At 43.3% G+C, this 69903-nt stretch overlaps 6 protein-coding genes and 1 long non-coding RNA gene across 31 annotated transcripts; 4 read left to right on the top strand and 3 right to left on the bottom strand.

The window, feature by feature from the left end:
* Positions 1 to 16798: 16798 nt before the first annotated feature.
* LOC123128269 (uncharacterized) lies at positions 16799 to 20222 on the bottom strand. The gene is made up of 9 exons (XM_044548238.1): positions 19970 to 20222; positions 19724 to 19870; positions 19016 to 19333; positions 18723 to 18809; positions 18528 to 18614; positions 18279 to 18422; positions 17783 to 17880; positions 17358 to 17568; positions 16799 to 17129 (listed from the first exon to the last, which is right to left on the bottom strand). Exons 1-9 carry the CDS (start codon positions 19983 to 19985, stop codon positions 17038 to 17040), a joined length of 1200 nt encoding a protein of 399 aa, XP_044404173.1. The 5' UTR covers positions 19986 to 20222; the 3' UTR covers positions 16799 to 17037.
* A 51-nt stretch (positions 20223 to 20273) lies between these two features.
* Positions 20274 to 23793, top strand: LOC123128270 (H/ACA ribonucleoprotein complex subunit 2-like protein). Its single transcript, XM_044548239.1, has 4 exons — positions 20274 to 20483; positions 20575 to 20644; positions 21360 to 21465; positions 23455 to 23793. The coding sequence occupies exons 1-4, from the start codon at positions 20369 to 20371 to the stop codon at positions 23614 to 23616; spliced, it is 453 nt and encodes a 150-aa protein (XP_044404174.1). The 5' UTR covers positions 20274 to 20368; the 3' UTR covers positions 23617 to 23793.
* Positions 23794 to 24194: 401 nt separating this feature from the next.
* On the bottom strand, positions 24195 to 26950 carry LOC123129672 (uncharacterized). The gene is made up of 3 exons (XM_044549742.1): positions 26744 to 26950; positions 25006 to 26617; positions 24195 to 24574 (listed from the first exon to the last, which is right to left on the bottom strand). The coding sequence occupies exons 1-3, from the start codon at positions 26948 to 26950 to the stop codon at positions 24195 to 24197; spliced, it is 2199 nt and encodes a 732-aa protein (XP_044405677.1).
* Positions 26951 to 30707: 3757 nt separating this feature from the next.
* Positions 30708 to 42124, top strand: LOC123128268 (LRR receptor kinase SERL2). 3 transcript variants are annotated; one of them, XM_044548237.1, is made up of 12 exons: positions 30708 to 30913; positions 34100 to 34279; positions 38863 to 38995; positions 39115 to 39186; positions 39333 to 39476; positions 39631 to 39702; positions 39796 to 39855; positions 39973 to 40070; positions 40175 to 40324; positions 40424 to 40765; positions 41062 to 41441; positions 41540 to 42124. In XM_044548237.1, exons 3-12 carry the CDS (start codon positions 38874 to 38876, stop codon positions 41858 to 41860), a joined length of 1761 nt encoding a protein of 586 aa, XP_044404172.1. In that variant the 5' UTR covers positions 30708 to 30913; positions 34100 to 34279; positions 38863 to 38873; the 3' UTR covers positions 41861 to 42124. The 3 variants fall into 3 exon arrangements, with proteins under 3 accessions (XP_044404172.1, XP_044404170.1, XP_044404169.1); XM_044548235.1 differs by having other exon boundaries at positions 30718 to 30913; positions 34097 to 34279; XM_044548234.1 differs by lacking the exons at positions 30708 to 30913; positions 34100 to 34279 and adding an exon at positions 37869 to 38634.
* A 4519-nt stretch (positions 42125 to 46643) lies between these two features.
* Positions 46644 to 48771, top strand: LOC780617 (zinc finger protein HD1). Its single transcript, XM_044550689.1, has 2 exons — positions 46644 to 47644; positions 48371 to 48771. The coding sequence occupies exons 1-2, from the start codon at positions 46895 to 46897 to the stop codon at positions 48728 to 48730; spliced, it is 1110 nt and encodes a 369-aa protein (XP_044406624.1). The 5' UTR covers positions 46644 to 46894; the 3' UTR covers positions 48731 to 48771.
* A 773-nt stretch (positions 48772 to 49544) lies between these two features.
* LOC123130898 (ASC1-like protein 2) lies at positions 49545 to 52872 on the bottom strand. The gene is made up of 6 exons (XM_044550688.1): positions 52480 to 52872; positions 51726 to 51955; positions 51486 to 51641; positions 50307 to 50492; positions 50027 to 50211; positions 49545 to 49853 (listed from the first exon to the last, which is right to left on the bottom strand). The coding sequence occupies exons 1-6, from the start codon at positions 52603 to 52605 to the stop codon at positions 49822 to 49824; spliced, it is 915 nt and encodes a 304-aa protein (XP_044406623.1). The 5' UTR covers positions 52606 to 52872; the 3' UTR covers positions 49545 to 49821.
* Positions 52873 to 53315: 443 nt separating this feature from the next.
* LOC123128266 (uncharacterized) lies at positions 53316 to 59040 on the top strand. 23 transcript variants are annotated; one of them, XR_006463017.1, is made up of 9 exons: positions 53317 to 53597; positions 53696 to 54168; positions 54549 to 54617; positions 55430 to 55575; positions 55653 to 55867; positions 55972 to 56279; positions 57207 to 58078; positions 58246 to 58374; positions 58550 to 59040. It is a non-coding gene; the product is annotated as an uncharacterized lncRNA (long non-coding RNA). The 23 variants fall into 23 exon arrangements; XR_006463004.1 differs by adding an exon at positions 56689 to 56772 and having other exon boundaries at positions 53316 to 53597; positions 57207 to 59040; XR_006463002.1 differs by adding an exon at positions 54275 to 54416 and having other exon boundaries at positions 53316 to 53597; positions 57207 to 59040.
* The last annotated feature ends 10863 nt before the right edge of the window (positions 59041 to 69903 follow it).

Here is a 69903-nt window from a genome sequence, read left to right as displayed (position 1 = left end):
GTACTTTACTAGATATGGTGCGATCTATGATGTCTCTTACTGATTTACCGCTATCGTTTTGGGGTTATGCTTTAGAGACGATTGCATTCATGTTAAATAGGGCACCATCGAAATCCGTTGAGACGACGCCTTATGAACTATGGTTTGGCAAGAAACCAAAGTTGTCGTTTCTTAAAGTTTGGGGCTGCGATGCTTATGTGAAAAAGCTTCAACCTGATAAGCTCGAACCCAAATCGAAGAAATGTGTCTTCATAGGATACCCAAAGGAAACTGTTGGGTACACCTTCTATCACAGATCTGAAGGCAAGACTTTTGTTGCTAAATTTGGATCCTTTGTAGAGAAGGAGTTTCTCTCGAAAGTAGTGAGTGGGAGGAAAGTAGAACTTGATGAGGTAACTGTACCTGCTCCCTTATTGGAAAGTAGTTCATCGCAGAAACCGGTTCCTGTGACACCTACACCAATTAGTGAGGAAGCTAATGGTATTGATCATGAAACTTCAGATCAAGTTGCTACTGAACCTCGTAGGTCAACCAGAGTAAGATCCGCGCCAGAGTGGTACGGTAATCCTGTTCTAGAAGTTATGTTACTAGACCATGACGAACCTACGAACTATGAAGAAGCGATGGTGAGCCCAGATTCCACAAAATGGCTTGAGGCCATGAAATCTGAGATGGGATCCATGTATGAGAACGAAATGTGGACTTTGGTTGACTTGCTCGATGATCGGCAAGCCATTGAGAATAAATGGATCTTCAAGAAGAAGACTGATGCTGACGGTAATGTTACTGTCTATAAAGCTCGACTTGTTGCAAAAGGTTTTTGACAAGTTCAAGGGATTGACTACAATGAGACTTTCTCACCCGTAGCGATGCTTAAGTCTGTCCGAATCATGTTAGCAATTGCTGCATTTTATGATTATGAAATTTGGCAAATGGATGTCAAAACTGCATTCCTGAATGGATTTCTGGAAGAAGAGTTGTATATGATGCAACCGGAAGGTTTTGTCGATCCAAAGGGAGCTAACAAAGTGTGCAAGCTCCAGCGATCCATTTATGGACTGGTGCAAGCCTCTCAGAGTTGGAATAAACATTTTGATAGTGTGATCAAAGCATATGGATTTATACAGACTTTTGGAGAAGCCGGTACTTACAAGAAAGTGAGTGGGAGCTTTGTAGCATTTCTGATATTATATGTAGATGACATATTGTTGATTGGAAATGATATATAATTTCTTGATAGCATAAAGGGATATTTGAACAAGAGTTTTTCAATGAAGGACCTCGGTGAAGCTGCTTATATATTGGGCATCAAGATCTATAGAGATAGATCAAGACGCTTAATTGAACTTTCACAAAGTACATACCTTGACAAAGTTTTGAATAAGTTCAAAATGTATCAAGCAAAGAAAGGGTTCTTGCCTGTGTTACAAGGTGTGAAGTTGAGTAAGACTCAATGCCCGACCACTGCAGAAGATAGAGAGAAGATGAAAGATGTTCCCTGTGCTTTAGCCATAGGCTCTATCATGTATGCAATGATGTGTACCAGACTTGATGTGTGCCTTGCTATAAGTTTAGCAGGGAGGTACCAAAGTAATCCAGGAGTGGATCACTGGACAGCGGTCAAGAACATCCTGAAATACCTGAAAAGGACTAAGGATATGTTTCTCGTTTATGGAGGTGACAAAGAGCTAGTCGTAAATGGTTACGTCGATGCAAGCTTTGACACTGATCCGGACGATTCTAAATCGCAAACTGGATACGTGTTTACATTGAATGTTGGAGCTGTCAGTTGGTGCAGTTCTAAACAAATCGTCATGGTGGGATCTACGTGTGAAGCGGAGTACATAGCTACTTCAGAAGCAGCAAATGAAGGAGTCTGGATGAAAGAGTTCATATCCGATCTAGGTGTCATACCTAGTGCATCGGGTCCAATGAAAATCTTTTGTGACAATACTGGTGCAATTGCCTTGGCAAAGGAATCCAGATTTCACAAGAGGACCAAGCACATCAAGAGACGCTTCAATTCCATCCGGGACTAAGTCCAGGTGGGAGACATAGAGATTTGCAAGATACATACGGATCTGAATGTTGCAGACCCATTGACTAAGCCTCTTCCACGAGCAAAACATGATCAGTACCAAGGCTCCATGAGTGTTAGAATCATTACTGTGTAATCTAGATTATTGACTCTAGTGCAAGTGGGAGACTGAAGGAAATATGCCCTAGAGACAATAATAAAGTTATTATTTATTTCCTCATATCATGATAAATGTTTATTATTCATGCAATAATTGTATTAACCGAAAACATAATACATGTGTGAATACATAGACAAACATAGTGTCACTAGTATGCCTCTACTTGACTAGCTTGTTAATCGAAGATGGTTAAGTTTCCTAGCCATGGACATGAGTTGTCATTTGATTAACAGGATCACATTATTAGGAGAATAATGTGATTGACTTGACCCATTCCGTTAGCTTAGCACTTGATCTTTTTGTATGTTGCTATTGCTTTCTTCATGACTTATACATGTTCCTATGACTATGAGATTATGCAACTCCCGTTTACCGGAGGAACACTTTGTGTGCTACCAAACGTCACAACATAACTGGGTGATTATAAAGGTACTCTATAGGTGTCTCCGAAGGTACTTGTCGGGTTGGTGTATTTCGAGATTAGGATTTGTCACTCCGATTGTCGGAGAGGTATCTCTGGTCCCTCTCGGTAATGCACATCACTATAAGCCTTGCAAGCATTGTGACTAATGAGTTAGTTGCGAGATGATGTATTACGGAACGAGTAAAGAGACTTGCCGGTAACGAGATTGAACTAGGTATTGAGATGCCGACGATCGAATCTCGGGCAAGTAACATACCGATGACAAAGGGAACAACATATGTTGTTATGCGGTTTGACCGATAAAGATCTTCGTAGAATATGTAGGAGACAATATGAGCATCCAGGTTCCGCTATTGGTTATTGATCAGAGATGTGTCTCGGTCATGTCTACATAGTTCTCGAACCCGTAGGGTCCGCACGATTGAAGTTAGATGACGATCGGTATTATGAGTTTTGTGTTTTGATGTACCGAAGGTAGTTTGGAGTCCCAGATGTGATCGCAGACATTATGAGGAGTCTCAAAATGGTCGATACGTTAAGGTTGATATATTGGAATGTTATATTCGGACACCGGATGAGTTCCAGGGGTTATCGGATAAATACCGGAGAAACCGGGAGGTTACCGAAACCTCCCTGGGGGTTATTGGGCCTCATGGGCCCAAGTGATGGAAGAGGAGAGGCTGCCAGCTAGGGGCGCGCGGCCCCCCTAGCCCAAACCGAATTGGACTAGGGCCCCCCTTTCCTTCTTCTTCTCCTCCCCTTCCTTCCCCTCTCCTACTTGGACTAGGAAAGACGGGGGAATCCTACTTGGAGTAGGATTGCCCCCCTTGGGCACGCCTCCTCCCCTTGGCCGGCCCTCTCCTCCTCCCCTCCCCCTTTATATACAGAGGAGGAGGGCACCCCATAGACACAATAATTGATCTCTTGATCTCTTAGCCGTGTGTGGTGCCCCCCTCCACCATATTCCTAAACTCGGAGGTGCCGTACGTTCGGTACTTGGATCGGTCGGATCGTGAAGACGTACGACTACATCAACCGTGTTGTGCTAATGATTCCGCTTTCGGTCTATGAGGGTACGTGGACAACACTCTCCCCTCTCGTTGCTATGCATCACTATGATCTTGCGTGTGCGTAGGAAAATTTTGAAATTACTACGTTCCCCAAGAGAAGTCTCGCAAATTTGTGTGGCGGATCCATACTACATGCATGAGTCATTCTTGATTCTCGGCGACTTTGAGCATGAAACTGTTAGGGAGTACCTCTAAAACTTCATGGTACAGAATAAGGACCAGGAAATTGTCCTCTTGCCTTATCATCCAAAGTAAGTCAGTTTCGGACAACCCTTTCGTACATTTCAATCATTCCTTCTCGCTCATATGGAGAATAATTTGAGGTGTCTTTTTCCCCGTAGCAACGGGCGCGTCGTCCTTATCGTTCTTTACCCGCGAGTCTCCCACGCCGTGTATTTCGACCCTACCAGAGATTACGAGAAGAAGGACTACACCCACATAATGAATATTCTTGATGATACTCTCCAAGGCTTCAGCATTAGGGGTGGCCACCTGCAGATCAGGAAACAAAGGAACAAGAAGTTGGGTTTCTCGCATAAAACTAACTTCTGCTACATCCATGTCCCAAAACCAAGCAAGAAAGATGGATTCTACCTCCTCCATCTCATGATTGAGTCCAGCACGGATCATCAAAAGCTTCGCATGACAACCAGAAACGATGATCATATCCGCAAGTGGGTAGAATCTCATGGAGAAGCGGATTATAAACTTAGAGATGACTTCTTTCGCATCCAAAGGGACATTGCGATGATCATCATGAAAGAAGTCATCGATGAGTGATACGTCTCCATCGTATCTACTTTTCCAAACACGTTTGCCCTTGTTTTGAACTCTAACTTGTATGATTTGAATGGAACTAACCTGGACTGACGTTGTTTTCAGCAGAATTGCCATCATGTTGTTTTATGTGCAGAAAACAAAAGTTCTCGGAATGACCTGAAACTCCACGGAATATCTTACAATAAATAATAAAAAATCCTCGCCAAAAATGAAGACCAGGGGGCCCACACCCTTATCACGAGGGTGGGGGGCGGCCCCCCCTAGGGCGCGCCCCCTACCTCGTGGGCCCCTTGGAGACCTCCCGACTCCAACTCCAACTCTATATAACTGCTTTCGGGGAGAAAAAAATAGGAGAGAAGAAATCATCGCGTTTTACGATACGGAGCCACCGCCAAGCCCTAAAACCTCTCGGGAGGGCTGATCTGGAGTCCGTTCAGGGCTCCGGAGAGGGGGATTCATCGTCGTCGTCATCATCAACCATCCTCCATCACCAATTTCATGATGCTCACCGCCGTGCGTGAGTAATTCCATGGTAGGCTTGCTGGACGGTGATGGGTTGGATGATATTCACCATGTAATCGAGTTAGTTTTGTTAGGGTTTGATCCCTAGTATTCACTATGTTCTGAGACTGATGTTGCTATGACTTTGCTATGCTTAATGCTTGTCACTAGGGCCCGAGTGCCATGATTTCAGATCTGAACCTATTATGTTTTCATCAATATATGAGAGTTATTGATCCTATCTTGCAAGTCTATAGTCACCTATTATGTGTTATGATCCGTTAACCCCGAAGTGACAATAATCGGGATACTTACCGATGATGACCGTAGTTTGAGGAGTTCATGTATTCACTATGTGCTAATGCTTTGTTCCGGTTCTCTATTAAAAGGAGGCCTTAATATCCCTTAATTTCCATTAGGACCCCGCTGCCATGGGAGGGTAGGACAAAAGATGTCATGCAAGTTCTTTTCCATAAGCACGTATGACTATATTCGGAATACATGCCTACATTACATTGACGAATTGGAGCTAGTTCTGTGTCACCCTATGTTATGACTGTTACATGATGAACCGCATTCGGCACAATTATCCATCATTGATCCGATGCCTATGAGCTTTCCATATACTGGTTTACGCTTATTTACTTTCCCGTTGCTATTGTTACAATCACTACAAAATACCAAAAACATTACTTTGCTTTCGTTACTCTTTTGTTACCATTACCATCACTATAATATTACTTTCTACTAAACACTTTGCTGCAGATACTAAGTTTCCAGGTGTGGTTGAATTGACAACTCAGCTGCTAATACTTGAGAATATTCTTTGGCTCCCCTTGTGTCGAATCAATAAATTTGGGTTGAATACTCTACCCTCGAAAGCTGTTGCGATACCCTATACTTGTGGGTTATCAAGACTAATTTCTGGCGCCATTGCCGGGGAGCATAGCTCTATTCTTTGAGTCACTTGGGATTTATATCTGCTTATCACTATGAAGAACTTGAGAGATCCAAAAACCAAGATCTATCCCTCAACTACGAGGGGAGGTAAGGAACTGCCATCTAGCTTTGCACTTGATTCACCTTCTGTTATGAGTAAGCTTGCGACACCTAAACCTGCTTATGCTATTCGTTCTGATATGTCGCATGTTATTGATGATGCTACTTCTGCTATACATGATACTTATGATGAAACTACCTCTATGCCTGATACTACTATGCCACTTAGTGATTTTCTCGAGGAACGACTTGCTAGGGCTAGAGAGATTGAAAATATTGAATCTGATTATGAAGATGAAAGTGATGATGAAGAATCACTTGTTATTCCTGAGGGTTATTTATTTGATCAAGATGCGTCTTTAGCTATTTTAGCTTGCAAAGATAGATATGAACTCAAAAGGTTATTAGCTAAATGGAATAAGCAATCTCTAAATGCTAGGATGAGACCTGACCCTGCTTTTGCTACTTCACCTATCTGTGTTGCTGATAAGGATTATGAATTCTTTGTTGATCCTGATATAATTACTTTGGTTGAATCCAATCCTTTTCATGGCTATGAATCTGAAACTGTTGTAGCACATCTTACTAAATTAAATGATATAGCCACCCTGTTCACTAATGATGAGAGATCTCGCTACTTTTATATCCTTAAAATATTTTTGTTCTCATTAAAGGGTGATGCTAAGATATGGTTTAATTCTCTTGATCCTTGTTGTGTGCATAGTCCCCAGGATATGATTTACTACTTCTCTGCTAAATATTTCCCTGCTCATAAGAAACAAGCTGCTTTAAAGGAAATATACAACTTTGTGCAAATTAAAGAAGAGAGTCTCCCACAAGCTTGGGGGAGGCTTCTCAAGTTACTTAATGCTTTGCCTGGTCATCCTCTTAAGAAAAATGAAATACTTGATATCTTTTATAATGGACTAACTGATGCTTCCAGAGATTACCTGGATAGTTGTGCTGGTTCTCTTTTCAAGGAAAGAACACCGGATGAAGCTAAAATCTTATTGAATAATATGTTGACAAATGAAAATAATTGGGCACCTCCTGAGCCAGCTCCTGAGCCAGCTCCTGCTCCAATTAATGATCCTATTCCTAAACCAACTCCGAAGAAGAGGGGTATTCTATTTCTCAGTCCCGGAGATATGCAAGAGGCAAAGAAATCTATGAAAGAAAGAGGTATTAAAGCTGAAAATGTTAATAATTTACGTCCTATTGAAGAAATACATGGTCTTAATTTACCGCATGTCGAAGAAACATATGATCTTAATCCTTTATTTATTGAAGAACCTCCAGACCCCGATAACTCGACAGAGGTAGTAAAGGTAAATTCTCTCTATAGATATGATAAAGATGAAATCCCTCCTGCTAAAATTGCTAGTCAATGCTTGGATGAGTTTGATAATTTTATGTTTAAACAAGAAGACTTCAATACTTATTTTGGTAGACAATTAAAACAAGATGCTGATATGATTAAATACTTGGGTGACTATATGGCTAATATTAGAGGTGAACTTAAACTTGTTAGCAAACATGCTTCTATGGTTACCACTCAAGTAGAACAAGTACTTAAAGCTCAAAAAGAATTGCTCAATGCGATGAATAGTAAGAAAAATGATTATGTTGTTAAAGTGGCTACTAGAACTGGTATAATGACTCAGGAACCTTTGTATCCTGAAGGCCACCCTAAGAGAATTGAACAAGATTCTTAGAGAAATAAAATTGATGCACCTAGCTCTTCTAAAAAGAAGAAAAAGAAAAATGATAGAACTGTGCAAACTTCTAGTGAACCTATTGCTGAACCACCTGATAATCCAAATGATATTTCCATTTCTGATGCCGAAACTCAATCCGGTAATGAACATGAACCTAATGAAAATGCTAATGATGATGTTCATAATGATGCTCAACCTAGTAATGATAATGATGTAGAAATTGAACCTGCTGTTGATCTTGATAACCCACAATCAAAGAATCAACGTTATGATAAGAAAGACTTTGTTGCTAGGAAACATGGTAAAGAAAGAGAGCCTTGGATTCAGAAACCCATGCCTTTTCCTCCCAAACCATCCAAGAACAAGGATGATGAGGATTTTGAGCGCTTTGCTGAAATGATTAGACCTATCTTTTTGCGTATGCGATTAACTGATATACTCAAAACCAATCCTTATGCTAAGTACATGAAAGATATTATTACAAATAAAAGAAAGATACCGGAAGCTGAAATTTCCACCATGCTTGCTAATTATACTTTTAAGGGTGAAATACCAAAGAAACTTGGAGATCCAGGAGTACCTACTATACCATGCTCCATTAAAAGAAACTATGTTAAAACTGCTTTATGTGATCTTGGAGCCGGTGTTAGTGTTATGCCTCTCTCTTTATATCGTAGACTTGATTTGAATAAGTTCACACCTACTGAAATATCTTTGCAAATGGCTGATAAATCAACTGCTATACCTGTCGGTATTTGTGAGGATGTGCCTGTTGTGGTTGCAAACGTTACTATTTTAACGGACTTTGTTATTCTTGATATTCCCGAGGATGATAGTATGTCTATTATTCTTGGAAGACCTTTTCTTAATACTGCAGGGGCTGTTATTGATTGCAACAAAGGCAATGTCACTTTTCATGTTAATGGTAATGAGCATACAGTACACTTTCCGAGGAAACAACCTCAAGTTCATAGTATCAATTCTATCGGAAAAATTCCATCGATTATATTTGGAGGTTTTGAATTTCCTCTTCCTACTGTCAAGAAGAAATATGATATACTTATTATTGGGGATGTGCATATCCCCGTTGAGGTAACTTAGTGTTATTCGAAATTTCTCCGGTTTCATGTTAATCGGAATGAGTTTGTTAACAAGACTTGATCAACCTTGTTAGTGGATTCCTTTTGACGAGCATGAGATGGATGAAACTAGAAGCACAGCCTTCTGTACCCTCTCTATACTTTCTGTTATTTAGTTGAAATAAAATAAAAATAAATAATTCCCTGTCTGTTATCTGATTATCCGTGCAATATAAAAATACCTCAAAAATAAAAGTTCTCCAAATGCCCTGAAAATTAAATATGATTTTTTATAGAATATTTGAGGATTTATGGAACAAAGAACACACCAGGGGGGCAACCACCTTGCCACGAGGGTGGAGGGCGCCCCCCTGCCTCGTGGGCCCACGGTGGCCCTCCTCCACTTATTCCTGCACCCATCCTATTCTTCTTCCGCCCACAAACACGAAAAACCAGCTCAAACTCGAGTCCAAGCTCGTTTTGCTGCCATTTTCGATCTCCTTGCTCAAAGCACCTCTCACAAAACTGCTTGGGGAGATTGTTCCTTGGTATGTGACTCCTCCATTGGTCCAATTAGTTTTTGTTCTAGTGCTTTATTCATTGCAAATTTGTGTTGCTTAGGTGACCCTGTTCTTGAGCTTGCATGTCAAATTTATATGGTCAAAAGTAGTTTTGATGCATGATATAGGCTCTAGGCACTTGTAGGAGTAGTTGCTATCAATATTATTGAGTTTGGTTTACTTTTATTTTGAAGTTACTAAAAATTTCAGAATTTTTCAGAAAATGATGAGGAGATTATTGAGGGGCTCATCGAGCCAAAGGTCGAAGGAAAAGGCACCGAAGCCTAAGTATAATTTGCCGCGCACCGCGGAGGTTCGGGCGTGTGAATGGCCTTCCGAGGATTTCTTGAGAGCAGCCGGGATTTATGAAGATTTTCATGAATTGGCTCATGATGCAGGCCTCACCGCTTTCCTCCACGACCAATGCAATCAGCACGTACCTTGTTCCGTTGACGGCTATCCACGCCTACCGGAACCCTGCACCAGCCGAGGAGCCAGAACCGGAACCACAATTTGATCCTTCACGACAGTCTAACTATCAATGGGATCCGGAGATGATTGCCAGCCAGTGGCAATCGGAGCCTTCTTCTTCCTCATCGCAGTACGACCCCAACAACTATTATTGTGGATATTAGCCAGGCCAGCCGTGGCCATAGACCAACTTAGGCCAAAAGTCTAAGCTTGGGGGAGTACGTATTTCTCACCGACATTACATTTATGTTCACACACACTCATTGCTAGATGTCGGTGTTCATACTTTTTCATTGTATCATCCATGCTAGTTTATTTCCTTTTATGCTTTCTTCTTGTGTGTTTAATAAACCTTAAGAAAAACCAAAAAAATAGTTGTAGCTTTTAATTAATTTACTTTCCATGCTTGTAGTAGTAATTAAAAAGAAAACCCAAAAAATATTTCATGTTCTTCTTTTGCTTATTGGGAGCTTTCCCATGTAAATAGTTTTATTTCTTTTCTTTCCTTGGGGGTTAGTAGGAGAAGACCATGATTAAATTGTTAAAATGGCTCTTATATGCATTATTGTTTATCTGACAAAAGAGCCCATATTGCTTTGTCTTCTCCTGTTTATTGAATGCTCGCAGATTCCAGCTTAGTCCAATACATGTGCACTCTTATTATTATTCACATCGTTCGGTCGTGCAAGTGAAAGGAAATTATGATGATATATTATGGACTGACTGAGATGAGAAAAGCTGGTATGAACTCGACCTCTTTTGTTTTTGTAAATATGATGAGTTCATCGTTCTTGATTCAGCTTGTTATGAATAAACATATTTGCAATGACAATTAGAGATCATAGTTGCTTGTGCCATGCTTGATTAGCCATGAGTTATAATGGTTTACCTTGCGTGCCAACATGCTATTAAAATGGTTATGGTGTGGTATGATAGGGTGGTATCCTCCTCTGAATGATTTAAGTGACTTGACTTGGCACATGTTCACGCATGTAGTTGAAACAAATCAACATAGCCTTCACGATATTTATTTCATGGTGGATTATATCCTACTCATGCTTGCATCCAATGTTTATTAATTTTAATGCATGTACATGGTTGTTGTCGCTCTCTAGTTGGTCGCTTCCCAGTCTTTTGCTAGCCTTCACCTGTACTAACCGGGAATACTGCTTGTGCATCCAAACTCCTTAAACCCCAAAGTTATTCCGCATGAGTCCACTATACCTTCCTATATGTGGTATCTACCTGCCATTGCAAGTAAATTTGTATGTGCCAAACTCTAAATCTTCTAATAAATATCCTGTTTTGTATGCTCGAATAGCTCATGTATCAACTAGGGTTGTCTGTATCTTCCATGCTAGGCGGGTTATTCTCAAGAGGAGTGGACTCCGCTCCTCACTCACGAGGTAAATGGCTGGTCACCGGGATGCCCAGTCCCATGCTTTATGCAAACTAAATCAAAATAATTGCAAACAAAACTCCCCCTGGGACCTGATGTATGTTGGAGGCACTCGTTGTTTCGAGCAAGCCATGGATTGATGTTTGTTGGTGGAGGGGGAGTATAAACTTTACCATTCTGTTTGGGAACCGCCTATAATGTGTGTAGCATGAAAGATATCGCCATCTCTTGGTTGTTATGTTGACAATGAAAGTATACCGCTCAAAATGTTATTCACCTCTATCTCAAAACCGAGCTCTGGCACCTCTACAAATCCCTGCTCCCCTCTGCGAAGGGCCTATCTGTTTACTTTTATGTTGAGTCATCGCCCTCTTATTAAAAGGCACCAGTTGGAGAGCACCGCTGTCATTTGCATTCATTACTGTTAATTTATATTGGGAGTGACTATGATTGGATCTCTTTTACCATGAATTATAATGTCTAGTCAGCCCTTGATCTTTAAAGGTGTTCTGCATTTATGTTTTGCGGTCTCAGAAAGGGCTAGCGAGATACCATCTTGTTATATCATATTATGATTGTTTTGAGAAAGTGTTGTCATCCGAGATTTATTATTATGGCTTGCTAGTTGATTATGCTATTGATATGGGTAATCATGAGACCTGAGAATTATTGCAAATGTGGTTAGTTATAATCTTTGCTGAAAACTTGAATGCTAGCTTGACATATTTATAACAACAAGAGCAAACAAAGTTTGTAAAAGTTTTTCTTTATTTCTTTCAGTTTGTCAACTGAATTGCTTGAGGACAAGCAAGGGTTTAAGCTTGGGGGAGTTGATACGTCTCCGTCGTATCTACTTTTCCAAACACTTTTGCCCTTGTTTTGGACGCTAACTTGTATGATTTGAATGGAACTAACCCGGACTAACGCTGTTTTCAGCAGAATTGCCATGATGTTGTTTTATGTGCAGAAAACAAAAGTTCTCGGAATGACCTGAAACTCCACGGAATATCTTACAATAAATAATAAAAAATTCTCGCCAAAAATGAAGACCAGGGGGCCCACACCCTTCTCACGAGGGTGGGAGGCGCGCCCCCCTACCTCGTGGGCCCCCTAGAGACCTCCCGACTCCAACTCCAACTCTATATAACTGCTTTCGGGGAGAAAAAAATAGGACAGAAGAAATCATCGCGTTTTACGATACGGAGCCGCCGCCAAGCCCTAAAACCTCTCGGGAGGGCTGATCTGGAGTCTGTTCGGGGCTCCGGAGAGGGGGATTCGTCGCCGTCGTCATCATCAACCATCCTCCATCACCAATTTCATGATGCTCACCGCCGTGCATGAGTAATTCCATCATAGGCTTGCTGGACGGTGATGGGTTGGATGAGATTCACCATGTAATCGAGTTAGTTTTGTTAGGGTTTGATCCCTAGTATCCCTGTTCTGAGATTGATGTTGCTATAACTTTGCTATGCTTAATGCTTGTCACTAGGGCCCGAGTGCCATGATTTCAGATCTGAACCTATTATGTTTTCATCAATATATGAGAGTTCTTGATCCTATCTTGCAAGTCTATAGTCACCCATTATGTGTTATGATCCGTTAACCCCGAAATGACAATAATCGGGATACTTACCGGTGATGACCGTAGTTTGAGGAGTTCATGTATTCACTATGTGCTAATGCTTTGTTCCGGTTCTCTATTAAAAGGAGGCCTTAATATCCCTTAGTTTCCATTAGGACCCCGCTGCCACAGGAGGGTAGGACAAAAGATGTCATACAAGTTCTTTTCCATAAGCACGTATGACTATATTCGGAATACATGCCTACATTACATTGACGAGTTGGAGCTAGTTCTGTATCACCCTATGTTATGACTGTTACATGATGAACCGCATCTGGCATAATTATCCATCATTGATCCGATGCCTACGAGCTTTCCATATACTGGTTTACGCTTATTTACTTTCCCGTTGCTATTGTTACAATCACTACAAAATACCAAAAATATTACTTTGCTTTCGTTACTCTTTTGTTACCATTACCATCACTATCATATTACTTGCTACTAAACACTTTGCTGCAGATACTAAGTTTCCAGGTGTGATTGAATTGACAACTCAGCTGCTAATACTTGAGAATATTCTTTGGCTCCCCTTGTGTCGAATCAATAAATTTGGGTTGAATAATCTACCCTCGAAAGCTGTTGCGATCCCCTATACTTGTGGGTTATCAATGAGAAGGGATGTTCCACCACGGCCCTATATCGCGAGATGACGTCCGAACTCGCATAGGCATGCAATGTCATGACCTCGCGTCGTTCAAGAAGCTAGGGTCCATCCTTGATGATATGGAAGGATGAAACTTCTAGTGATTTACGATGTCGATGATGATATGTGTCGATTGAACTTGTATACTTTCTGTAGCGATGAAACTTTGTGATGTCCACGATCCCTGCCGAATTTGCATAATGCTACTTTGTTAGTTTGGGTACGATGACCTATGTACCTCTAGTTAATTAGTTTGCGTACTATATGTTGCATCTAGTTGCTAACCCTTTCTTTTTCGTGTTGCTCTAGTATATTTTGTTGCATATGATCGTACATTCTCTTGATGAAGATGCATCTCTAACAGGTACCTAGATTCTTGATGGCGAAGAAGGAGTGCTACGTCGTGTACAAAGGGAAGGTTCCGGGAGTGTACGATGAGTGGCCTGAGTGTCAGGCGCAAGTGGAGGGGGTCTTGGGCACCAGCCATAAAGGCTTCAAAAGCAGACAAGAAGTAGAAGCTAGTTACTTGAGGTTCACGCTAGCTCGAGAGAGGACTCATAACCGCCGCCTCATGTACTGCATAGTTCCACTATCACTCATAGTGATAGCTCTTCTCACGTATATCATTGTTTAGATGGATGACGATGTAGTTGCAAGTATTCGAGACTTGTATCGCTATTTTCGAGATGATGATGAGAGACCACTTTTGTGTTGGATGATGATTATGATGATGACAATATTTGATGAGACTATTTGGATGTATATGCTATGATTACATTTGTATGTGTATGATATGCTAGAGATTATTGTATAAAGCCCTAAACAAAATTCAGCAACAAAAAATAAGGAGCAGAAAAAAAATCAAAAACTAATAACAGTAGCGCGGGGTATGGCTTTAGCAGTAGCAATCTTTGTTAAAGGGCGCTGCAGCTATTAGCAGCAGCGCGTGCTGCATACAGACGTTGCTGCTATTCCTAGATAGCAGCAGTGCGGGTCGAACCACGCTACTGATAAGCATTAGCTGTAGCGTCGTATCAGTAGCGCGGCTACCCGCGCTACTGATAAGTATTTAACCCGCGCTACTGCTAGGCTTTTCCCTAGTAGTGTATATACCACAATATAACTTTAGTGTTAAATTTCAATTTATGCCCAATGGTGAACTAATTAACGAGGTTCACGGCGGTAAGCGGGCTGCCGCTAGAGACCCGCATAAGTGATTCGGGAATAAGTGCAATGGTGATGCCCAGAGGGTGTGTAGTGGTGTGGCGGATCCGATTTGGGCCCTGAGAGGATTGTAGGTGAGGAGTGTGTGGGCAGCTATGGTAGGCTCCAGCATTGGCGGAGCTACATGCAACCCTGCAGGGGCCATGGCCTCCCTAGGTTTGGTAAATTTTGTGAAGAAATTTTTATATGGAGGTGCAGATTGGAATAAATACATCTTTTGCCCCCCTAGAATTGGACATTTTCTCCCTTGCCCCCCACCCCCCCCCCCCCCCAACCAATCTTGTGTAGCTCTGCCACTGGGCTCCAGCAATGTATTAGTGGTGGTTGGTGGTTCCACTAGCAATGTGTTAGTGTTGGAACTCAACTATAGGCCTGCATGATCATTTTGTGATGTGAGCTTCCTGTGAGCTTCCTTTGAACTTGTGGTGCTAGTGCAAGTGTTGTGAACTTGCTTTGAACCGGTGGCGTAACTAGATTGATAGATATGTATGTTGTGCAAGTGCATGTTTTGCCTTGTTTGTGATGTTGTGATGATGATGGTCATATATCTTTGCTATGTATGTGGTCATGATGATAGCCATATATTTCTATGTTGAATTGATGACCGGAATACAGGGGTGGTAGTGCTCAGTTTAGGCTGAAACAATCACCATCACTTGTTCAACAACAATCAACATCACCAGTAACATCAACATCAACACTACATTCAACATCATGTGTTCATCAACATCTCAATATAAACATCATTCTGGAAATGGATAGTTCAACTCACAATTAACTCAATGGAATGGACAGAGATCTTGAAAGCTCTAGCACACAATTAAATTGGGGACATTGCCATAAGAACATAACTACTAGTTCAAAAATTATCACATAACTTGGACATAACTACTCATCACAAAATTTCCTTTATCTTCCTAATTTTTGCCATGCTCCCCATCTTTCTCTTTAAGAAAGCATGCAACCATGTACTCAAGTGTTTTCTTCTCAACAGTCTATCACTGTCCCGCTCTCTGCCTTGATCCTCGTCACTTTGCGAAAATTTGAAGTTGCCCCATCCAGAACTCTCTTATGCTCCAATCATGCCCTTACCTCAATCAAGCATGTTCTGCTTTAGTCTTTAGAGCTAGTGTCACTTGATTCTCCTCCACAACTTTCTTAAGTTCATCTTGCACATTCCTATGCTCAACCTGAAGCTTTCTTCTCCCATTAGATAACTCAAACTTTTCTTCAAGATGCTCAAGACTATCCCTAACTCTACATACTTTCTCACTTTCATACATGTCCCTAGTTGGTCGGTGCTTTCTTTAGTGTTCGTGGCCACTCTAAATCAACTCGTTGAATAAAATCACAACTTTCTCCTTCCTACAAATTAATAGAACAACATCTAGTTAACACAATTGATTGCATAAATTCCTACAACCTCGGACCAACATCACCTACATTGCCTATTCTGAACAAAACATAGTTCGTTCTCTAAGTATGGATGGATGAATGAATAATCAGTGGTCAAAATTCATAAAACTATAGAAATGGACAACTGATAACAAATAAATTCCTACTAGCTACACAACATTGTCTAACTGAAAAACACTAATTAACACAAAATACATTGTCTGGCTGAAGAATATTTAGTGGCCAAAGTAATTCATGAAATTGCCTTCTCTCTAAATGAACAGATCAACTGCATACACACCATGAACATGTCCTGCACATCCCAAAAACCTCCTGCATCTGTGCCATCCACAAAAAATGAAGACATGCATGGTATTGGGGATCTAACAAATCACAATTATGAAGCAAACTAGATGAAATTTAAAATCCCCAAATCACAACTACCCTTAACCCTAGAAATTAGAAATCAAATACTCACATCGCTACAATTCCGACCTATCCCCCATGAACCCAGGCAATTTTTCTGTTACTGAAATGAGTAGAGCGCCTGATTTTTCTGTTAAAAAGGAGCAGAAATAATTGACCAGTACGCTTGCATTAAAGCACAAGAGACACGGCACGGGTGCCGACTGCCGAGACATCATAATCCCCAGGAAGGCAGAACCTAAGCGACTGCCTCACCGACCACCTTCAGCTCCTCAACAGCACAAGTATTGATCCACAAAATGGGCCAGATAACCAATAATGCATTTGCTGCGAATGTTCAAGCCATTGTACACGACTGGCACAGTTCCCAGTCAAGAAGCATGGTACATTTGTCCAATGATGCAACATTTTCTGTCAAAAAAAGGAATGTGGTGCACGTTCAACATAGCAACCAAGCCAGCACTCCAGCGACGGCTGGTCTCGAGTGATGTGGAACGAACACTGCCTCTCCATGGAGGAGCCCCCTTCAAAATCCGTAAGGCTTGAATTTCCTTTGAGCCCGCAGCTGCTGTATCCTCTTCTTGTCCTGCTCGAACTTGCTCTGCAGCATCGCCAGCTCTGCACAACAAATACAGGTAAGTAGCTCTCCTAGCAGTTATCTGTGGCCACACTCAAGTTGCATAAAAATGCACCGAACAGAAAGTCACAAGACTGCCATGGCAAACTACAGCGCTGAACATAGTCTACATTCTAATGCATCATACATGTACTGAGCATTAGGAGTAATTAAAGTTAAACTGCACCAATGGTTAAATAGGGAATCCATAAAAATGCTTTTTGACATACCACTCATTTGAGCTTCTCGTTTCTGATGTCTGTAGAAGTTCCGACCAACTTCCTTGGGTTTCTTCTGAGCCATTTTCTCTTGCATTGCAGCCAGAGATACAGAGCCAACCGCTGTTCCAGTTTCAGCATCTGTAGTCTTCTTCCGACCCTTATGATGCATCACCACTGTCCACCCATCTTCTGCAGCTGCTGCCTCTCTTTCCTTCTTCTCCTGAATTAATCAAATAGGTACCACATGACAAAACAACAATGATGCAGTTGCTATGCCAAAACAAACATAGGGGAAATTCTTCCTGTAATAAATAACTTGTCTCAACTTGCAAAATAACTTCAGATATTCAATGAATATTTACGGAACAAGCTAGCTATAAATCAGGACAGTTGACTTCAGATTCTTGAATGTTCAATGAATGGAAAATACGCACCCGCTCTTGTTGTTCCTCATGTGCAGTTATAAACACATCTATATTTTGCTGCAAGACTTTCAAGCCTGGCCGCTTCTGTCTGTACTCCAAGATCCATTCTGACAAGACACCAGTCACACCACATATCAGTATTTGCCATTTTGGACTTTGGTGGATCAATTTGCAGGTTCCAGTATAAAAAGGAAAGATACATAAACACTGTGGAACTCATTTGAGCACAATATCAACTAATAAGGGCCCTTACAGTCCGCACTGCATATGATTAACAGTTAGGCTGATTGTAACAAGCTAGACTTATAGATCTGTAAGTTTCATGATGAAATTAGCTCGCATGAATCTTTTGATTTAAACAAGTCTAAGAAATGATATTCCTTGGAAGTGTATTTGGACACAATACATTCTGTCCTTTTCATTGTGGACACTAGACAGTGGGTCTTTATATATGCTAGTGAAATACATCTTTTCGGCAACAAAAAACCAGAAGTGTAGACATTACTTTTCATTCCTCTGGAACAGTCTTCATCGACTGATGCAATCTCAGCAACATTTGCGGTATCAACTTCATGCACCTCCAAATTGTCCTCTCTAACTGATACCTGCATATCTGTCCTGTTGACTTCCCCAGATTGCTTTACTTTCTCTGCGTCCAATGAAAAGAATGCATGTCAGGAAACACAAATATTTATGCAATAGAGAGCTGATAATTGAGAAAAACTTTGTTTAGGATAAAAGTACAGCAGCCTACTTGTCTTATTTTTCTTTCGTTTCTTTGCCTTTTCTGGTTCCCCAATGTCCATAACTCCACTCTCTGCTGCAACTTGGTTGACATCAGCTGCATAAATTATATGTACATCTACTGTTAGTGAAACAAAAATATTTATGCAACAGATAGCTGGTAATTGAGAAAAACTTTGTTTAGGATACAAGTACAGCAGCCTACCTGTCTTTTTTTTCTTTCGTTTCTTTGCCTTTTCTGGTTCCCCAATATCCATAACTTCACTCTCTGCTGGAAGTTGGTTGACATCAGCTGCATAAAATATATATGCACATCTATTATTAGTGAAAAGAAAATTTCAGGAATTACTATTTACCGATAAAAAAAAGGAAAAGGCCATAGTTGCTTGCACAGATGAAAAACTATTTGTCAAGAATAAATGTGAAAAATATCAACATTACTCATCATGATTGAAAGGTAGCACAGCAGACAAAGTGGCAACTCAGAAGCAATCTTACCGTTTAGAGTTTCTTCATCGAGATTTTCATGCAGGATATCATCTGCATCATTGGGCTCAACAGAGCTCTTCCCTTCCTTCACCTTCCTTTTCTTCTTCTTCAGCTTAAGTGTTCCAGCATCATTACTGTCCAATGGACTTTGTACCTCAACAGGACTTTTGCTTTCCTTTAGCTGTTTTTTGCTCTTCTTCTTCTTCAGCTTAGGTGTTGCCTCATCCTCATTGAGAGTCACCAAATTATGAGCCTTGGTACAACAGCTTGTTACTTTGGCATGCTTAATTTTCTTCTTTTGCTTCACCAATACAATCTTCTTGCTTCCTATATGTAAGAAGCAACGATAAGAGATAAACCATTATACTACAAGACATAGTTCCATTTCACGCTTTGACAATAGTTGTCAGTCATAAGTAGGGCCTAATAAACAACTCAAAGAGCTGGAACCAAAAAATTAACAAGCGCTCAGGAAATGAGACGGAACTCAAGCTATTTTGCCGTGCACATGAGACACCGATGAGTTCGAAGGTTATCAGAATGTCTTTTCTGTCATACCATTCTACGTTTCTACAACCGTGATTGACGATGTACCACTGGATCATTCTCTTACCCTTTGCTGGGGCGATGAATGGACATTTTTAAGCATACAAACTTCACTCTAGGATGGGCTTAACCCATAATTATCCAAAACAAAATGGCAGGGATTGCGAATACCTTCCGCGATAGCATGTCCGGCAGCGCCCTCGCTCTCAACGGCAGCATCTAAAACTCTATCCTTCTTCTTCTTCAGCTGCTTCCTCTTCACTCCAAGCCCAAGCGCCAGCTTCTTATCAACCTTGGCTTCCCGCGAGGCCTTCTTGTCTACAAAGCAGCGCATTTTTTTTACTTTCGCCTCACAAATTCGAACTGATTCAATCGAGAAGCAACAGGGTGCGTGCATAAAGGGGAAAGTTTCCGCACCTTTGGATTTGCCCATGCCGAGAACAAATCAGCAACGAAGCGTCCACGAGGAGGAACACGAAGAGAATCGGTGGAGAATAAGCCCTCGTCGGCGTCGGGCGGAGGCGCCGGCGGCGGCTGCTGGGTGTCGGCGTCCGGGAGGCGGGAGCTGCGAGGCGCGGTAGGGTTTGGGCGTCTCAATGGGGTTTCTTTCTACCGGGCTCAACTGCCCACGAGCATTCTGACAGGTGGGCCTAATTTGTTTCCGGGCCCGCATTCCAGTGGAAACACCTCCAAAGGCCCAAAGCCCCTTTTAATAGCGAGCGGCTTCGCGTGCCGAGTCCTAAAACCCTAGCTCCACCACCCACCTAAACCCGCGAAGTCACCAAGGCGGCGGCGGCGGCGGCAGCAGCAGCGGCGATGGGGAGCGACACGGAGACGGAGAAGAAGAAGACCCCGGTGGCGCTGGCCCCCATCGCCAAGCCGCTCGCCGGCAAGAAGCTCTCCAAGAAAACCCTCAAGCTCGTTCGCCGAGGTTCGTGTGATTGTCCCCGTTCCCTTTTTTGGCCCAAATCAAGCTTTCCTGGGTTCATTCATGATGTGGTTGTTGTCCGCGTGTTTGCCAGCCTCGGAGGCCAAGTGCCTGAAGCGCGGGGTCAAGGAGGTGGTCAAGAGCATCCGTCGTGGGAGCAAAGGGTTGGTATTTCCAGCTCTACTCGTTTACTGTATAGTCCCTGCTGGTAGGAGTAATTAGTACTCCTCTGTAAAGAAATATAAGAGCGTTTAGGTCACCACTTTAGTGATCTAAACCTCTTATATTTCTTTAGATGCAGTACACTGTAGTATGGTATTGTCCTAGAGAGCTCTGGGCTTAATTCCTCTGTCAGAACTTGTTGCTAAGTGTGGTGCGGGTGATACTTGGTAATAGCAATCAACCAAGGGCAGATAACTCTTCCCTGAAACATGTCGTGCATTTATTTGACTTGCTTGCAAGTTGTGTCTAGTAGTGTAGTGCATATGTCATGGAAAAGAATTCTATGAGACCAGGTCTCACGCGAGACCCATCCTGCTGAATGACACGTGGCATTCACAAATCACAAAGCATCCCCCACCCCCCACTTAAAATCAGGGGGTGGGGGGGAGATTAGATGCTTTGTGATTTGTGAATGCCACGTGTCATCCATCAGGACGGGTCTCACCTGCTAACCGTGAGACCTGGTCTCATATGTGTCATTTAAAACATCCATACAGTGTACATACTGAATGATTTAGTGTGCTACTCTTGTTGATGATGGGATTGCCCATTTGCCACTACATGAAGTCAAGGACTGGTTGTGTCATTATCTATGTTATGCATTCAGTGGCTTGACTTGCCTAATTTCATTGACACATATTGTTCTGTTTCATGCAGGTTGTGTGTAATTGCCGGAAACATCTCTCCTATCGATGTGATTACACATCTTCCCATACTTTGTGAGGAAGCTAATGTCCCATACATATATGTGGCATCAAAAGAGGTATGCTGCATTTTCGCTCCAATATTTATGTTTAGTTGGTTGTGATCAATGAGTTGTATCTTATCACGCATTTGCAATTACTGTGTCTCCTTATAACCTTAACAACCTAAAATCCTGGCCAGTTGATGCTTCATGCTATGATGACCAAGTCAACAAAGTGGTGCAACTGGCGCACATTTTTTCTTCATTTGTTTGGATCTTTCACATAGTTTTTATTTGGTTATTACTCCCTCCGTTTCTTTTTACTTTGCATATAAGATTTGGTCAAAGTCAAACTACACAAAGTTTGACCAAACTTATATAAAAAATATGAACATGCACAATACTAAAACTATATGGTATGAAAATACGTTTCATTGTGCATATGATAATATTGATTTCATATTGTGAATGTTTATATTTTTTTATAAAGTTAGTCAAATTTTACAAAGCTTGACTTTGACCAAACATTATATGCGGACTAAAAAGAAACGGTGGGAGTAGATTCTCACCATCAACTAATTGTTTGAACATCAAAAGAAAGCTCTCTTCTGTCTTTCTGATAGCTAGTAGTAATGCCCACGCTATCGAGTTGAAAGCTATTTGTTTTCTCTACTTTTAGTACCTTGCAATGTTCCCCTCCCTGGGCACATCACATTCTAAGGAGCACCATGTAGTTGTCTTATCATTTGCTTTTCAAGTGTTCTATTCAATTATCTGTGCTGGAGCTAATGAGAAAAGAAACATCTCTTGACATTTTATTTGTCCACTTTACTATAGCTGAATTAGAATCAGACAGTTTATGTTCTAAATCATATGTTTGCACCTTGCATTCTGTTGAGTCGATATAGACCTAAGATTGTCGCTTTACCAGCTTATCTATCAGTCTGACACAGAAGATCTATATTGGGTTAAAAAATGTTTGATAAGTGGAGTCACCCATTTGCCTCCGCATGCTCATTTGAGATAGCATGCATGTTTTCCTGATGTATATATTTGTAACTGTATTGCTGTACCAAGCCCACATCACAGGCCAACATAAATCATTTACAGGCCTGATGTTAAAAAAACTTGCATATTTGGCTTTACATATCTACTCTATTGTCCAGCGAAATATATGTCAGCAACCAGTGTGTCTTTATAACCACCTTGGTGTATTTTCCTTGCATTTTACTAAATAACGTGAGTAAACAAGGTAAAAAAATGTTTCTGTGGGAGAGCATAGCAACTAGGAGCATCATCACATAACCTTTCCCCGCGCCCGACACTAACCTATTTTTAACATCTAATTAGAGCGGGGAATCATTCCAATTAGGAAGTTAAGGTTGTTGCTTTTTATTTCACCAGAATTGGAGCCAGGCTCTATCCTTGCATTTTAATAAATAACGTGAGTGAACAAGTTAAAAAAAATGTTTCTGTGGGTGCATAGCAACTAAGGAGCATCACATAGTTGTCTTGTCAATTGCTGTTATTTTTCTTCCCAGTGTGTTGTCTAATTGAGAAAAAGGCACACCCTTTAAAATCCTTTTGCAAACTTAGGTACAACTGCCTTAGTACCTTACATGGGTCTTATCTCATTATTCTTCCCTATGGCCTACTCTAAGCTGGGCAGACCAAGATGGTTGCTGGCAGGTCTTGACAGCATAGGGTTCTTCATTGGGTTTGTATGTTGGTCCATTTTTGTTACCCATTTGCCACAGCACTACTCATTGTCTATGGTTTCCTTGAGAAGTCTGTCTTGCGCCTGTACATGGCCCATGTTACATGCAAGCGTGAAACCGTTCCAAGCCTGATGATGTTAAGAAACGTGACACATTTGGAAAGTAAAATGCATAGTATCAGCTACCAGTTATTTGCCTTCGTATCACCACAAAATTTGAAGGAATAATAACAAATATGATGGTGAAGCAGAGGAGATGGTCGTCGTATGTTGTGATTATACTTGCACTGATGGATGTCACTGTTGCCTTGAGATTAAGCTAATGTATTGTGGTTGCTTCCCTTTAACAGGAGCTTGCGACTGCGGGGACCACCAAGAGGCCCACCTGCTGCGTATTGGTGATGACCAAGCCAGCCAAGGGGGAGATCACTGAAGAGGTGAAGGAGAAACTGGAATCGGAATACAAGCAGGTTGTATCTGAAGTTGCTGAGGCTACATCTGCTTTGTTCTGAGAACATTTCCATGGGGAGGAACCATGAATATCTTTCTGTCTGTATTATGTAGCATGATTTTGTCACCCTATCCTTGTTAGTGATCGACGTGTTTATCAGGCAGCTTTAAGCATCGTGAGTCTGGTACTGTGCTATTCGGTTGGCGATTAGATAAAAAAATAGTGCACTATTAACTAATATCGGTGAGCAAATCGTTATCGTTGATGTTGCATAGATGTGATTACCTGAGCGCTCGAGCCATGTTCGCTTCTGTGGAGTAGCTAATATTAAAAATTGGTTGTCTGGGACCACCGAGAGCAAGCAATATCTTAGGGTTTTGATAGGAATGGGGAAAATGCAGTGCGAGGTGCCATGGATGTCCTACACAGAAATTCTGCAGTTGTGCTTTTGGACAAACACAGAAATTTTCTATGACTGATAGAGGATGTATAGTGGAAGTGGCATGAAACAGATGTTTCCAATAGGGGGAAAGAGAAGAAATGGATGCCTTTTTCATAGTTGGACCCTCTAAATTTTTGTAGTTCGTTTATGTAGCGTTTGGTTGATCACATTTTTTTTTGAAACACAAATGTATTCCATTACCCAGGCAAGCTGGACTCCCCAGCGACAAGTTTTTTTACATGGCTCGGAAACGGATCAAGCCAAATCTGATAGCTCTTCCGCTCCATGCATACACCATGAGCAGCTAAACAGTGTGCAGAAATATTACATGCCCGTGAGCAGGTTTCTACTTTACAAGATTGAAAAGCTGATTGCAACACTGCTCTTATCTCTTTAAACAGCACGCCTAGGCTTGAGTAGTCGTACAGGTCGCTTGTAATCGCCTGCTTTAGAGCAACTGCATCCGTCTCTAAGATGACTTTTTGGCACCCCATTCTTGACGCTTCATTCACAGCATAGAGCATGGCCAGAGCTTCAGCTTGTAGTGGTTCAACAACATTTTCCAAACTCCCTGCTCCTGCAACTAGTGCAATTCCATGATTATTTTTTATGGTAAAACCCTACCCTCCTGATTTAGTTGATAGCCTAAAGGCTCCATCAGTATTAATTTTAAGGAAATCATCAGGCGGAGGACACCAAACCTGGTTTACAGCCTGCACATTTTGCTCTGTTGCTTGATGTATTTTTTGTATTCCAACAAGTGCAGCTGAACTGAATATATAATTTCCTCTTCGGTCCTAATCCTTTCTCCTTGATTAGTTCTGTTTCTTTCAGACCACCATAACCACAAAAGGATGCATATTTTCAGACATTTTTCCTCTTTCATGTGCAAGATATCCTCCACCATCGAGATGGCATTTGGGCAATTGAGAAGTTGCATCCGACTTTCTTCCAACAATGCAGTTCTCCAAACGGCCTTGACAAATTTGCACTTTAGGAAACAATGACCTCCATCTTCATCCATTCGATGGCATAGTGGACATCTTGTATCCACTTCCATTCCTCTATTCTGTAGTTTCATTCTTAGAGGTGAGCTATAATGGGCCAGTCGCCATAGGAAGTGCAGGATCTTGTTGGGCAAGGGCAACGTCCATAGTTTCTTCCAAAATGTTATCCTATGCTGATCATTCTTACTTGATGACAAAGCTCCACCATGTGCAGAGTTCCTGGCTTGGTTTTCCAACACTACTTGATATGCAGATTTTACTGAAAATATACCCTTTTTGTCAAAATGCCAGGCAGGAGTGTCCTTAGCACCCTCTCGGATCGGAATTTGGACAATTACCTCTACATCTTCTTTGTTGAAAGTTTGATCAATCAGTTGTAAATCCCATGTGCCAGAGGTAGGGTCAATCAAATCTGAAACATTTGTGATAACATGGCTACCTTGCTGAGATGTTACTCTCCTAGAAACACCCCTTGGTAGCCAAGGATCTGCCCATATATTGATATTGCGTCCATCTCCTACTCTCCATATGATTCCACTTTGCAACACCTGCACTCCTTTCAAAATGCTTCTCCAACTATATGAAATGCCATCTCTTGGCCTCGCTTGTAACAGATTCTGATTTGGATAGTATTTAGCAGCCATCACTTGAGCGCATAGGGAAGATGGGTTTTGTAGCATTCTCCAAGCCTGCCTTGCCAACATAGCTAAGTTGAAAGAATATAGGTCTCTAAATCCCAGCCCTCCATCATTTTTGGGTTTTGTGAGCTTGTCCCATCCAACCCAGTGGATTTTATTTTCTTTATCCAATTGACTCCACCAAAACCTCGCAATCATTGAGCTGACATCTTCACACACAGATTTGGTGAGGTCAAAACATGCCATCGCATAAACAGGGATTGCTTGCGCTACAGCTTTGATGAGGACTTCCTTACCGGCCTTTGAGAGCAATTTTTCTTTCCCACCTTGTAACCTTTTCCATACTTTTTCCTTGATATATTCAAAAGCTTTGGTTTTTGATCTACCAATATAGCATGGTAAACCCAAATATTTTCCGGAGAAGCCTTCTATAGCAATATTTAGCTGATTCATGAGCTCCTCTTTGTCCTCCAGCTTTGTATTCTTGTTGAACAAGATGGCTGACTTTTCCTTATTTATAGCCTGGCCCGAGCAAGCTTCATAGGAGTCCAGAATTTGATTAAGCTCGCGACTGTTGTCGGCATTTACTTCTAAGAGAAGAAGTGAATCATCTGCAAAAAGAAGATGACTTATGCTTGGGGCTGTATTACATAATTTGATTCCTTTCAACCTCCCATTCATCTCAGCATTTTGTAACATGGCTGAGAAGCCCTCAGCGCATAAAAGAATGAGATATGGAGAGAGAGGGCCACCTTGACGAAGCCCCCTCTCAGGAATAATTATCTCTGTGACGTCCCCATTAACTTTGATTTGGTATTTCACCGTTGTCACACAATTCATCACGAGCTGCACCCAACTTCTATTGAAACCGAGTTTCAACATGATTCCTTGCAAGAACTTCCATTCAACTCGATCATAAGCCTTGCTCATGTCAAGTTTGATAGCAGCATAACTTACTCTTCCACCCCTCTTCCTCTGCAAAAAGTGAGTCATTTCATATGCTAAAAGAATATTGTCAGATATCATGCGTCCAGGCACAAATGCGCTTTGATTGGGGGAAATTATTTCAGGTAAAATGTTTTTTAATCTTCTGGTGATTACCTTTGATATTAGTTTGTAGACCACATTGCAGAGGCTGATGGGTCGCAAATCCTTCAATCTCTCTGGTCTAGTTGTTTTTGGAATCAGAACTATCATGGTGTTGTTCCACTCTTCAGGCATCTCACCACCTCTCAACACCTTGAGCACCTCCTTGGTTACTTGCTCTCCTACAGTGCCCCAGAATCTCTTAAAAAAGATTGCAGGCATGCCATCAGGTCCAGCAACCTTTAGATCACATTAGGCTCAGACAGGCCCGCGCCGAAGGAAAATGTGCTGTTTGGCCCATGAGGAACGCACGAATTGGTGTCACCGCCAGCCGATTCGGTCGGCCTCACCGCAGCGGCAAAACTCACGTCATCATTTCCCTTCTCTCGAGCTTTCCCTCCTGTGTGGAGCCACATCAGCGATGAGGTAAACAGCGCTACTCTCTGGCCATCGGTTGATGGGCGGCGGCAATTCGACTCCTCTTTTTCGACGTGTTCAGCGCCTCCACGGTTGCGCTATATAGCCAGCCTCACCGCAGTGGCAAAACTCCCGTCACCATTTCCCCCCTTGAGCTTTCCCACCGGCGCGGAGCCACATCGACGGCGAGGTAAGCGGCGCTAGTGCTCCGGCCACCAGTTGACGACGGCGGTGATTCGACGACTCCTCTTCTCCGACGTGATCAGTGCCTTCATGGCTTCACTATATAGCCAGCCTCACAACAGCAGCAAAACTCCCGTCACCATTTCCCCCCTCTCGAGTTTTCCCACCGGCGCGGAGCCACATCGACGGCGAGGTAAGCGAAGCTAGTGCTCCGGCCACCAGTTGACAGCGGTGGCGATTCAACTCCTTCTCTTCTCCGATGTGTTCAATGCCTCCTTCACGGCTGCTCCGATGGCATTTGTGAGTTCATTCACCCCCTTCTCTCTACTAGTTCTAGATAGATTTGTGAGTATGTGGTAGGAGTAGATCTGCCGATCTATGTAAGTGTGATGTTCTAGTAGCTAGTGGTGATGGATCTGAAGCATGCTAGGAGCTTTTTCATGTCGGCAACGATTGATTGCTAGTGGTGACGGATGGATTGGTAGTATGCTTGATGTGTAGTACTCCCTCCGTCCGGTAAAGAGTATACGTTTGGCTTCAAAATTTGTCCACAAAAGAGTGTACTTCTATCTTTCCAATGCACTTTAAAGTAGAAAAAAAATACTTCTCTCTCATCACACGGTAATTAAGACCAATAATAATCTACACATGATCTTCTTAATTTCTATATGCACTTAGCTCATTGGGGGTTGGTTAATTAAAGAGGAGAGAGATTGATGTCTTGCACTTTTCCAATGCATTTTTACTTGACTTCATAATTTGTCCTAAAATCTCTAGATGTACATTCTTCACCGGAAGGAGGGAGTATGCAAGTATTTGTGCTAGTTATTGAACTTCTTGCTATGATTTGAGCTGCTGTGTTGAACTAGATCATCCGTCTATGCATGTGGTAGTGCTCATTCGATTTGTCCATATGTCGTGTTCATTCACACTGTACATATTTAGTGGTAGTTCATATTGTCCATGTGTTGTGTGATGTGGTCTTGATGATGCTCCCGCTTGTAGGACATGAGCACGCAAGAGTTTAGTCAGGCCCTTGTCGTGTCCAAGAGCCAGTTCCCGGTGTCCTAAGTCAAGGACTCCCAGCCTCCCATCGACCAGATGCCCGTTGATTTAGATGTTTTCGAGGTGTCGGTTATGGTTCCTCCATTTGTGGCTTCAGCATTGGCTCAGCCCAGTGTTGCTACTCAAAAGTCGGCCACAAAGGATAAGAAGGACGGCAGGGGGAACTCCATGAAGTGGCAGCCTTTCCTGTCGACGCTCGTGCTTAACAAGATGTGTGAGATCGTAACTAGTGTGGCGAGGACTGACAAAGGCTTCAAGGAGGAACACTTGAACGTTGTTGCAAAGCAGGTGTTTGACTTTTATGGACAAGAGGTCACCTTGACCCAGGTCTACAACCACCTCAGCAAGTGGAAAGTGAGGTGGATCACAGTGTCCTAGCTCAGAGACCTGAACGGGGCTTTATGGGATAATGACACTTGCTCGATCATTTTGAAGGCAGAGCACTGCCAAGGCCACACCATGGTTAGCCACGAACCATGTCATTCTAAGTCACCACCTATTTAAGCCTTTGTAGCATGCCATTCTAACTAAACACTCTACTGTGTTTAATTCTTAGCTTCACCCCAAGCACGCACAGTTTCTCAATACACCCATCCAGAACTACCACCAGATGCAATAAATCTTCTCTTTTGCGCTGGCAACCGGCTAGCATGCCCTGGGCTCCAATCAGCCGCTGAACTCGCCTAGGCCCAAGTATCTAGACACCCAGGAGTCAGAGACCATCAACCTTGATGGTCCTGACAAGGATGGTGATCATGTTTCCGGTGCTTGATAGGAAGAGGAAGAGGGGAGCCTTGATGAAGGACGAGCTGACCGTCTTCACCAGCATGACTCAAGGCGTGAAGGAGGTCGCCACCGCCATCAGGGAGAGCAAGCCGGTCGACGTCCACCTTGAACTCTACATCATCGTCATGGACCAAGGCGGCTTCATCCCAGAGGCTCTCATGGCGGCTCTCAGCCACCTGCTGGACAACAAAGCCCAGGGGGTTGGGTTGTTGCCATGGGAGACGCCCATAGAGTGCTCTGGCTGAGGGCCTTGCAGGGCAAGCACTACTGCTAGTGTTGTTTCTGCTGGTGGTGACGGCGTGCATGATTCTCGACGGCGATGGCGATGTGATGACAACGACGATGTACATTTTGTGGTAGCTAGGGCTTGATAAACTCTTGATGTTGGCATGTATATTTCAATGAGGTGGTATATTAACCCCTCACGCCGATGGCAAACTTGCGGTGGTAGGACACCACCCTCTTTTGAATGTGGTGGTAGGATGACACCATAGTAGTGATAGGATGAACTTGCTATGCCATATGATCATGAATGCTTACTCATGTTTCATGTCTAGTGTTCTCATTGGCCATTGCTTGTTGCTTGGTCTGTTGCTCTTCTGCAATGCTAGAAAAAGTGATATGTGGTGTTCCACGTGAGGGTTTCAGGGGTTTACAGTTCATGGGAAGCATACAATACACAAGTGTCAGGTTACAACAACAGCTGCCATAGAGGGTTTAAGACAAGGCATGCAGCAGAGGATTTACTCCAAGGCCGTGCTCAAGCAGGCATGCAATGTTGAACTTGGAATTGCGGATCTACACTTTGGGCCGAAGAACTTCATCATCTTCGTCCAGTTCGTCATGGTTGTAGTATTGTTTTGTTGATGTGATTGGTGTGATGGTTTCTAAGGTGTAGTAGCGGGTAAGCTCACCATGAAGGGTACAAAGTGACTACACCTCTATACTCATATGCAACCAAACACCGTGCGCCAGTATAAGCACAGCCTATGCGAGCAAGCAAACACGGTGCATAGAGGTGTTACTACGATGCAGGCAGCCAAATAACATGCAGATCTATATAGATCCTAAAGGGATCTTCAGTTTGGATGGAACACCAAAAATACAAACAAAGTTATAGCAAAATAAAGAGAGCTCGCTTTAGATTCAGAGTTGTCTGCACGGACAAATGTAAATTGGTTTGGGTTTGGGGTTGGCACTTTTTGGCCCTCATCTGAGGCGCTGGAACACACGACACGGCGCACGTCTATGGAAACGGAGCTGCTAAAAATCAGTCGACCGAGTCTTCGCGAAGTCTCAGTCGACTGGTGAGCCGTCCGATCCGTTTGTTGCTTGTAGATTCAGGCTGGGTCATTTTTGTGCCTTTTTCGGCCTGTCTAAGGCGCGGTGGGCTCGGACTAGTCAGTTCGCCTTTTTCTACGTCGAAGCGCGGCCGAGGGTGAGCGTTTTGCTCTTTCGTGGGCTGGGCTTTTTTGTTTGTCTGTTTCTATCTTGATTTTTTTTCTCGGTCCGCTTTCTTCTTTTTGACGTTTGTTACAGGGGAGGGGAAGCGGCCACCGGTGGTAAATTAGAGGAGGGGAAGCTGCAGTCATTCGTCTCTATCCATTCCCCTCTCCCCCCCTTCTTTCTCTATCACTTTTTACCTCTGTCAAAATCTGAAGATCTCTGCAGCAAACGAAGGAATTGCTGTGCTGCTCAACGTCCAACGAGAGTATGGGGGACGCTGCTGATGGAGTAAGTGCTACCCCCCTCTTTTTCTTCCATCTTTGTTTTTCCATTTGATTTGTTGGACGAGAGTAGTAGATCTGAGGGAGTTTTGGGTTCCATTTTCTTGTTTTTGTTGGGCGAGAGCAGTAGACCTGATTTGAAGCATAGAATCGATCCTTTTTTTATTCAAGCAGTGATATGTAGAGTGTCCTCTTTTTTGTATGTGTTGAGGATTATTACTGACCCAGACCACCTCATTTTTTGTTACTGAACCCAAACCCAACCCCCCTGAAATCAGTAGCATGTTTTTGTGAAATCAGTAGAATGGCTGAGGATTCCTTTTTTGTTTGTGGAATACAGTGGCTCAGTCTGTTGTTTTTGTTATTTTTTAGATTGTTTAATGAAACCCCTACTTATTTTACTGGAATCAAGAGAGATACTTACTGAATCTATCATTAGGGGAGTGGGTATCTTCTTTTGTTTTTTCAGATTTTGTTATGGGACCCTATTCTTAATCAGTAGCATGTTTGTGAAATTACTGAACCCCACCCCCCTCATATATATTACTGAACCCAAACCCATCAAAATGAGTAGCATTTTTGTGAAATCAGTAGTATGTTTTGATTATTTTTTTGTTGAATGGAGTGGCTTAGTCTGTTGTTTTAGTTTTAGTTTTTTAGATTTTAATGAAACCCTATTTTTGTTTACTAGAAAAAATAGAGATAATTTACTGAATCTATCAATAGAGAGTGTGGTATCCTTAATTATTTTGTTTTTTCAGATTTTTCATATGGAACCCTTTTTTATTAATGAGTAGCATGTTTTTTGAAATCTTTCCCCTGTAATAAGTTACTGAATATGTCACTAGGTAGGAGGGGGCATGTTCATTTGTTTTTGTCATATTTCTGGCTGAAACTGTATTAATCAATAGCATGTTCAAAACTCTCTTGTTTTTCTGGAATATAAGAGAATGATTACTAGATTGAAGCATAGAATCTGAGGGCATATTTTTTGTCCAAATTTTTTTATTGATTGAAATGTTTGTGTGCCTAATTCAGTAGATATGAGGGGATCTTTTTGATTCGGATTAAGTTCAGAGTACTTGTCTTCTAACTTGGTCGCAATTGTGGGGATCTTTGTTTTTGTCGGAGGGGGCGGCGTCGAGAGAGAGAGAGGAGCCTAGTTGCATGCTCAACTTTAGGCATGCAACTGCATGTCTTATAACTTGGTTGCAACTCGAGTTTTCATTTTTGTTGTACCAGTAGAGGGGCCAGTTGCATGTCCCACAAAGGCACGCAACTACATATCTTCTAACTTGGTCGTAACTGGGAACCTTTGATTTGTCGGAGGGGCGGCGCTGAGAGAGAGGGGGACAGTTGCATGGCCCACACTAGGCACGCAACTGCATGTCTTTTCCCAACATGGTCGCAATTGCATGTCTTATAACTTGGTCTCAACTCGAGTTTCATTTTTTGCTAGATGAGGAGAGGGACCAGTTGCATGTCCCATACTAGGACACGAAAAAGCATATCTTCTTACTTGGTCGCAACTGGGGGACCTTTGTTTTTGTCGGACGGGGTAGCGTCGAGAGAGATAGGCCCAGTTGCATGTCCCACAACAGGCACACAATTGCATGTCTTCTAACTTGGTCGCAATTGGGTGGGCCTTTGTTTTTTGTCGGAGGGGGCGGCGTTGAGAGAGAGGGGCCAGTTGCATGTCCCACATAGGCACGCAACTGCATCTATTGTAACATGATCGCAACTAGGGACCTTTGATTTGTCGGAGGGGCGGTGTCGAGAGAGAGGGGGCCAGTCGCACGCCCCACACTAGGCACGCAATTGCATGTCTCCCAGCATGGTCGCAACTGCATGTCTTATAACTTGGTTGCAACTCGGTTTCAATTTTTGTTGTACGGGGAGAGGCACCAATTACTTGTCCCACAACAGGCACACAACTGCATGTCTTCTAACTTGGTCGCAACTGGGGACATTTGTTTTGTCGGAGGAGGCGGCGTCGAGAGAGGGGGGCCAGTTGCATGTCTTATAACTTGGTCGCTACTCGGCTTCCATTTTTCTTGTACGGGGAAAGGGGCCAGTTGCATGTCCCATAATAGGACACGCAACCGCAGTCTTCTAACTTTGTCGCAACTAGGGACCTTTGTTTTGTCGGAGGAGGCAACATCGAGAGAGAGGGGGCCAGTTGCATGTCCCACACTAGGCACGCAACTGCATGTCTTCTAACTTGGTCGCAACTGGGGACCTTTATTTTGTTGGAGGAAGAGGCGTCGAGAGAGAGAGAGAGAGAGAGGGCCAGTTGCATGTCCCACACTAGACACACAATTGCATGTCTTCTAATTCCGGCATGGTCGCAATTGCATGTCTTATAACTTGGTCGCAACTCGACTTCCATTTTTTTGTTGTACGGGGAGAGGGGCCAGTTGCATGTCCCACACTAGGCACGCAACTGCATGGGTTCTAACTTGGTCATAATTGGGGACCTTTATTTTGTCGGAGGGGGCTAGTTGCATGTCCCGCACTAGGCACATAATTGCATGTCTTCTAACTTGGTCGCAATTGGGGGGCCTTTGTTTTTGTCGGAAGGGGCGGCGTTGAGAGAGATGGGGCCAGTTGCATGTCCCACTACAGGCACGCAACTGCATGTCTTCTAACTTGGACGCAACTGGGGGACCTTTGTTTTGTCGTAGGAGGCGGCGTCGAGAGAGGGGCCCGTGTTGAGTGATGCCAACAAATGGTGCAAATTGGCATATTGTAACAGTTCGTCTTGTATGTCGTGCCAAAACTCAAACAATCACCATATAACTGATACACTTTTATCGAGTAGCCATCCGACCAGGATAAGCACAACACCTTGTTGATGTCCTCATCAGCAACTTTGAATGCATAGTAGAAATTTGTGTATAACACAAGCTGGAAGCTGCAGAGTTTTATAGATGGCCATGGTTATAACATATCAGAATAGAAGATGCATAAGCAATCATCAAAGTTTCACCTGTTCTTGTTGTCCTGTTTTTATAACACAAGCATCAGTGAAGTTTGTGTTTTTGATAAAAGGAACTAAAATTGTCTGATGATTTGTGCTAGTGGCTATAATGTTTGTCCAGTTCATATCCTTAGTTTTTTCTGCCTTTTTTTTGTTTTTTAGTCCCCTTGTTCACAACACTAATGTCACATATACATTTTGTGAATACAGCAGCACACGAGCACTGACACGGATGAGAAAGGAAGCGACCCTGAAAATAAAACAGACAACTAAAATGCAGAAGGCAAAGAGCGATGTCTTGGAGATCCAGCGTTAGAAGAGAAAGGATATCATGAAGAAATCACTGACACAGAAGCATGAGAGGGTTCGCTTTTTGAAGAAGTTGCTACAATGGTTAGTAACCTTTTTCTATAAATATTCATGATTTTTTTAGTTTTATTTAGTTGAAACAGTGGGTTAACTAGGTAACACAGGATGTTAACTAGCTGTGTCGCCGTGTCTCCATACTCATGCTAAAGTTTAAACTAGCTAATACATGAACTTTTGTTAACTAGCTACTTAATGCAGGGAAGTTAACCAGCCGTGTCAACATGTCTATGTATTCTTGTTGAAACTAGGAAGAGGAGCATCTGCAAGCTGCTAGTCAACTTTAGTACTAAAATACATCTATAAGTTGATCTGATCAATTCCATGAACAATGGACAGCACGGTTCTGTTTAGCTAGCTCTGAACAGCAACTCCCCTCCTCGTATGTACATTCATAATTTTTTTGTATCGATATTGGTTGGGCCTGGCCTCCAACTTTTTTGTTCAATAACTTTTTTCGAATGTGTGTACAAACAAACAAACAAATCATAACCCAGCCCATCCCAAAGTAGCAAACAAACAAACAGAAAACGAAAATAAGCCCAGTTTCTAGCCGGATACAACCTAGCAGTACAAGAGCTAGTAAACAGGCCTAATCTACTCGTGATGACGTCAGCCGACTGAGACCTAGACAGATCCCTATGGAAATAGCTGTGGCACGGACACATGGAAATAGCTTTCGGGCTATCATGCTTGGAAGTTTGTGTGAAATGAAGGACAAAATCTGGATAAAGGCTCTCGAATTCCAGCGAATCTTATTCTGTACATACATACATACATACATACATACATACATACATACCATGCAATCATCTACTAGCTGGACACCTGTCTGCTCCGGTTACATCAGCCATTGTCATCATCATCAGAAACCAAAACAACCTCAAATCACAAAGGGACTGTATTTTTCCGCTCTACGGGGCAAGAAAGCGCAAACGGAACCAAATTAGGCCGGCAGGCTTACATGAAAAGACGGGGAGCGGAGGCGGGAGAGCCTAGTGCCAAGCATGTGCAGCGAGCCAAAGGCACGCCCCTCGAGCTTCCCAACTGCCACAGTACTACAGTAGTAGTACCACCACAAACTAAAACCCCATTTGTGTACCACACCACCCATCCCTGTTCCGGCCAAACATGCTACTACTACCGGTGGATTTGGGACGCTAATGCGTGGACAAACCCGAAGGTGCACAGATTCTCTCGGGATAGCCACGCTCTCGCCTCGCTGATGCCCGAGTAAGGCCAGTTCTTTTGGGCGATTCTCCCGGAATCGCCCCCTCCCTAGCTTCTTTCAGAATCACCACTTCATATATTTTTTACAATCCTATTTAGTTAAGGTCTAATTATCTAGGATTGTAAAAAATATATAGAGTGGTGATTCTGGGAGAAGCTGGGGAGGGGGACGATTCTGGGAGAATCGCCGAAAAGGACTGGCCCTAAGACACCGGCATAAGGCCTCTTGGTCGCCTGGTCACGTGTACTTTGGGGCTAAAATTAAAAGGGGTTACTGAAGCTGCCTGCGTTTGGCGTAGCGTGATGAGAGGTGAGCTCGACTCTCAGAGACCTTGATGGTTCCCTGCCATACAAGTTAGGACAAAAAGAAATACAGTATATGTTGAGAGATGTACTTATAGCACATCAAGGCGCCTTGTTTGAGCCTTTGTCATGCACGATCCGTCGACATCTTGGCGAGATCAAAGCGGCTCCAAAAATGGCCCGTCGACGCTGACAGTTTGCGTGACGTCTTGGCTGTGCAACTGGGGCTTCGGTGGTGGTCAAAGGCAACCGCTTTGTACCGCCCGGTGATGGACGATCACACATTTCACACTCACTCACACACACACAAGATGAGCAGCAGCATCTTTGGCTGATGGGCTTGGTCGCCCTAGCTAGCCCAGTCAAACACAGTATGTGTGCATGCAGGATGATGACATTAGCAACGGCAGTGGATGCACTGAGATTCATAGCGTGGGGACTGTGGGCGCAAAGATCTTCTGCTACTGTACTGTTCTGTACAGCCTGAGCATGTAGCAGTGCTGGCTAGCCGGGCAGATGTGAGTGTACGTCGTATATTCACACAGATACGTCTTCTTTCTTTCTTTTTGTTTGTTTATTATGTGTGTGCCCTGACCTTAAAATATGGCTGGTGTGCTAATTGTCTTGGTTGCCACTAAGTGCCATCATTCAGATCAGACGGCAAGGAAAATGTAATAAATATCAAAAGCTCATCTCCGAAAAAGCGGAAAGCCGATCATGCGGACCTGAGGAAAACACAGATTTGGACAGGCATTATGATCCCATGCCCCCTTGCTCCGAGCTTTATCGGACACGCTTAATTTCTTCCGCTAGTGCGTGCATCCAGAGCTTCGAGGGGGCAAGCTGTGTCTGAAATTACCCAATAATTATGCCGCCTTTTTTCTCTGTTTAAGGGTGGCATCTCATGAGTGTTCATAGTCATAGGGATAAGCCCGGAGATGGTCTTTTGATGGCCCCGTATACGTACGTTTGTGCAGTCTTTCTACTATAGCACACGTACACGGGGCATACACAAAACACAAGGAAAAGCGGGCGGGAAAAGGGGAGAGAGGAAAAGGTGTGGTGTAGGGGGAGGGGGAGGGGGGGCAAAGGCAGCACAGCAAGGCAAGGCAAAGCAAAGCAAAGGCAAAGCACCCCTCATTTCACTGAAAAGAGAGGTCACGTCTTTCGTGCTCGTGCTAGCTAGACTGCAATGATTTCTGGCCCCGAGGAGGGAGGGGGTATGGGCATGGCCATTTGATTTCTGGCCAGGCCTCCCTCCCTGCCGTCCCTGTGGAGAGAGAGAGAGAGAGAGAGAGGTGGCGCATCATCAGAATAGGTCACCATCCCCCTAAACATCACCCCAAATCTTCTGAATTGGTTGCCTCAGGCACAGCTTGTACTCCACCACACATCAGTACATACACATACATGCCATGCTTGCTTCTGAATCACAAGTAAGTACCATGCGATGCATGACATGACAAGGCCTAGCAAGTAGTATGGGCGGGCTGCCATGGATTCCATATCATATTCGAGCCGCGAGGAAAATACCTGCCATTTGCCCGGGAAAAAAGCTTTGCCTCCACCACCGGGTGCCTCCGCAGCCATCCATCCATCCATCGATCTATCCTGTGGAGTACTCCTTCCTCTCCTACATGGCACTGTTCATATGATGCCGCCTACTGATTTGATACGAACTGAGCTGATGTGCGCGAAGCACCACCCAGCCACCCAGGAGGGACGCTCGCCTTCTACAGTAGACGACAGCGCCACCGGATGACGGCTTGCGTTGTGTTTATCTTCCCGACTGTCACTGGGATTTCACTCGCTTTTACCACCACCTAATCTGATCCTCGATTGATTGATTCTCCATCCGTAATGCATGGTGACCAAGGTTCCCTTGTCCATTTGCTGCACACACTTCAGGCAGGCCGGGCGGGAGGGAGGCGCTTCCTCCCTGTCACCTTCCGGGCCTTCCTCCGGCCAAAGATACTTTTGATCCCTTGTTTATTCCCCCCAATGGAATTGGCGCGCTGACACACGCCTCCCGAGCCCCTTGTCCAGCCGCGGAATTCTTTTGCCGCAAGAATCCCTCAAAGGTGTTGGCCGCCGGCCGTGGTGGTCTGTGACAGTCAGTCGTGGCGCAGTACAACCACGCTCTCCTCCGATAAAGCTAATGCCTTTCTCGGATGGGATCAATACTAATCTGCTCCTTTTAGGGTAGGATTAGCCTAGGCCACTCGAGTTAGCAGCCCACTCTCACTGTTTTTCACAAGTACTAGCTTGGGTTTTCACACAGGCCCCGAGAGAGAAGGCCAGGCCATAAAAGGGTGGAAAAGAAGAATTTTCTCGCCTCCTCCCTTTGCCTTGCTCCGATATTGAGGTCCCTCCAATATTCTACTCCTACTCCGACGAGCGAGCGAGCAGGGGCCAGGCGGCAGGCATGTCTGCCCCCTCCCTCCCTCCCCTGCTTTTGTACCTTTGCTTGGAGCCAGAGCGCAGGCATCTTCCTTTGTGTCATTTGCTGCTGACAACACATCAGAGGTGAGTGAGGTGAGGTGAGAGGCATCCCTCCCTCCCTCCCTCCCTCCCTGCCCACTGCCGCTGCCACTGGCAACTTCACTCGACTGCTTGTGCGAGAAGAAAGGCTGCGAGCGCGCTTCCTTTCCTTGGCCTCACCCTCGCCCTTTGCTTGCCTGCTTCCATGTTTGAACACACACCAGCCAGCAGCTCCTAGCCAGAGAGAGAGAGACCTTCCCTGCCAATGGAGGCGGTTCCCCTGCTGCTGCTGCTGCTCCTCTTCTCCTCCCCTCTCGCGCCGGCGCCGGCCAACGGCCTCCTCTCGCCCAAGGGCGTCAACTATGAAGGTTAGTTGATGATGCTCCTTCCTCAAATCAAGAGCCCTACTGGTTATTCTTTGGCGTCTGTGTGTGTTTTCTTTGGTTTTCTTGCATTGGAGCTCGCCACCTTGTTTTGTTTGTATTGGATTCTTCTCCCGGACCAAGAACTACTGGCTCTTCTTCCTTTGTTTGTTCCTCTTGCGCTGGCGACTGGTGTGTGACACACTGGCAATCTCTCTTCTGTTCTACTTGCAGTGCAAGCTCTCATGACGATCAAGAACTACCTCAAGGATCCCCATGGCGTGCTCAAGAACTGGGACCAGGACTCGGTGGATCCTTGCAGCTGGACCATGGTCACCTGCTCCCAGGAAAACCTCGTCACCGGCCTGTAAGTTTCCTGTCGCGGCTAGGCCATGGTTCCATCACATAGCAATCATTTCCGTCGCAAGTTTTCCTTTGGATCCTAACCCTTTGTCATCTCTCTCCCGTTTCAATTTGTTCTCTCAGGGAAGCCCCAAGCCAGAACCTCTCTGGCCTGCTCTCCCCGAGCATAGGCAATCTGACCAATCTCGAGATAGTGTGAGTTTCTCCTGCCATCATTAGCCTTGCAAACCACCACTGTATGTCTGTTCCTTTTTCTCTTGAGAACACATGGGAGTATGCTTCTTTTGGGCTGGAAGAGATCTTCCTTACCTTTTCTTCTCTCCCTCTTCTCTTGTTCACAGCCTGCTGCAGAACAACAACATCAATGGCCGAATCCCGGCAGAGATTGGCAGGCTCACGAAGCTTAGGACGCTTGATCTCTCCAGCAACCACTTCTCCGGCGAAATCCCCGGCTCCGTGAGCCGCCTCAGGGACCTCCAGTACTTGTGAGTGCCCTTCTCTTCTACTGTGCCACTGCCAGCCATGAATGAATGATAGAATACTCTGAAGGTTTCCCAATCATGGCCTGTTGTTCCAACATGAGCCATGATACATGCCAGTGGCTCTTCTCATTGTTTGCATTGTGCTGCCTGCTAACAGGAGGCTCAACAACAACACCTTGTCCGGCGCATTCCCTTCGTCGTCGGCTAATCTGTCGCACCTTGTTTTCTTGTGAGTATCCTCTGCTTGTTTTGCTGTTGTTATGTGGTTGTGTACTGCTCTGTGGTGCTCTGCTCACTGTCAGACGGACTTCCCAATTCTCAGGGATCTGTCCTACAATAATCTGAGCGGTCCAGTTCCAGGGTCTTTGGCAAGGACATTCAAGTAAGGCCGCAGTACTGCTGTGTCATTTTATCTTTGACCAAAGTACCATCTCCAGTGGAGACATGTTTACCATAAATAAGACTGACCTTATGGGAAAATTAATTGGTTTTCTTGCAGCATAGTAGGGAATCCACTGATCTGCGGAGCAGCTACAGAACAAGATTGTTATGGAACTTTGCCCATGCCGATGTCCTACAGCCTGAATAACACACAAGGTTTGCTCAGTCAGTCGATCTCATCCATCGATGATTAATTTCTACCCTGCACTGATATCATATAGATGGTAAGTGTTGTAATAACAACTCTTTTTACAAAAAAGGTACCATACTGCCAGCAAAATCTAAGAGCCACAAAGCCGCAATTGCATTTGGTTCTACGATAGGCTGCATCAGCATCCTTTTCCTAGTTACGGGATTGCTGTTCTGGTGGAGGCATAGGAAAAATCGGCAGATTCTTTTCGATGTCGATGGTAAGTAAAAAGTCTAAAATTACTCACCGAGCTGATAATGGCCAGATGCTTGTTTTGCTTGGGTGGAATCAGTTACTGAGCGTGTTGGTTATTTTGCAGACCAGCACATCGAGAACGTAAACCTTGAAAACCTGAAGAGGTTTCAGTTCAGAGAGCTCCAGGCTGCAACAGAGAACTTCAGCAACAAGAACATGATAGGAAAAGGCGGTTTTGGAAATGTTTACCGAGGGAAGCTCCCAGATGGAACTATAGTAGCAGTCAAGAGGCTGAAAGATGGAAATGCCGCAGGCGGGGAATTGCAATTTCAGACTGAAGTCGAGATGATCAGCTTGGCAGTGCACCGGAATCTCCTTAGGCTCTGCGGGTTCTGCATGACTGCAACCGAGAGGCTACTGATCTATCCATACATGTCCAATGGAAGTGTTGCATCACGCCTGAAAGGTAAAACACATCAGAATTTCAGGATGGTTGTTTCTTAAAACATAAATCTGAATAATCACAAGCTAGTGACATAGCCACCATTCATCAACAGATATAAGTTGGTCTTGAAGGATTATTTTTTTCTGAGTAACTGACATTCTGCCAATGCTCGTTCGAAACTTCAACTTGAAAAAATGATTACAGAAAGATTTGCATTTGATTCTCACATTATATTTCTTCTCCTTTGGGCATAGCTTTAGAACAAAGAATCCCACATGACCAGATATTAAATTTCGTTCTTACATAACCAATTACAGGGAAGCCACCACTGAACTGGATCACCAGAAAGGGAATAGCCCTCGGTGCAGCAAGAGGCCTACTATACCTGCACGAGCAGTGTGATCCCAAGATCATCCACAGGGATGTAAAGGCAGCAAATGTACTGCTCGATGACTTCTGTGAAGCAATTGTTGGAGATTTTGGGCTTGCCAAGCTCCTGGATCACCGTGACTCGCATGTCACCACAGCTGTGAGGGGAACTGTAGGCCACATTGCCCCAGAGTACCTCTCCACGGGCCAGTCATCTGAGAAAACTGATGTCTTCGGCTTCGGGATCCTGCTGCTAGAACTGATCACCGGGCAGACTGCACTTGAGTTTGGAAAGTCATCAAATCAGAAGGGAGCCATGCTTGACTGGGTAAGATCATTGTCATACTCATATGGTACAGTGTGGTTTCATGCATATGATCTCATCATACTAGAGGTCTTACTTATATGGCATTGGCTTCTATTCAGGTGAAGAAGATGCACCAGGAGAAGAAGCTCGACGTGCTTGTCGACAAGGGACTCGGAAGCAGTTACGACCACATTGAGCTAGAGGAGATGGTGCAGGTGGCGCTGCTGTGCACCCAGTATCTCCCCGGTCACAGGCCAAAGATGTCGGAGGTGGTCAGGATGCTCGAAGGTGACGGGCTCGCAGAGCGGTGGGAGGCGTCGCAGCGTACTGACTCGCACAAGTTCAAGGTGCCTGACTTCACCTTCGGGCGTTGCTACTCCGACCTGACAGACGACTCGTCGTTGCTGGTGCAAGCAGTTGAGCTCTCTGGACCGAGATGATAACACGACAGAGAGTTGAAGAAGGAAACATCATCAGTTGTTTCCAGCAGGACCTGTACAGCAAAACCTGCTTAAAATGGCAAACAACATAATGTAGCCAACATCTAATGATGCATTCTGTCAGGAAGTGTAGCACATCTCAGATGAACTGTACAAAGAAGAAGGGCACAACCTAGTTATCTAGGCATGGTATATTTTACATTAACAGATTCTGTAAACTGTTGGTACAATAAAGATGACAGAGCAATATTTTTTGAGATGCAAGTTTTGGTCCTTTTTCCCCCTTTTGTAAAATTGTTGCCATTGGATTGCAACAACCTGGCAGTGTCATGTTGTCTTCAACTGATAGAGGTCCAAACTCTAGTATACTTATTTCCTTTGTACTCCCTCCGTTCCTAAATATTTGTCTTTTTAGAGATTTCAAATGGACTACCACATACGGATGTATATAGACTTGTTGAAATCTCTAGAAAGACAAATATTTAGGAACGGAGGGAGTAACTTATAATCTAGCAAATCTTTGTCAAGAAAGTAGTGAACATGCTATGTGCATTTCCATCTCAATGCAACTGACATCATAACTTGATGGCAAAGATCTGCATTAATTTCTCTAGAAAAGAAGATCTGCATCAAATACAGCAGCAAACAAAAGAACAGGCATGAAACAACCACAGCAAATGGAATGAGGCTCTTGAGTGATTTTATGTTCCACCAGCATTGTCAGTGATATTGCCATGTTGACTTCTTGACAAACTCCACAGAGTCAACCCAGCATTGGACCATATTTCCTCGCTCAGCCACTGTATGATAGTGCAGGAATGTGGCTCGGGTGCAAGCTATTTTAATTCATATAGCTGGAATTTTGTGGATAGGTTTGGTTTGCGTTACCAGAAGGCCGTTCCAGGGCAAAGAGCTTCCAGTTTTTATTTGATGTGTTAATTCTATGTGGGGCACGGCTAAATAGTAGTCGCCCGTTAGAAAAGAGCAGTACGGTCACTTGAAGGACAGAACGAGCAGGCGACACGCTCCAACCTGGTTTTTCCCCCCTTTTTTTCTCCCTTCCGTTTCCAATCGACAGAGGCATCGTCATCTCCGGGGCATCAAACATGAAAAATCTTGGACTTTCAGAAAAGAGGATTTTCAGAATTTTAGGTCAACGTTCAAACATTTTGTTCAAACTTTTGCAAAGAAGACTTCCACAATTTTTTGGTGAAACTTATAGAAAGTGGACTTCCACAAAAAAAACTTTTCAAAAACGGACTTCCACAAATTTTTGGGTGAACTTTTGGAAACACACACACAAAACTTTCATAACATCAGAAAATCTTAGGCCCAACTTTCAGAAAATCTGGGGAAGCTTTCAAAAAATTCAAAAATAAAAACTTCAAACAAATTAGCCTTAGTGGATGCGGCAGCCCACTTTGTCACTGCGGAATCCGGTAGCCACGGGGACCTGGCCGGTGGTCGGATCCGGCTGAGCCCACCACGGGAGCGCCAGGATTCGTCTGTCATGGCCCATCACCAAGGGTACTATCGTGCCCCGCAACCGTGGGCTTTCTGGTTCGCTGTCGGGGAGTCCAGATGTGCCATGAAGGATCCTTGGACACAACGGCACTGTGGCTTGCCAGCTGTCGCAGGTGGAGTGCTAGCCATAGCCTAGTGTGGCGGTGCCACATGTAGCCAGCGCAGGGTAGCGACCATTGAAGTGTATATGTGGCTTGCCTAGCCCTTTCCATCAGTTCGGACTTTTGGTTGTGTTGACTAGTGCATGAAGCTTGACATGGTGTCAGAGTCTAAGGTCTTGAGTTCAAGTCCTGGTTTTCGCAAGTCATCCAAAAATTGTTGTTGTCCCCTCTGTGTCTACATATAGGCCTCTTGAGCCATACCTGAGAGGGGGTGTTGAAGTGTATGTGTGGATTGCCTAGCTCTCTCTCCATCTCACACGACATTGAAAATAAGCCACTAGAGCTACTAGAGAAGGCTATAGAGCTGAGAGGATAAGAAGCATGTGGAAGGGATAAGCGGATTAAGTGGATGAGAAAAAGGGAAGGGAAAAAGATAAGGTGGTGAGCAAAGTCGTTCTATGTGTGGTTCTTAGATCAGAACCAAGTGAGCAAATGCAGCGAATTCGTCAAACCAGATTCCTTCATTTAAGTACACAAATGAGAAAACTAACCTACACCAAACAGTCATGAAAATGAAAGGCAGGGAATAAGCACACAAGGGTTAGGCGGATCAGCACACACTGTGCACCCCATCTCAGTCTGAATGACATGCTCTACAGTTGGGCGTGATACACATACTCACTTTTGAAGAGTTATGCGCCTGTAAAATCGCAGCAAGTAGATAATAGGATAAGAGGGTGGAAAGCCTAAAGCGTGATGCAGCATGGTCATTTTCATCACAATTTTTTCTGTTCCTCTATTTATTAACAGAGATTTCCATGCAAAAGTTACAATTTCTGACCATTATAATAAGGAAATGATAGAAGACTTTAGAGTATATGTAATGCAGTGAAAGTAAGTCAAGGGAAGATGAACGACGACATACCAATTGATCAAAAGTCTCCTGTGTTGTTGTCTGGTGGTTTGAGCTCACCAATCTTGGAAAATTATAGGAGATGTATGTTACATGCACACACACAGAAAAACTTAGGCATTTCCAGTGCTGCCTATGGCAAGAGGAAGGAAATAAATGTGCTCAAAGCCAGCATGGTACACTGAATATTATTTTTAAGGATGTACACTAAAACTTGCTAACACCCTATACTATAATTCATAGTCATGGTTGGAAGTTGGGACATGTTTTTCAGTGATGTATCCTTGGCAGCCATGCCATTCACACCAGCACATGTGAGCTACTAGCAGTGAAGGATGCTAAGAGAATCCCTCACAAAGGGTGGACAATGGGCCAAAGACAACCCTGATGTGTTCTTATAATTCAAACTGGCATGACCCTACTGCAAATCAGTCACACTGAACTTCATATATTATCTATTAAATCTAGGCGCAAAACAAAGCAGTGTGCCACATCATGACATTCACCCGTCGTAATCCTATTCCAAATTTCCAATCCAACGAACCAATTGTAGAGAAAAAGGCTCTCAGTAGAGTGTTCATCACATCACATTTATATGAAACAATAGAGCTTGGTAATAATCTTTCCACACTAAATTGCAAACAGAGAACAGAATTACCACAACAGCACGCAGGCACAATCATGGTAACATATATGTAGTCCATAGTTATGCCACTTAGAAAAACGGTTACTGTTTTCTATCAGCTGTATGCATAGGAACTACATGTAGGGAAAGATTATCAGAGTGCTACTGTCTATGATGAGCATAGCTTGTATAGAAATTAAGATAGTATAGTCCTGTAAGCTTTTCTGGAACTGAATATATTCTGTACTCCAATACATCCAGTATAAGTTTGTTGACAGGCTTGAGTCTGTTTCAAAAGATCTGATGGACAAGATTTGCTCAATTATTTATAGTATTCACTATGTTCATATATGAAGCAAGTCGGCTAAGACTTCTGAACTTATTATGCAGCAGCCAAGATGATTATGTACTCAGATTATGAAGCCACCATGCAACAGTACCCACCTTGGCCATCCTATCTCAAAATAGTAACACAGTATTAGCCGTCCACAATCAACAGGAGTATATTTGGTAAATTTCAACTGTACTAACCACCCAACATCAAACTATAAATCATCGGTAACATGCTTAAGCTCAAGCCTTTTTTCTAACCACAATCAACAGGAGTATATTTGGTAAATTTCAACTGTACTAACCACCCAACATCAAACTATGAATCATCGGTAACATGCTTAAGCTCAAGCCTTTTTTCTAACAACAAGCTCTAAGTTTGTCTGTAAATTAAGCTCAAGTCTTTCAGCGAAGTTATTTCAAGACTTGGATCCATAAGAACAAGTCATTTCAAGACTAGCCTGCAATAACGCAAGCTAACAGCTAATTAACTGAACTTCCAGTCACAGATAGTCGAGTCATGGAAGAGATAGGTTAGAGATTTAACAAACCAAACCATATGAATAACTGCAGCGAAGAAAATGCAGAAGATGCCAGTAAATGCACTTCCTAGGCTGAACATCACCTTAGATATTTGCAGATCTATACGGTCCACTGAAACTATCTAGTGACATGGCAGGGTGCTTTAAAACTTTTCTCGTGTATCTTCCGCTTCCTGCCTCTTGATGAGGTTCCAAAAGGTAGAACAGCTAAGGGGAGTACGAACGAATGGCACAAAACCTCAGACTTTGGAATCCAGAGACCCCTTTTGCAAAAGATGTGCACAAAGAGAGCAAGGAGCATCTCCCACCCTTTGCCTGCTTTTGTTATACCACAATGCCTTCTAATTCTCCTATCTTTGGGTTTATTCCAGTAATCTAGTTCAAGAAACAGGCAGTTCCTTTTATACAAAATCTGTACGATTTGCTTTAGAAAATTCTTAGTGTGCCTATAATTACGAATTCATTAGGAAAAGATGAATACACATTCATCCCTAAAATGGAAACTAGCTAAAATACAACATAAAGTGTAACCCCTTATACATTAGTAAGTCTCCAAACTGGGTCTCTCAAATGTTTTGACTCCTGCTCAATTAGATGATTCCAAATTACGTGAAAGTTGTTACCCTTTTATTCTCTACCTGTGCCAAATTCCAACGAATAATTGACAAAAAATGATGTAGTATTTGAGAATTGGCATCGAGACAAGCAGCGTAGCAGCAACATCCGCGTGCAACCACAAGATGCACAGCGGCATTCATCGCCCCCACAAATGACACCACCTGTCACTCACTGGATTCCACTGCCACCCTCCTATTAGTACTCCTCACTGAAATTCCAACACTGACTGCTTCTGCTCACTCCCAAGTAAGTTCAAGAAAAGGATCAAAGGCCGCGGGAGAAGAGGAACATGAGAAGATATGTATTCTCCTGAATAGGACACACTAGAGACTAGCCAGAGTTTTCGGTAAGACCCCTCCACCTACAAGTTGCAAGATTTATATGTTCATGAATTGCAATTTCAACAGCAACCTTTTGGAGAACGAAGCTGGAAGGATAAGTTTTCCATGGGCCAGGCCATGCGATGGATGCCATGCAGCACCAAGCGCAGTATACTGCTGTGCTGATGCTGCATATCTCTGTGCATCTTGTGACACACAGGTTCATTCTGCTAACCGTGTGGCATCACGCCATGAGCGTGTGCGTGTCTGCGAAACCTGTGAGAGTGCACCAGCGGTGCTGGCATGCCATGCAGATGCAGCAGCACTATGTACCGCCTGTGATGCACAGGTGCACTCTGCCAACCCAATTGCTCAGAGGCACCAACGAGTGCCTGTGCTGCCACTCCCAGCTGTTGCCATTCCAGCTGCCTCTGGCTTCGCGGAGGCAGAAGCTTCTGTCACTGCCCATGGCGATAAGGAAGAGGGAGAGGAAGTGGACTCTTGGCGCCTCAGAAGAAATTCTGATGACAACAATTGTGCCAACAAGATAGATCGATACTACAACCTTGTCGGATACAATATGTATTACAACAACATCACTTGTGACCCAAGACCAGAAGAACAATACAGAATGCAAGAACAGCGTGTGCAGAACAGGTACATCGAGAAGCAAGGGTGTGAGTGTGTAGTACCTCCACAAGTCGTCATGGCAAGTGAGCAGCAAGAGAGCGATTATGGAACTAGAGGAGCAGGGCAGGCTGCCTCCGTTACCGCTATCACCAGTACCTACACAGCTTCCATCAGCAATGACGTGAGTTGATCTATTACTTTGCTTAAATTATCATTCGGCGATCTATTTATGTTTTGAGTTCGTACCACTTCAAGGCAGCTCAGGTTAGTCCATTTCTGTGTTAAAATAATATATCAAACAGATTGATTGAATTAATTATTGTCACATCTCACTTAGGATACAAGATGCAGATTATTTGCCTATTTTCTCCTTCCTCTTTTATCTCTTCTCTGCTTTTTTTCGATCTTCTAGGTCAGGCTTTTTAGCTTGATATTTTCCGCAAGTTCTTTTCCCACATACTGTATCCAAAAAGGAGCTGTCCAACAGAATGTTTGATTGCTCTTTATTCCCTCAGACCTAAAATAATGCAGAAGTCACAAAAAATATAAATGTAGAAATAACTCCGAGAGAACTTAGGCAGCTTGTTCCTCTGCAACTAGACTTTGAACTGCTGTTTTTCGAGAAAACGCAAAAGAGCTTGCGTTTCTTTGTATTGAAAGGGGGGGGGGGGGGGGGGTTAAATAGTTACAATCCTCCTAGTAGGCGGTTACAACTCTGGATGGTAGTCAATGGACTTTGAACTGCTGTTAGTTACTTAAGATCTCAAACTCATCTACCGACATATAAGTGCAGGTTTTATAGTTTGGGGGGTCAAGGTCTCAGTTTCATCTTATTGCAGGGTGTTCAAAACCAGCACTTCTCATATTATTGAAGTATTTCAGTGACTATTTGGCAATTCTATCTCAGATATCTTTCTCATCAATGGAGGTGGGTATAATACCAGACAACACCAGACCAGATATCTCAAACAGCAACATCCTGACTGGCAGTGAAGCCATGGAGCTCTCAGGCCATTCACTTCAGATGCCAGTGCACTTCAGCTCCATGGACAGAGAGGCCAGGGTCCTCAGGTACAAGGAGAAGAAGCAGACAAGGAAGTTTCAGAAAACCATAAGGTATGCAACAAGGAAAGCTTATGCAGAAGCACGACCACGGATCAAGGGTCGATTCGCTAAAAGATCAGATATAGAGCATGAGGAGGACCACATGCTGTCACCACCAGCCCTACCAGATACTAGTAGCTATAATACTGTTCCATGGTTCTGATGTAATGAGATAACAAAAAATGTGTTGACAGACACATGGAATGATGGACACCGTAATCATATGGTTCAATGCATTGTGCAAGTGTCCAAAATCTCTTGTAAATCATTTAAGTTTGCTCTGAGACCATATGAAGACAAATCATTGTGTGGTCCAACGTAAATGTGAAGTGTGACATAAGAGAAAACATCTAACAACAATTCAAGTATTTCACGCGATTATCAAGAGTAGCAACAAAGGTTGGGACTTCTACTGTTAGTAGCATTTTTACATGTCAAGATGAACAACTCTGCTTTGCCTTGGGTAAACAACATGGAGCATAGTAGTTATTAATAACATAACATATTTTGAACCACATAGGTCCAATATCAGTGATCTGCGAGGACATTAAATAAGAAACATCATGGCTTAACATTAACAGACACACATAACAATAAACCATGGTTACGCACTTCTGGGAGAATAATTACTACTATGGGCTAATGATATGTGCAGGTTCACACACAATTTCAATAACGGTTTACGACATCAGTTTCGAAACATGCAAAGGCACCAGAATGAGATTTCTTGGCTAGTGCAGTATGGATTATTAAATCCTTCTCTGAGAAAGGGGCGTAGTTGCACTACACTCCCTTGCTATGTCAAGTAAAAGTGATCATGAATTCTTTCTTTGAGAAAGGCACATAAATTTCAATATGCTGTCACGCTATGTTGAGCAAAAACAAATTGGCGTTGTATGTTGACCAATTTGATTAGAAACCTTGCAAAGATTTGAAAGTTTGAAGGGGGTAGAGGCAGATATATACACAGCTCATACTTTCCATGAAGTATTGTATCTGTGTGATACTATTCAGTTTGACCTAAGTATGCATAAATGTAAAATGCTCGCGTGACATCTATTTGGGAAATTCACAGAGAAGGACTAGCAGAACAGAACAATGATTCAGGGACATGGCACAGCATGGTAATATATCAGCTTTATATGCAATGATGAAACGGTTAATACAGAAACAGATCAACTAATCATCATGCTCCTCTTGACCTCCAGAATCTACACGGTTCAATCAATCCTCGTGTTATGTTCTTGAAAATAATCAATCATCACGTTCCTCGTCAGATTCCGAATCTAAGCAAAGGAGGAAAACAGTAAACATCACAACACATAAGCAAATCTGAGCCATATATTATGTGACTTAGACTGATGGATAATAAATGACCATAAATACAAGTATATACAAGGCTGAGACTGAAGTGACAGGTAATATATTAACCAAATTTAACTCGGAAAGAGAAACCTACCAGATCTAATGTCATCCCCAACATGCCCTTTAGACTGAATTTGCTTCACGAGCATTCGCTTCATTAAGACAAACCAATATATGTGTAGAACAAGGAGGGAGAACAGAAGACAGTTGAACACATAGTAGTATATCGGCCCATAAAATTTATGTCTCTCCTTGTTCAAAATATGAACAATTTCATAGCTGAAATTTACAGAAGAAATGCACAAGTTTTAGCGACATTCTAGAGTTACCTAAAGTATAGAACCCCATGTAAGAACAGAGTTACTGGTATGTACCTAGTGCTCCAGAGAATCCAGAATGGAAAATATATCAGGCGAAGGATCACCCAAGAAATGACGAAAAGAAGAAATGATACATCAGCAAGCAACTGGCGTCCACTGTACTTAGAAATTTTTCCAACCTCCAGGAACACATCACTTGCATCATGAACGGCAAGCACAACTGAACCCACTCGTGCAAACCTGTTAAGGAAACTACTCAGCTCAGAGTACCAAAGAAAAACATGTGCAGGCGTTCCAACAACTGCTAGTATTATTAAAAGAACTGCTAGTAACAAAGAAGCATAAAAAAAAGGCAGACAAATGCTTGATGTTTATGTTCTCTACCAGGAGATGACAATCAGCTGGGTATAACTATAAGATGACAATCCGACAAACAGAGTTGCATATCTAGCTACTGTATTCTCTACCAGGAGAAAAATACCAGCCACCAAAACAAGTAAACATTCGTAAATATCTTTTTACAGTTGCAATCCATGCTTGTTCTATCTATCCATCATTCTCCATTACATTCTAGAAGCAGAAAGCTGTTCCAAATCCACACTTTTCTCAACTATTGGCTCAATGAAGGCTGTCATGTAAAATCCCCCAAGATTATGGAGGTATGTAAAAGAAAGCTAGTAGCAGGCAAATTACTAATAAACAAGCAAAGCTTTTCTCTAGGGAACAAGCAATGCAAGCATGGATTAACAGTATATGATATATGCAGCTATATATGAATTGAGAGTATGGAGGAAATGTAACAGAAAGCTAGTACATGCAAATCTTACTAATACAAAAAGCAACGCAAATATGGATTAACAATATATGATATATGCAGGCATGCAGTTATATATGAACACTATAGAAAGAATAACCAAATGTATACACAGTTTGTATTGCGGAGTCTGCATTTTGTCATCTATATGTTACAGACCAGCAGGGATCTACCTTCCACATTCATTGGAAGATGCACAGGTTTACATGCGTGCACAACTGCCCAAATAGCCAAACACTGACATGCACATTCATTTGCTATTGCACCCTAGCAAGTATAATTCTCACCACTTGAATCATGACAAGAATCAGATTAGCTAAATAGTGTGCAAGTAATGATTGCAATGTATAAGAAGGCACTAAACTTGAATTAACATAAACCAGCTTGACAAATATTCAGATAGTTAAAAGCCTAATCACCTGAATATGTATGACATTACAATGAGAAATACAGATGCTATGTGATGAGTCATTGAAAGGCCAAAGTCTGAACGCCTTGTTTCCCAAAAGAGAAGGGCAATTATTGAGTACATGTAAAAACCAGCAGCATACATGTAAACCCCCTTTAGTTTAAACCTGGAGAAAGGAATGAATTTATTAATAATTTGGTACCAAAAAAGAACATTCTAATAAACATGGAGAAACTGAAGTTTATATTACTTCATTGTTTGATCTGGCCAAATCTGGTCTCCTGGTCCAACCCAGAAATTCATTGTGTTGGTGAACCATGGCTCGTTGTACGTCACAGCTAATGCCAGAAATTCCGCGGAAAGGAAATAAACGCCTTTCCAGGCGGATTCCTTAAACTTTCTGATCTTCATCCTCTCTGCATCTGTCTCGGAGCCAAGCCTCGCATCCCACTTCCCAAAAATCAGACGCCTTGCTAGCCTCTATACACAAAATACAGGTGATAGTTAGCTCATGAGTTTCGTCTACTATGACGAGCCCACATTTTTTCCTGAAAATGGAGTAACTCATAGAGGAAGATGCCAACTCGCAGGTAATAGTGTTCAGGTTTGTTTGCACAATTAAGTGGCCAGGTGCAGGAATGTGTGCATGCAGAAACTGATGCATCCCCTTAATTACAAACCCCCATTTCAACTCGGATTATTTTACCAAAATGATAAAACCCAGTCATTAACATTTTCACTGTCATGAGTCATGACAGCATTTCTTCGTTTAAAAACACCAGTTAATCATGACCACGCTAGCAGATGATCATAGATAGATTTATAGCAAATAATTACCACGAGAACTCACCGTCGGCACCCCATTCCCTTTAGAAACTACCATTTGTACTACTAGTAACAAAATGACTCGAGCATTACCTAGGTGTTGGATCGTGAGGGCAAACGACAAAGGAAATTATTCGAAACTGAGCGGGGCGGGGGGAAACTGTCTGGAGTGTCACAACCTCGAATGCGAAGCGGTCGAGGAGGAAGCGGGCGGCGAGGAAGAAGGTGGCGAATAAGGGGAGGGCCGCGAAGTCGGCGTAGGCGGGGTGGCTCTCCGCCTCCCAGTCGATTGACGGGACACCCATCGCGGCGGCTCGTCGTCCGGGATGCTGGCCCGCTGGGTGGTCGGCGGTCTCTTTTCTGCTCGAGACGAGACGGGCGGTCGGCGGTCGACGGAGAGGGAGAGCGGAGGCTATATGGTGCGCGGTGCGAGAGGAGGCGCCCGACGGTCTGGGTGACCGGCGCGGCGGCCGAAGGCGACGGGTGGTCGGACCGGACACCGGAGCCGAGATGAACGGCTGAGCCGGGTTCTGCTTCCTGGGGTTGGCGGCTCCCTGACCAGTAGTACTATTCTAATTTGACCGGCATTTTGGGGCTCTAGAATATTGGACTTTCCTCTTTTGTGGAGAGAATCTCGGACTTTGAAGTAGCGCTCCCTATTTTTCTTTGTTTCGATAAAAGATCGATTTATTTATTTAAGATGAAGCATCAAGAGAATATAAATACAATAAACATACACACTGGTCTCTGTATAAATAAAATGCACAAAACCAACATCAATGCATGCACTTAAAAATTAAGTCAGCAAATAGTAAAGTAGGCAAGGAAAAAAGAAAAAAAAACCAAAGCGATCAGATCCACCACTGGCAAACTACATCTCTACTTCTAATGAAGCAGTTGGTAGTCTCCGCCGGTTAATTTTGTCCCACCACTTTTGTCCGGGTTTTTTTCGTAGGTTAATCTTCTTAGATTTTTTTCGTCGTTTTCTGTATGGTTTTCTTTCGTATCTCAGGCCGCACGTAAGAAAACAGTCAACCAGGCTCATCAGATCTCGATCTGCTTCATCTCTCAAAGGACGCCCCAGCCCCGAGAGGAGCCGCCGCCGCCGGGGAACGAGAGGAGCCGCCGCCTCCAGGTCACCGTTGCCCTCGCCCTCGCATCCATACCTTCGCCGTCGCCCTCGCGCTCGCGGATCCCTGAAATGCCGCCGATCCGAGACAAGTCGTCGCCGCGAGGAACGAGACGAGCCACCGGCGCCGAGGAACGAGACGAGCTAGGGTTCCATACGCCGCCGCCGGTATCTCGCCCCCTCACCATGTACGCATCTCTCCTTTCCATCCCCATCTGAGACCGAAACCTACTCACGCCTCTCCTTGTTCGCCCACGCCATTGCAGTCCCAACCACGAACGCCGACGCCGGCTGTAGCCGTCACGCCGCCAGCCATCCATGCCTCGTAGCCGTCGCAGCCAGTGCTTCCCCACTGAACGAGCGCCAAGGAGAAACACCGCTGTCTTTCTACATGGTGGCCGCTCCCCTCGATCCCCTCCATCGCCTCCGCCGCCGCCGAGGTACGAGATCGCCTCCATCTTGTTCCTTCCCTGGCCACGCCCCTCCCAGTTTCTTCCCCTCATCCAGCTAGGGTTCTCACCCGCCGCCGCTTCCCTGCTGCTACCCGCCACCGGATGCCCTCCACGGACACCACCACCATGATGGCGGAATGAAGAGCAAGAGGGGTCGTCGAGGATGGGTGCCGTCGTGAGGATGCTGGTGCCCGTGTGCGGTGATGGCATTGTGGCGGAAGAAGGTCTTCTTCCTGGGGAGCCGCTACCAGCCTCCGTCTCCACCCGCGGCCACGCTAAAAAGACAGGTACGCCGCCGCGCCCTCGACATATTCCCTACTGCACGTATGGTCAAGCATGTATCGCTTATCTTGCCCCATGTATCGCTTATCTTGCCCCATACGGCCTTGGCAGATCTCAATACTTGCTTGCTAATGTGCATGTGTGGATGTTGCTGGTTGCTGCTGCTGTGCACGTCTGCTTGGTGTGCCCCTGCTGTTTTGTGTTCTCACCACCACATCCACGACAAATAAAATTTCTTAGTTTTCTTAGAATGGTGTGTGCCATGATCTTCATGCCCGGCAGGGTTTAAATTACGCCTGTGGACAACGGGATTTTGATGTCCAGTTAAACTATCACTTGGTTGTGCATATGCACTATCTATTAAACCGACAATCGTTGTTTTCAGGTTCAGGTTCGATATGTCAGGTCTGAAGTACGCTCCTGAGTTAAAGAAAGACCTCGAGAGACTCTGTAGGTACGGTGCTATTGTTAGTGTGTTGTTGTCAGTACTACTCCAATACTTCGGTGTGGGGTTGCATAGTACTCCAATACTTTAGTGTGGGGTAGTAAAAAATGTATTCGTGGTGGGAAAGCATCAGTCGTTCGTATTTGCAGAATATGGAAATCAACAAATATTACCATTAAGAAAGCATGCATGTTATAGTGAATACTTAGTATACCAGTCATATTTTCTTGTCAACATGCACCTATTTGGAGGCTTATCCGATATTATTGCAATCTGGTAGAACTAACATATACTACTTTACTGGAGCTAGCACCTCATGCATAGTTATTGTATCAACCAGAAAGAAACTTCCGATCTACCATTTTACAGAACCAAATTGTATAGTGAGTAATTGAAGTGAAGTTGTTTTGGGCACCCAAAGATAATTCTGTTTGTATATTCCTGCCACTTGTACGGTTACGAGAAGCTAAATTTTCTTTTTCTTTTTTATGTTCTATAAATTATTTCCATGGTTATCTCCGATACAGTTTTAAAATGACCTTTTTGGACCAATTATATTAGCTCAAGTAGCCATTTAGTTGAGTTCAAGTTCAGATTTGGCTGCCATCTTAGTTCAGTTCAGTTAGGAGCAACGTTTAGCATTCTAGCTGTATGATATGATGTCTACACATTTCCCTGTTCTCTTTTTGTGTACTGTAATTCCAGACTCTTTAGGTTAACCACTGCCACTAATTCTCTAATGGATATGCCATGTGCATAGAAAGGGTGCACCCTTTTTTCCTTATCTTCATCTGAATTAAATCCGTCCAGTGTGTATGCAGGAACTAAAGACATGTATTAGAGAATGAAGCATTCTTCTTGCTTATTGTTTGTCAAATGCTATATTAAAGCACTGTATCAATTCCATTATTATTTACACGAAGGGACGGATTAGGACCTGTGGGATCATGGCTCTTTCAGCTTGAACGTAAGCCTCTCCGGCTGTTGCATTTACATAATAATATCTTCATTTGACAATTATGTTTATTTTTCATCCTTTTTCAGAGTATTTGTGATGTATCCTTCACTTACCGTGCCACGGGGTTGTCGCGGATATTGGTGGAGGACTTGGTGGACTAGCGCAAAATGGAAATCTATAAAGAAGTGAAACTAATCAGCTATGGTTCTCCTGGAGTATTTGTGCAACCAGCAGGCCGCCCATGAGAAATATGATGTTCTTTATGCATTTAAAAAACTACTAAAGGGAAAGTTGTGAATGTGTAAGTTTTGCACCAGTAGATTCTGAATTATGTTGTTTATGCTTTTAAAAGATATACAATTCTTGAACCTTTTCAGAATTATGTAATCATCCCCTCAAACTCAGTGTATTGCAGAGCGTATGCGTCAGAGGCCAGTCGGCAGAGGTGCATGCAGGTTTGTGCTTGAGGGTGCACGCGAGCCGGCGGCTACAGGCAGAGGGTGCAGCCTGTGTGTGCGTGTTGTGGTCGCCTGATTTGATTGTAAATCGTGTAGAGCAAAGGCGGCTTCTGTGGCGCCGGAGCAACAATTTCAGTGAGCACATGGACTTGATGCAGGGAGGGTCGTCGAAGAGAAGGACGGCGGCCCAGCCTACACATGATGGAACACACATTGCCGACGATGCGGTACCAGGCCTGGAGAAGAGATCCCGAGGTATGCATGAAGCCTTCTTAGTTAGTTTTTTAGTTGAGCGACTGCATAACTGAAGAATTTTGTGTGTGTAGTCTTTCAAAGTTGATTCAGACATAGCCTTACAATTCAAGAGCAACAGTGTCTGAACTTTTCAAAATTATATCAATTATTGTACTGTTTTTGGATTGTTGACGAGAGATGTAGATTTGTGATACTGATTGCAATGAAATTTGGTTCAGTTATTCAGTGTTTAGGCATACAAGATACTATACTATAGCTTAGGATTAAAAAAATTGGTCGCTTTGCTTCATTCTAGAATGCCCGCCGCAGTACTGCTTTGCCACTATCTGCATGATATCCCTGGCAATATTTCTGGAAAGCATTACAAACTATATAAGTTTTGCCGTCACTGCTTGCCTTGCCTGTGCAGTTTTCATTCTTCTGCAACGACAGGGAGTATGTTATCGGTCGCAGGGTCTAGGCATCTAGAAAGACGTACTACTGCGCTAATAAGGTATCTGATGAAATAGTACAACTTTATATGTCAGGGTTCCTTTACGACAGGGAGTACGTTATCGGTCACGTGATTGCTTTTACAGCCATTTTCAGGGTTCCTTTACTACTGTACATGAGATGGAAACTCTTACTGTTTTTGTTCCATGTTTCCATTTGCAAATTTTCATCACGTGGTTGCTTTTACAGCCATCGCTGCTTTGTCCATATTTGGTTATGATGCACTGCATTCTATATCCATCAGTGCCAAGCATATTTCTCCTTTCTATCTGTAGTTCCTCGCACTAGATAAGCGAAGGACGATGCATACTATGATCCCTCCCTCTCTCTCTCTCTCTCTATATATATATATATATATATATATATATATATATATATAAATTCATGGTAGCAATAATCACTATGTACTGATACTAATTAAACTATACCTTTCAGGTGTTTGATGAAATGACCTTCGTCCGAAAATACTTGTCATCAAAATGAATAAAAGGAGATCACAATGTTGGACACGACCACCTAAGAATCAAATATTTTTAGTTGGAATACTATTTTAATGATCAATCACAATGTTGGACGCGACCACCTACTTATTCCCGAGACTTTAAGTCTTTGGTGGCTTAAGCACAATATGCCCGGCATATGTTCTACATCTGCGGCATGTAATGACCCTACTGGCATTTCAAGAGGTCTGTAAATACAACACTCTTCCAAAGTATTTCCAAGTAAGTGTTCACCTCGTGAGATTTATTAAATGTTTTAGATATCTCGCTTGTGAATGCTCATCGGTAGCTAATATCCCGAGTATTTTGATAACGGGTTTAGATCTGGACAGTTATTGAGCCTGCATTGATGAAATAGTTGACAAAGAAGGAACTGAAATGAGGTTATTGAGGCTGCATTTAAGAATTTTGGTTGATGAGCTGATATCTGACCAAAAACTCAAGAACTAGAAGCAAGCCTGACATCCTTTTTCTGTAATCGGTATATTCTCGGTAGCAAGCCTGTCATCCTTTTGTATCCACATGAGGCTTAGGGGCCGTTTGGATTAGCACCAACGTCGATACTATGAGCAGTGAGCAAGTCATGTATAAAGCAAAAACAAAATATTGGTCTGCTATCAAATGGTACATTTATTTGAACTCTAAGGGCAGGTTCAGGGTCTCATGAAGAGGGCATGTGTTTGTATTAGGTGAGATCTGAACTGATTCTGACTAATGTGAAATTAATTTTGTTGTTGATGGATCTGCAATTATTTATGTGCACAGAAGTGCTGTAGTTGAGAAGCCTGAGAAGAATATATCACTTAGGTACAGATTCGAGCTAGGGTTTTTCATTTTCTCCTTCCAATCCATTTATTATGCGATAATTTGCCCATAAAAGACATACATGATGGTCGTCGTTGGACAGACTATATTTGTTTACTTCTACCCATAAATTTAAAGTCCTGAACATGTATATTACACATCTCTTGCAGGATATATTAATATTAAACTATGTGTGCGTTCCACTGCATTCATCTATTTAAGGCATGATATTTGTAAGCTTGGTTCAGGCTGCCGCGCATCTATCTATATAATGCACAATATTTCTATGCTTGGTTCAGGTTGTTTCCGACAACCATTGGCAATCTGTCCCTATGTCATTCCTCTTATATATACATAAGAACTGTCTACACAGATCAGAGTGTGTGTATGAGGGTCGTTTCCATTTGTGTTCTGTTCCCTTTATTGTTTTATCAATGTAAAACCCTTGAAAAATTATCCATTCCTTTTTCACAGATCAGAAGGTTTTGCAGTTGACAAGCTTACAGGTTTGAGCACCCCAAACAACGGGGTGGGCCCTTTGACCTGTGGGTTCTGCTGGTACCAAGAGAAGGAGGTTCCTTTTAACCTGCAGGAGCTCTGCCAATGGCAGCGTGCTTTCCTTGACAATGATGTGGTACTGCACGTACACAACATGCAGCAAGTGAAATCGGCGCAAGAGGGCATCTTGCAAGCAGCACCAAATCCTATATTATGGGACCGAGTGAGTATCTCAAAGAAGAAATAATTTTTTTGATGTAGGAATATCTGTAGGCTGATTATGCTTTGATGTATAGATCGCAGTAGCACTTAGATAAAATATAAGTTCTTAGCCAGTTCAATAGTACTTTTGTCGAACAAAGCTCAATTGACATTACGCGAAAACCTTGAGAATACCTGAGGGGACAAGGCAAGTGTTGTTTGTAATGACTTGTGTTATGATATTGCAAAATAGATTAGACGGAAAAGTACATAGCATTGCCATGGAATATTTAATACTTTTAGATCTGCCTGTTCATATGATGGCATCCACAAAATCCTTTCTACCATGTGGGTGTGTTTGTGTTAGAGTTGTTTCACACAAATAGTCAAATTATTTTCTATGTGTATGCTTCTCCTTTTATCAACTTATGAGAAATTATATTAATGGGACATGCTTTATTTGCAAGATATAGATGTCTTGACTTGATAAAAGAACTTTATATCGAATGTGTTTGTGCAACTGAAGATGAGGCATGCTTTATTTGAAAAATTATATTGAGTGTGTTTGTGCGACTGGAGATGGAGGATGGCTTGTGCTCTCGCTTGTGCGGTTACCACGGTGCTCCAGCCATTATGAAGAGGTGTTGTGGCGGTGATAATGTGTTCCAACTTGGACGGCGTTGCCCCCATTGTGGTGTACGGTGCTAGAGATGTGTAGTGCTATGGATGAAAGTCATGTGCAGCTTAGGTCTGTGCCGGTGGCGACGACGCATGTGGGTGCCGTTCCACTCCTTGGAGGCGTCGTCGAGGTGTGTCGGCATCTTTCCCCTCACATTGGTGTTTGGTGGTTGTCTCCGGGCGAAAGCCTAGGTTCTCATAAGTAATGTTCAACAAACTAGAATTCATTTAGCAACCGATTTTTATGCTCCGTTTGAACTCATCTATCTATCTATATATCTATCCATACCTCTCTCTCTCTCTCTATATATATATATACTAATTAAAGACTCCCTACAATTCCCAGGTTAATCAGTAATTAGGAGTCGTTGATCAGGTGGGATCAAATTATTACGGTGTAGATCTCTCATGAATCTCTCCCCAAAAGAAAAAAAATCTTATAGATATTTCCCTCACGACTGAAATTCCTCAATGTCTTGTGCGTTGAAAAAGTCTCACGTATCTCTCTCCCACAACCCCATTCAATCTTAGAAAACAATATAAACAATCTCTCACGTATCTCTCTCCAAATAGGAAAAAACTCTCATGTATATCTCTCCGCACGTGTAAAGAAGTCTCACGTACACATCTCTCCCACAACCACACTCAAACAATTTGGAAAAAAAAATCCACCACACGATCCTAATGCATAATTTTTTTCCTCCTCTAATTAAAGCAATTTATATCTCTTCTGGGAAAAAAACTAAATCTACTCCACGGTCTCTTCCTCATTAGTACTCCATGATATCTTTCTCCATACTTCATGGACTCCTCCTATTCTCCATCGGACTTTCCCCACGTGGAAAATAATTCCATCCACGGCTTCTTCCTCTTCTCCATGATCTCTCTTTCTGTCTCCGCCAATGAAAAACAAATGCGTAGCCTCTCTGAAGCTGAACAAGGTAGGTTTGGAAATTGATTCCATGTGCTTAAGGAGATTATCACCCTTATCCATTCCCCTTCGATGCCGGCGAGGTGGTTGGGCGGGAGCTCGGCTCTGTAGCGACGCGGCTCGAGGAAATATAAGTTGTGGTGGCAAATATAATACACATAATCCATATTGTTATGCACTAACGCGTGTGCGTGTGAAATAGATGGATTATGATCCCGTACCCAATAAGATGGATATGTGTGTGTTAGAGAGGGGGGGGGGGAGTGAGGAAGAGAGAGTGTGTGTGAGAATTTGATAGTAAAAAATGTCGCCAATGTCACTTGATATGTATGAGAATATTAAATGTAATATTAATATAACTGATATTGAACTCTTAAAGTTAATGTGGCCCCGTTGCAACGCACAGGCGTTCTTCTAGTCAACTAATAGAATGCCCGTGCGTTGCCACGGGGATTTAAAATATTTTATTAGAGTTATATATAAGCATAATGCATGTTAAGTTTCACATGTATAGAAAAGATATCCAGTAATAATTGTAATCTACTTCACTTGCAATGTTGGTCATTACAAAAAGTAATTTGACGATGTATACACAGAGAGCGATGATCCAACTAATAATCTATTAGGAATTAAGATCTACTTGATGTGTTTAATATATTCTCGTGCAATATAAAGGAATGTTGTCTTTAGCTTCATTCGCACAATATTTGAGTAAGTATAATAAAAACTTCTTTCTCAACTCATAACCATCATTCACGGGCAATATATGTAGTTAACACGAATATTTCATACAAAATGTCTAAAAATGTGCAATGGAGAGTATTCACTGTGCAAATTGGACAAGCTAGTTCTTTACCGTTCTAAAAATGACAATTGAATAAATTAATAATATCTTGAATACAGTGATACAAAAATAAATGTTTCTATCTTGAGTAAATTAATATTACTTACATGTGAAGTACTTCCTCAATTCCTAAATATAAGTCTTCTTATATATTCCAATGCGGGCTACATACGGTACAGAGCAAAATGAGTGAATGTACACTCTAAAAAATGTCTATATACATCTGTATGTGTTCTTATTAAAATCTCTAAAAAGACTTATATTTAGGTTAGGTTGTAGGAAGTATTAGGTACTACGATGTGAACACTACCTAGCCGGACTACTTCAATAAGCACAGACCGAAACAACCAGAGTTGAAAAAATGTTGAAACTAACAATACCACACCGCATACAAATAGTCATGCCAATTGAACAAAGAACAATACGGTCCAACACAAACGGTGTACTCTGACTTAGGACTATGAAGTGGTGCGCTTCTTCCACTCTATCAGTAATTTTTACATGGAAATTCCATTTAGGATCAGTATCTAGTAGTTTAGATAGAAGACCAGGGTCCTTATTATACCACAGTTTTCTTTATTCCCTAGAATATTAACTATATGCATTGGTTTTCTAGTATTACACTTGGTAGCAGTGCGTTCTGATGCATCCGGAAGAAATTAGAGCGGTGCATTCATCAGGCCCCTGAAAAATAATACTTCCTCCATCCCACAATATAAGAACGTTTTTGACACTAGTGTAGTGTTAAAAACGTTCTTATATTTTGGGACAGAAGGAGTAGAATTGTAGATGGATTTCTTACACATACACAACACCTGACTCTATACCCTAGCTACCACGTTCTTCTCGCCGGTACTCACATCGATGTCGTCATGCCGCCGTCGCCCTATGTTGCAGCTACTCAGCTTCTCGTGTTGATGCCCACATGGAGGCACCACTGCACCGTCATAATCTGGGGCTGCTTAGTTACCTTTATGTCCCCCGCCTCTAGCTCACCGCCTGCAAAAGGATTACAAGTTCCCATTTTCAGAAGGTAAATCATGAGAATATTAATATTCTCAGAAGGTATAATTTGGTGTGCACCCATATAGAAACAACAAAAGTGGCTCTCAACTATTTTTAAATAAGTCTGCTAAAATACAACACCCACTCAAAAGGGATGTTGTTGTTGAAGCTATTCTTGTCCGTAGTACTCCCTCTGTTCCAAATTACTTGTCACTCAAATGGATGTAACAAGTAGTTCAGGGCGGAGGGAGTACAAAACAAAGATCAACGCAATTCAAATTATCACCAGACCATGAGAGTGTAAGACAATATAGGCAATGTTAAACCCCAATTTTTCATGGCTTGTGAGCAATTCGCAGAATAGCCATCGAACATTGCCACGGAGTTAGATATCTCCTACACTGTCAGATTTTTAAAATCTCGTACTACCACCTCCAAGTGACGATTCAACAGATACATTTAAGAAGTTTGTGTGTGGCGTAATCACTGGTGGGGGCTGGTGATGACAACCATGATATAGTGGCGCCTCTTGGTAATATGCAGGACACAACAACGTCTATTCGCGACAATTGGACCGGTGGTGTCACATCCCCGCAAAAGAGTGTTTTCGTGCCAAATATTAGACAGGTGAACCAGAATAAACATGAAAGGTTAATTATTTTCATAATACACTGAATTACAATAGGGGTGTACGAAAGGCAGGGCTCACTGGGTGGACAAAATCCAGTGGTTGAAGGAGTGAAGGGAGGCCGAGGCCCGCGTTGGGCGCCTCTGGCATAGAATGTAACAAGTGTACAGACCGACAGGCTAATATATCTGGTAAAGCTTGTGCAAACGCAACAAGCGGAAGATAAAACTTGATGAGCATACCCAAAGATGGCAACCCAATATCTATAATAATGTTCTACAATGATAGAAGCATGTAGGTCAATACTAGAAAAAGGGCATGCGGATGGAAGAGGTCTAGTAACCTGAATTTGTCTGGATACTGCTTAAGCCATATTGGGGAACTTGTACTACAATAGGAAATATTTTTTAGCAGAGAGAGAAAGAGAAGAGGAGCACTAATATGCCACGTTCCATAATGTTCGTCAAACCAACAACATTCCAAGCCATGATATGCCCTTAGTATTCTGAAAATCTGTAGTACAAATTATGAAACACCGAGTACCCTACATACAGAACAAGACCAAAAAAAAATACATGATATGACCTAAGGTTTATCAATCCGTGGGAGGCGTAGGTTGAAGATGGTCTCTCTCAAACAACCCTACAACCAAATAACAAAGAGTCTCTTGTGTCCCCAACACACCCAATACAATAGTAAATTGTATAGGTGCACTAGTTCGGCGAAGAGATGGTGATACAAGTGCAATATGGATGATAGATATGAGTATTTGTAATCTGAAAATATAAAAATTAGCAAGGTAACTAATGATAAAAGTGAGCGTAAACGATATTGCAATGCTAGGAAACAAGGCATAGGGTTCATACTTTCACTAGTGCAAGTTCTCTCAACAATAATAACATAATTGGATCATATAACTATGATGCGGAGCATCCCAAGATCATCCCCATGGACGCACCTACACCTCCAACAACACCACTTGGACCAATGACACGAGCCCGAGCCAAAGCTATCGAAGATAAGGTGAACTCACTCCTCTCCGAACTTCCACTTTCTATGCATGAGACATGTCTACTACCTAAGTCCGAGATGTTGTGCATGATTAGGTACCAAGAGGGTCCTCCCGAAGATGCGCATGAAGACGGACAAGTCCCCAAGTCCACGGATGAGGAGAACCAACGGAAGGAGCCAAGAGCATCTCCCAGGCCCCGGACATCCAGCCAAGGCCCCGGACATCCGGCCCCTGGAGCGCCTTCCTCTACAGCTGCTCAGCCACCAAGTGCCTACAGGCCCCGGACATCCGGCCCCGCAAGCCCGGACATCCGGCCCTTCTCGAGGTCCCGGATATCCGGCCTCCTGCCCGGAAATCCGGACACCCCCGAACCCGAGAGCAACATGGCCAGCTTCACCAGCCCGGACATCTGGCCCTCCGCGAATGCCCGGACATCCGGCCCGACGCCTGGACGTCCGGCCTCCCTGTCTGCGCACAGTAAAGGGCCGAGGCCCGTGTACCCCTTTTACCCCCCTAGACTATATATACTCCATCCCGTACAACTTTCTAGGGTTAGCAAAGGATTAGCTCATATTTTGTGTGAGAGCTTTGCTCATCCACTTGGTTACCTTCTCCTCGGAGATTCGAGCCTCCACCGGAGAAGATCCCCCAAGCGGATTCAAGACCCCTCTTTAGGGAAGAACATCAAGACCTCCTCACGGAGAAGAACCGGTTACCCTTTTGTATCTTCCCTAGTTGTCCGTGGACCGTGTATCGTTCTATGTATCCGAGGATCTAGCACATGTGTGACTTGTTCTTGTTAGTTTGAGTGTTCCTCTTGTGTTTTCCCTTGTGATTTCCCTCGTTTTCCCTCGTTTCCCTCTTTGTGTTCCTCGTGTTCTTCGCGGGATCCGCTCCTTTCGTGAAAGATCGGGCGATTAGGGTTCTACCCTACATCATCTTGGTATCAGAGCCACGTTGATCACGATTTCGGAGCCTCCCCGTTGTGTTTCTAGCCTTGTTTTGTTGATTTTCGTCCTAATTCGAAAATTCCACACCCAAAAATAGCCCAATTTTTTTGTGATTTGTTGGTGTGTTCAGATTTTGTTGGTTTGGATCCGTGGATTTGCTTTGTTTTGAGTGGATCTAGCTTCCCATCCTTTCCCCCCCAATTTCCATCCACAAATTCCTCCGAATTTCACCTGGATTCAACCTCTCCACGCGGTGTTCATCCCGTTTGTCCCCGGATCCAGAGCCCGGACATCCGGCCCCTGGCAGCAACATATCCATCCACCGCCCCAATTTCCACCAAATTTTGTTCCGGTGCTCACCATATACCATATATACTTCCGCATACCTCCACCACTTCCGCATATCCCAACCAACTTTGGACTGTTTCGCTCTCCGACACAATTGCTACTTCAAGGTTTGAGAATTTGAGTTGTGGTACCGTATCCTTTTGTGTTTCAGCTATCTAGGTACGGTTCGACATCGACATCACCGCCGCTCATCTTTGCCAGGGACGCGTCATCAACAACGACCACCTCGACTACATCTTGGTATTCGTGCCAACCATTTTGACACCATACCGGAAGCAAGACCGGTAACCTCATCTTGGTATTGGACATATCATTCTTGCCATTACATTGATAGCCATCATAGCCTTACTCCTTTGCATTGCTTACCCATTGAGACTAGCCATTGAGTATTGCCGGCAACGAGACTTGTGCACATTAGTGATCATACTTCCCATAGCATACATACATCATTGTTGCATATATTGGTATCATCTCTTGTGTCACAAAGTTGTCATTGCATACTCATTTGCTATCTTGGTTCGTCAAGCATTGCATGAGAAAAGGGCTCAAACATCAAAGAGCCAAACAAGCTTTTAAGCAAAGAGAAAAGATAAGCAAAGAGCTTTTAAGCAAGAACCATAGCATCTTACAACATTAAGATTGTCATACTCAATCATCTTGGATCATATCATAGCAACACCTTGCATAGAACATATTTGGGATAGAAGTCGTTGCATTTTTGCTAAGTAGGTTGTGCACAAGTTCTTGTATCCGCCTATTGTGCAATTGTGCTAGCGTCTCTCTAGTGTTGTGCAATAAGAGCATTTTTGTGGATTCCACATTTTGGCTCACCCTTGGTTGCACAACCCCACTTATCTTTTTGCGCGTGTGTTTCCGTGTACCTTATATGCTTGGTCTACTTGTTACATTGCATCTTGCGAATTTTTTCCAACATTATTGAAGCTCACTTACAAATTGCATCAAATTTTGTGCCACCATCCTAACCAAGCTCCACCAAAAGCTTTTACTTGTGTAGGTGTGAGAAACCGACAAGAACTCGTACCAATTGTGCTATTTCCTTGTCCTACATTGGAGTGATCCTTAATCCACTTTCAACTTCGGTGAAGGTACATTTGGTACTCGTTCTTCTCTTTCTACCACTCACATTTGTCTTGGAATGATGGATAGGCCAAGTACTTCTACCAACCCACTCTTCATGGAGCAAGACGACGACATGAACTCCTTCATCACCAAGAGTCACCTCTTCGGTGCACAACGTGCTTTGCATCAAGAGCAACAAGCTATGAGTGAACGCATCGACAACCTTGCCGCCGACTTGCGACTTTCCGAGCAACGTACAAGGGACTACTTCGACCACAAGCTCGACGATCACAAGCAAGAGAATGACGCAAGGATGGACGAAATTCGTGCTTTGTTGCTCAACCGCTCGTCTTCCACTTCAAGAAGGGGCCGTTCAAGCCGCCACTCCGACTTCACCCTCTCCGGCTCTAGTACATCGACATCGAACACTCTTCGTCGAGCCGCGCGCACCGACCATCAAGCAAGCCTCAATCCCCTACGAGACACCGACTCTCAAGAGCGCCAACAACGTCAAACTCAAGAGGCCTTTGCGCTAGCACGAGAACGGCAACGACAACGCCAACATGAAGAGGAAGAGCGAGCGCGTCTACACCAAAATGCTCAAGATGCCGAGGCACAACGTCAGGAACAACAACTCCGTGACGCTCAAGCACTTGCGGCGCAACAAGATCTACGCGATTCGAGTCGAGCCATTGTCGACCGAAGCCGACAAGCCCGTGAACAAGAGGAAGCATTTCGCGAAGAAATTCAAGAACGAAGATTTCAAGCTCGCGTGCATCAGCAAGTTCCTCCTCGAGCTCGACAAGCTCCTCCACAAGCTCGCCAAGAACAACAAGTCAATCAAGAGCATGAAGACAATGGAGATCCTCCACGACAAGAACAACATGGTGATAACAACCCTCCGTGCCAAGAGCACCACGAGTTGATCAATCATCAACAACATGGGCGTCATCATCCCCGACCCCAACACAATGAAGAGCAACGTTATGGCAAACTCAAGTTCACCATGCCCAAGTTCAATGGAAGCAATGATTCCGAAGAGTACCTTTCATGGGCATTGAAGGTTGACAAGATCTTCCATTTGCACAATTTTGAAGAAGAGAAGAAGATCGCGATGGCATCCCTTGAGTTCCAAGATTATGTCCTCATTTGGTGGGAACAAATCATAGAGCGCCGAGAGGCAAGAGGTGAACCACCCATCACTACTTGGGCGCAAATGAAGGATGTCATGAGAGCACACTTCGTACCTACCTACTACAACCGCGACCTCTTCAAGAAACTCCAACAACTCAAGCAAGGAACAAAGAGCGTTGAAGAATACTACAAGGAGATGGAGATTGCAATGATAAGAGCCAATGTCACGGAAGATGATGAGAAAACAATGGCACGTTTCTTGAATGGACTCAATCATCCTATCAAGATGATTGCCGACTTCCAACCATACTCAAATCTCATCGAGCTAGTGCACCAAGCTACCAAAGCGGAACAACAAGTGCAAGATGATTTCAAGTATGCCAAGTTCTCATCCAAGTCCTACGGCTTCTCCAATAACCAAGCTTCAACGACTCCAACACAGACTACAAGACCTTCTACTTCCAACATCGACAAGTCGACTTACAAGAAAGCTTCGTCAACTACAAGCCATCCTCCTATGAGCAACTTCAAGCCGAGAGCTTCATCATCATCAACCCCAACCGATGAGACCGTCAAGACGAGTTCCTTCAAGTGTTTCACTTGCGGAGGCCGAGGCCACAAGTCCTACGAGTGCACCAACAAGCGAACCATGGTCTTCAACGACGATGGCACTTATGACTCCATGAGTGAAGGCGAAATGGAAGCCCTTGAGCAAGTCGCCATGCACCGCCAAGTGAACAATGAAGAAGAACAAGTCTTTTGCGATGAAGACTCAAGCCCCGCACTTGTTGTATCCAAAGTCTGGACTCTCCAACATCACCAAGAAGAAGACCAACGATGCCACATATTCCACACCAAGGCCAGCATCAATGGACGGTCCGTCAAGGTCATCATCGATGGAGGGAGTTTTCATAATCTCGCAAGTGAAGAACTTTGCTCCAAGCCCCAATTGCCCAAGACGAAGCATCCACATGCATACAAAGTGCAATGGCTTAGTGACTCCGACACCATCCAAGTCGAGCACCGGGTACAAGTCTCCTTCAAGATCGGCGCCTACGAAGACATCTTGGAGTGCAACGTCGTTCCAATGACCGTTTGTCATCTTCTCCTTGGACGGCCATGGCAATTCGATAGAGGAGTCGTCCACAACGGCCGAACGAACCACTACATCTTCAACATGAAGGGCAAGTAGTACGTCCTCCGTCCAATGTCGCCAAGTCAAGTGATCGCCGACAGGCAAGCCACCCATCATGGAGATCATAGCGAGAGAGCGAGCCACCAAAAAGAGAGTGAGCGCCACAAGCCAAAATTGAGTGCCTCCACGATGAGCGAAAACAAGAACCTAGTTCTATTTGCCACCAAACATGAGATGAGAGAAGTGTGTGAGAACCCATCTAGTGTCCTACACTACGTCCTCGTGTGCAAGGACAATGCATCACAAACTAACACTTCTCACACTCTTCCTCTAGTGTTGTCTTCTCTTTCGCAGGAATTTCAAGATGTTTTCCCCGATGAGCTACCTCCGGGTCTACCTCCTCTACGAGGCATTGAGCACCGAATCGACCTCATCCCCGGAGCACCTCTTCCGAACAAAGCTCCTGAAGGAAATATTCCCTAGAGGCAATAATAGAAGTTATTATTTATTTCCTTATATCATGATAAATGTTTATTATTCATGCTAGAATTGTATTAACCGGAAACATAGTACATGTGTGAATACATAGACAAACAGAAAGTCACTAGTATGCCTCTACTTGACTAGCTCGTTAATCAAAGATGGTTAAGTTTCCTAACCATGAACAAAGAGTTGTTATTTGATTAACGAGGTCACATCATTAGTTGAATGATCTGATTGACATGACCCATTCCATAAGCTTAGCACCCGATCGTTTAGTATGTTGCTATTGCTTTCTTCATGACTTATACATGTTCCTATAACTATGAGATTATGCAACTCCCGTTTACCGGAGGAACACTTTGGGTGCTACCAAACATCACAACGTAACTGGGTGATTATAAAGGAGCATTACAGGTGTCTCCAAAGGTAGATGTTGGGTTGGCGTATTTCGAGATTAGGATTTGTCACTCCGATTGTCGGAGAGGTATCTCTGGGCCCTCTCGGTAATGCACATCACATAAGCCTTGCAAGAATTACAACTAAGATGTTAGTTGTGAGATGATGTATTACGGAACGAGTAAAGAGACTTGCTGGTAACGAGATTGAACTAGGTATTGGATACCGGCGATCGAATCTCGGGCAAGTAACATACCGATGACAAAGGGAACACCGTATGTTGTTATGCGGTCTGACCGATAAAGATCTTCGTAGAATATGTAGGAGCCAATATGGGCATCCAGGTCCCGCTATTGGTTATTGACCAGAGACGTGTCTCGGTCATGTCTACATTGTTCTCGAACCGTAGGGTCCGCACGCTTAACGTTACGATGATAGTTACTATGAGTTTATGCATTTTGATGTACCGAAGGTTGTTCGGAGCCCCGGATGTGATCACGGACAT

This window comes from Triticum aestivum, chromosome 6A (genome assembly GCF_018294505.1).
Source record: "Triticum aestivum cultivar Chinese Spring chromosome 6A, IWGSC CS RefSeq v2.1, whole genome shotgun sequence".
In the NCBI taxonomy this organism is placed as follows: domain Eukaryota; kingdom Viridiplantae; phylum Streptophyta; class Magnoliopsida; order Poales; family Poaceae; genus Triticum; species Triticum aestivum.
Note: the sequence above shows the minus strand (reverse complement) of the source record. Positions and strands in the feature narration are given on the sequence as shown.

What these genes read in the sequence shown, in the direction of transcription:
- LOC123128270 (XM_044548239.1), top strand. Translation starts at nt 20,369, where the DNA reads ATGGGGAGCGACACGGAGACGGAGAAGAAGAAGACCCCGGTGGCGCTG. An exon ending in CCTCAAGCTCGTTCGCCGAG is followed by an intron (nt 20,484 to 20,574) that starts GTTCGTGTGATT and finishes CGTGTTTGCCAG; the next exon opens with CCTCGGAGGCCAAGTGCCTG. An exon ending in TATATGTGGCATCAAAAGAG is followed by an intron (nt 21,466 to 23,454) that starts GTATGCTGCATT and finishes TCCCTTTAACAG; the next exon opens with GAGCTTGCGACTGCGGGGAC.
- LOC123128268 (XM_044548234.1), top strand. Translation starts at nt 38,532, where the DNA reads ATGGAGGCGGTTCCCCTGCTGCTGCTGCTGCTCCTCTTCTCCTCCCCT. An exon ending in CTGTCGCACCTTGTTTTCTT is followed by an intron (nt 39,703 to 39,795) that starts GTGAGTATCCTC and finishes CCCAATTCTCAG; the next exon opens with GGATCTGTCCTACAATAATC. An exon ending in TCTTTGGCAAGGACATTCAA is followed by an intron (nt 39,856 to 39,972) that starts GTAAGGCCGCAG and finishes GTTTTCTTGCAG; the next exon opens with CATAGTAGGGAATCCACTGA.
- LOC780617 (XM_044550689.1), top strand. Translation starts at nt 46,895, where the DNA reads ATGTTCATGAATTGCAATTTCAACAGCAACCTTTTGGAGAACGAAGCT. An exon ending in CAGCTTCCATCAGCAATGAC is followed by an intron (nt 47,645 to 48,370) that starts GTGAGTTGATCT and finishes ATTCTATCTCAG; the next exon opens with ATATCTTTCTCATCAATGGA.
- LOC123129672 (XM_044549742.1), bottom strand. Translation starts at nt 26,950, where the DNA reads ATGCCTGCAATCTTTTTTAAGAGATTCTGGGGCACTGTAGGAGAGCAA. An exon ending in TCTACAAACTAATATCAAAG is followed by an intron (nt 26,618 to 26,743) that starts GTAATCACCAGA and finishes CACTTTTTGCAG; the next exon opens with AGGAAGAGGGGTGGAAGAGT. An exon ending in TCGAATGGATGAAGATGGAG is followed by an intron (nt 24,575 to 25,005) that starts GTCATTGTTTCC and finishes CACTAGTTGCAG; the next exon opens with GAGCAGGGAGTTTGGAAAAT.
- LOC123128269 (XM_044548238.1), bottom strand. An exon ending in CTGTTCCAGAGGAATGAAAA is followed by an intron (nt 17,881 to 18,278) that starts GTAATGTCTACA and finishes GTGTCTTGTCAG; the next exon opens with AATGGATCTTGGAGTACAGA. An exon ending in ATGAGGAACAACAAGAGCGG is followed by an intron (nt 17,569 to 17,782) that starts GTGCGTATTTTC and finishes TGATTAATTCAG; the next exon opens with GAGAAGAAGGAAAGAGAGGC.
- LOC123130898 (XM_044550688.1), bottom strand. Translation starts at nt 52,605, where the DNA reads ATGGGTGTCCCGTCAATCGACTGGGAGGCGGAGAGCCACCCCGCCTAC. An exon ending in TCGACCGCTTCGCATTCGAG is followed by an intron (nt 51,956 to 52,479) that starts GTTGTGACACTC and finishes TTTTGTGTATAG; the next exon opens with AGGCTAGCAAGGCGTCTGAT. An exon ending in GTAATGTCATACATATTCAG is followed by an intron (nt 50,493 to 51,485) that starts GTGATTAGGCTT and finishes TTTCCTTAACAG; the next exon opens with GTTTGCACGAGTGGGTTCAG.